Here is a 68745-nt window from a genome sequence, read left to right as displayed (position 1 = left end):
ACCTACCTACAGTTGTTATCATCTCCCCTAGCTGCAAGGATTCTGACCTTCTCCAGTTCCTTATTACGCAGGTTCTAGTCTCTTTCCTACCTACACGAGTTATCTCCCCAGCTCCAAGGTTCTAATCTTCTCCATTTACTACACAGGTTCTAGTCTCTCACCTATCTACAAGTGCTACATCCTCGTTTTCGGATAACAGCATCGCCCAAACACATTGCACAAGATATTCGTGTCTCTATACTACCGACATTGAATTCAGGTACTCACTTGGCAAATCAGGATCTAGTAAGATAATCTAATACAGATAAACGAAGGAAGGTAAAATATGGTGTTTGTCAGTTGAAATAATCTTTTCAGATTTTCGTCACAAACACATTTCATACATGACAATGTGCTGTGTGCAATCTTCTATATTTAAACATTTATACTATTTATATACCGCGTTGGTAGGATTTCTTGTTCTTGACATATTAAACAGGATACGACCATTTTATCAGATACTTTACAATATTTTACAGAGGATAATGGATATTTAGACTTATGTACCAATACACGGCGAAAATGGTGTTATTAGATAGACCCTGAGGTCAAGTCCGGCCCCTAGACAGCCTTTCCCATACTGCAATAACCCTCGGGCATTAGAATTTTTTCAAAGACCGAAGCAAAGAAAGGAAGTGGACAACGTTTAAGAACTGGTTTCCGATATTTCTAAATGAAAGATTTCATATTTCGCTTTTTAAACACAGAAAATAAGTGGCTTAATTTGAGTAGACCACTAATACTAACACTAGTACATAAAATTCCGGTCGGTCGTGTGATGAGCCAGCAATTTTTGAGCCTACGACGAGTTAGTAAGTTTTTTAAACATGAATACAACTTAAGATGAACGAGGTTTTAAGCTAAGAACACGGTCCAACCCTTTCTCGGCCCTTCGACTATCAAGCTTGTGAAACTGTCTGATGACATAAACAAAGGGAATTAACTCTGGTAGATCAGAATGGCCAGTACACTGAGGTTCCAAGTCTTGTTAGCTTCAAATATTACTACTTTGATTAATGCTTCCAGTTTTATGAACTGTAGATGAATTTTTATTCACACAAACAGGTCTAGTGTATTCTATAGTTATATAGGCAACTTAAAGCAGAAGATAAGATATTTGTTTCCTTTTTCAGAATTTTCAGAGTTGAAAGCGTAAACTTTATATCTAAATATATAACAGTCGATATGATATAGAAACTCATAAAATCCTATAAATGTTTCGCCCTGGTTTGGGGGGGATGGAGGGTGGAGGGGTAGTTTTATAAATAAAATATCAAATGGAAACGACTTAATTTTTTTAATACGGTAGAAAATTACATTTCTACGTCAAACTTGGGGACATTTCGGCTCTATCTATGGTATCCCTTGCTACATCACCATGCGATCTTTGAATACATCTCGACAATAGGTGATAGAATTGTTATGTTGTATACAAACAGATTCTATAGTTCCCTACATACCGCCTGATGGGACATGTAGGAGTAAAGTGGAGTGTTCTTTTTAACGAATCGCTGGAGATGTGTCATGAGCCGCCCATTTCAAAAATCCTTCATCCACCACTGAACTTCATAAAACTTTTTTATTATTACTTTTGTTGTATGATAATGTGCTGATGATGTCTTCTGTATTGAAAATGTAAAAAAAAATCCTATATATAAAAGAATTACAAAAATAAACATACACTGATGTTGCCTTCGCAACAACGGATAACTGCAGGACGAGAGACCTTTGACTTATCTGAATTAATTTCAATCTTGTTTCATTTTTTATTATCTCCGCCTTAAACCCATGTCTGACATCATTTAATTATTGAAACCTGAGGTGATGAAAAGTTATATTTCAAACGTGTAATGCTCGAAATAATTATAATAATGAACGTTGAATACTGACCGAAACAGAAAAAGATTAAAATGTTTTCATGTTTTATATTGCTTTTTTGTTGATGATCGGTAAGCCATGTTGACGTTCATCCATTATCAATACTAAACATTTTACATCATATTCAAACAAACTACTGTAAATCATACAAGTCTCTCGATACCTGCCCTCTCCAAACAAACCATGGTAAATTATACAAGTCTCTCGACACCTGCCCTCTCCAAACAAACCATGGTAAATCATACAAGTCTCTCGACACCTGCCCTCTCCAAACAAAACCATGGTAAATTATACAAGTCTCTCGATACCTGCCCTCTCCAAACAAAACCATGGTAAATCATACAAGTCTCTCGATACCTTCCCTCTCCAAACATACCACGGTAAATCATACAAGTTTCTCCATCCCTGTCCCCTCCAAACAAACCACTGTAAAACATACAAGTCTCTCGACACCTGCCCTCTCCAAACAAACCATGTTAAATCATACAAGTCTCTCGATACCTGCACTCTCCAAACAAACCACTGTAAATCATACAAGTCTCTCGATACCTGCCCTCTCCAAACAAACCATGGTAAATTATACAAGTCTCTCGACACCTGCCCTCTCCCAGCAAACCATGGTAAATCATACAAGTCTCTCGATACCTGCTCTCTCCAAACAAACCACTGTAAATCACACAAGTATCTCGATACCTGCCCTCTCCAAACAAACCATGGTAGATCATACAAGTTTCTCGATATCTGCCCTCGCCAAAGAAACCACTGTAAATCATACAAGTCTCTCGATACCTGCCCTCTCCAAACAAACTACTGTAAATCATACAAGTCTCTCGATACCTGCCCTCTCCAAACAAACTACTGTAAATCATACAAGTCTCTCGATATCTGCCCTCGCCAAACAAACCACTGTAAAACATACAAGTCTCTCGACACCTGCCCTCTCCAAACAAACTACTGTAAATCATACAAGTCTCTCGATACCTGCACTCTCCAAACAAACTACTGTAAATCATACAAGTCTCTCGATACCTGCCCTCTCCAAACAAACCACTGTAAATCATACAAGTCTCTCGACACCTGCCCTCTCCAAACAAACCACTGTAAATCACACAAGTCTCTCGAAACAAAACCATCTGTCCTCGATACCTGCCCTCTCCAAACAAACCACTGTAAATCATACAAGTCTCTCGACACCTGCCCTCTCCAAACAAACTACTGTAAATCATACAAGTCTCTCGATACCTGCCCTCTCCAAACAAACCACTGTAAATCATACAAGTCTCTCGATACCTGCCCTCTCCAAACAAACCACTGTAAAACATACAAGTCTCTCGACACCTGCCCTCTCCAAACAAACTACTGTAAATCATACAAGTCTCTCGATCCCTGCACTCTCCAAACAAACCACTGTAAATCATACAAGTCTCTCGACACCTGCCCTCTCCAAACAAACCATGGTAAATTATACAAGTCTCTCGACACCTGCCCTCTCCAAACAAACCACTGTAAATCATACAAGTCTCTCGATATCTGCCCTCGCCAAACAAACCACTGTAAATCATACAAGTCTCTCGATACCTGCCCTCTCCAAACAAAACCATGGAATCATACAAGTCTCTCGATACCTGCCCTCTCCAAACAAACCACTGTAAATCATACAAGTCTCTCGATACCTGCCCTCTCCAAACAAACTACTGTAAATCATACAAGTCTCTCGATATCTGCCCTCGCCAAACAAACCACTGTAAAACATACAAGTCTCTCGACACCTGCCCTCTCCAAACAAACTACTGTAAATCATACAAGTCTCTCGATACCTGCCCTCTCCAAACAAACCACTGTAAAACATACAAGTCTCTCGACACCTGCCCTCTCCAAACAAACCATGGTAAATCATACAAGTCTCTCGACACCTGCCCTCTCCAAACAAAACCATGGTAAATAATACAAGTCTCTCGATACCTGCCCTCTCCAAACAAACTACTGTAAATCATACAAGTCTCTCGATACCTGCCCTCTCCAAACAAACCACTGTAAATCATACAAGTCTCTCGACACCTGCCCTCGCCAAACAAACCACTGTAAATCATACAAGTCTCTCGATACCTGCCCTCTCCAAACAAAACCATGGAATCATACAAGTCTCTTGATACCTGCCCTCTCCAAACAAACTACTGTAAATCATACAAGTCTCTCGATATCTGCCCTCTCCAAACAAACCACTGTAAATCACACAAGTCTCTCGATACCTGTCCTCTCCAAACAAACAAACAAGTCTCTCGATGGTAAATCAAACAAACCACTGTACAAGTCTCTCGATACCTGCCCTCTCCAAACAAACCACTGTAAATCATACAAGTCTCTCGATACCTCTCCTGCCCTCTCCAAACAAACCACTGTAAATCATACAAGTCTCTCCTGCCCTCTCCAAACAAACTACTGATACCTGCCCTCTCCAAACAAACCACTGTAAATCATACAAGTCTCTCGATACCTGCCCTCTCCAAACAAACCACTGTAATCTCGACACTCTGCCCTCTCCAAACAAACCACTGTAAATCCTACAAGTCTCTCGATACCTGCCCTCTCCAAACAAACCACTGTAAATCATACAAGTCTCTCGATACCTGCCCTCTCCAAACAAACCACTGTAAATCATACAAGTCTCTCGATACCTGCCCTCTCCAAACAAACTACTGTAAATCATACAAGTCTCTCGATACCTGCCCTCTCCAAACAAACTACTGTAAATCATACAAGTCTCTCGATACCTGCCCTCTCCAAACAAAACCATGGAATCATACAAGTATCTCAATATTTGCCCTCTCCAAACAAACCATGGTAAAACATACAAGTCTCTCGATACCTGCTCTCTCCAAACAAACCACTGTAAATCATGCAAGTCTCTCCTCTCGATACCTGCCCTCCAAACAAACCACTGTAAATCATACAAGTCTCTCGATCCCTGCCCTCTCCAAACAAACCACTGTAAATCATACAAGTCTCTCGACACCTGCCCTCTCCAAACAAACCACTGTAAATCATACAAGTCTCTCAATACCTGCCCTCTCCAAACAAACTACTGTAAATCATACAAGTCTCTCGATATCTGCCATCGCCAAAGAAACCACTGTAAAACATACAAGTCTCTCGATACCTGCCCTCTCCAAACAAACCACTGTAAATCATACAAGTCTCTCGATACCTGCCCTCTCCAAACAAACCACTGTAAATCATACAAGTCTCTCGATACCTGCCCTCTCCAAACAAACTACTGTAAATCATACAAGTCTCTCGATACCTGCCCTCTCCAAACAAACCACTGTAAATCATACAAGTCTCTCGACACCTGCCCTCTCCAAACAAACAACTGTAAATCATACAAGTCTCTCGATACCTGCCCTCTCCAAACAAACCACTGTAAATCATACAAGTCTCTTGATACCTGCCCTCTCCAAACAAACTACTGTAAATCATACAAGTCTCTCGATATCTGCCCTCTCCAAACAAACCACTGTAAATCATACAAGTCTCTCGACACCTGCCCTCTCCAAACAAACCATGGTAAATTATACAAGTCTCTCGACACCTGCCCTCTCCAAACAAACCACTGTAAATCACACAAGTCTCTCGATATTTGCCCTCGCCAAACAAACCACTGTAAATCATACAAGTCTCTCGACACCTGCCCTCTCCAAACAAACTACTGTAAATCATACAAGTCTCTCGACACCTGCCCTCTCCAAACAAACCACTGTAAATCATACAAGTCTCTCGATACCTGCCCTCTCCAAACAAACCACTGTAAAACATACAAGTATCTCGATACCTGCCCTCTCCAAACAAACCACTGTAAAACATACAAGTCTCTCGATACCTGCCCTCTCCAAACAAAACCATGGAATCATACAAGTCTCTCGATACCTGCCCTCTCCAAACAAACCACTGTAAATCACACAAGTATCTCGATACCTGTCCTCTCCAAACAAACCACTGTAAAACATACAAGTCTCTCGATACCTGCCCTCTCCAAACAAACCACTGTAAATCACACAAGTATCTCGATATTTGCCCTCTCCAAACAAAACCAAGGTAAATCACACAAGTATCTCGATACCTGCCCTCTCCAAACAAACCACTGTAAATCACACAAGTCTCTCGATATCTGCCCTCTCCAAACAAACTACTGTAAATCATACAAGTCTCTCTATACCTGCCCTCTCCAAACAAAACCAAGGTAAATCATGCAAGTTTCACGATACCTGCCCCGTGCAAACAAACCGTTGTAAATCATACAAGTCTCTCGACACCTGCCCTCTCCAAACAAACTACTGTAAATCATACAAGTCTCTCGATACCTGCCCTCTCCAAACAAACCACTGTAAATCATACAAGTTTCTAGATCCCTGTTCTCTCCAAACAAACCATGGTAAATCATACAAGTCTCTCAATACCAGCCCTCTCTAAACAAACTACTGTGAATCATACAAGTTGTACCATGGAAAGTGTCTCTATAGATACCATTGTAAACCATACAACTCTCTCCATACCTGCTCTCTCTTAACAAATAATAAATAGATCGGTCCCGTCTCAAGAATATTAAAATCATAAATAAACATGAATCTTACGATTATCTTTGAAACTTTCTGGAGTATCATCGATTTTAGATTATAAAAAAATTACACGAAAGGGAAATAAAGTAGAAGAGGAATGCAGCTGGATATTTCTTTAAAAAAGAAGGAAACATTTGGCCTGGTAACTAGTCCTAATTATTGAAATAAAGTTAAACATCGAAGTTTGCTGTATAAACATTACCTTCACGTGATTTCTGATTATTTTACCTGTCTGGACACTTCCGCCCGAGACTGGTGGGAGTAGTTCAGACTTCGGTTTAGAGCTGTGTAGTCTACATCCATAACATCACAGGGACATGTGATACACACGCCTTCTCCCCCTTGTTACTTGTCCCTGTGCATTACACACAGTTTGTCAGTTCATAGTCCGAAATACACGATCTTCTCAATGATATCCCAAATGTTCCTCTTCATAATAAATCTGAATAATTATACATAGGTATTACGCTACACAACTAGGTTTCTATTTATCGTGTTAAAGGCTCATTAGGGATACGATGTTTAATACAATAACAATATACCTAAAATCAATCGCTCTCCATGTTGAACGCTAAATCTGTTCGAAGTTTGTCACTTTGTGCATTAATATGGACCTGTAACCGAAAAAAAGACAACACATATAGAATATTCCAAGTTAACTTTTATAAATGCGCTTTTCGTGTATTACAATTAGACATGTATATTAGCAGAGCACTCTTTGTCCTTGAAACTGATATTTGAACCTTAAAGTGATACACAGTAGCAACTGTCATTATTCTATTTTCATTTTGGATCCGAGTTGTCATAAACTCATTTTAAAAATATTAGGTAAAATTTATAGATTTTTGACAAAATGTCACTGTATGCATCATAAATATGGTGTATAATGTGGTATAGTAAGTCATGTTTTAGTGGTTATTTGTGAATGTAAGTCTTGTGAACTCAAAGTAATCTCTCTCTCTCTCTGAAACGAAGTATACCTTGATTTTAATCTAAAAAGTTTTTTCACCAAGTCTAGATTGCGCGAACATGACCTTGAAATACATAACGTTTGAATAAAAAAAACCCCAAAAAGCAAAGATAATGTGCAGCCTGTAATTCAATGGATGGGGAATTTTCCGATTGCTCCATTTATAAATCGGTACGGTCCAAGTTCTGTCACCACGCTGTGGAAATATGAACAAACATGAAGTCGTCATCCAGTTTGAAAATCATGATTAAGACCTGTTAATCATTTATCAAACAGTAACCAGAGAAGGGAGGGACCGGCTTGAAACCAGTTTCATTTACTTGACAAAAATATTGTTACTTCATTTGTAAACTTTAGTTCGTCATTTCTATGCTTTTCGTGGTAGCCATCAAATTACACGTGTACTTATGATTGTGCCAATAAAGTTAGGTTGGATAAATTCATTTATGTCAGTTTATTGATTTACCATTTATATATTGTAAAGTTACAGCAGCAACAAGCTTGGGAATGGGCGTTCCGATTCTGTTGCAGAATAAGTCGTTGAATAAGACAATATTTTCCAAAATCATGCTACTTGTGTTAACACATTCAACTCTTATTTATGTTGTTTGCCTTGTGTGATGAATAAAACATTATGTTTTCACGCGCTAGAATAAATACAATATATATCATAAATATCCGTAAAATTGATTTATGGATATTACTGATAATTTTTCCCTAAATGGACTGATGGATACATTGGGCACATTTGATTAGAATTATTGAATAATTATTTTAATAAAGGAGAAAAATTATAAATAATTGATTATTAAAATCAATTACAAATATCCATTATTTATGGTTATAACCATTACAAGGGACTTTTTGTCGCTTTAAATTTGTTTCAGATTATCAATAAATCCTCGTTAAATTTTGTATATCTTTTAATTAATTTAGGTTTCAATGATAAATATCTATAAATTAAGGATGGATAATTAGAAACATACCTTTATTTCTCGATTTGGCTCGCTATACTTGCGAGCTTACGTGAGTTTCACTACTAATATAATTTGCTTATCACGTCCATGTATTTCCGCGAGTAAACACTGTATTTATCAATACTCTCTATAATTCCCCAGGTGTGCCGGATCTTGTGATACCCAGTCATAATCATGTGTTGAAGGTAAACACTAGTAATCAGTTGTACACCTGGTTGAACTACAGCCGTAGTATGTACTCTCCGTGGTCCCTCCTCTCCCTTCCCCCCAACCATCCATGTACTCCCGAAATCAAGACAAAAGTCCAGAGCCCACCCCAACAGAGATATATTCATAGCTCTCTGAATCAGCTGACCACGTCTTTGTATTATACAATCTGAGTCTACTTTTGAGTCATGGCCCTGGAGAACAAAACTTGCCGATAAACATTTAACTCCTGGAAAACCCAAAATATAAGAAAACGTACAAATAAAAAATTCTATTACATGTACGGTAGATATAGTAGGCGTCATTTAATCAGACTCTCTCCAAAATCACTTCCAGGTTACTATGTTTAAGGAAGTGATCAAATTCGTAACCACAAAGCTATTTCTTCCTTACTTCTGTTTACTTGACCAACACGTGACAAATTTTAAGTCCCTCTTTCTTAGTGTGTGCAAAATACGCACTACATATATGTAACCTGATGTCTTGCATTTCCGTTTCAATTTTGAAATACAAAATATACGGACTCCGTTTCAAATTTTGGGAACTTCTTACCCCTGATCAGACAATAGGCGACATCGAACTTCAGCGTTGTTCAAGTAAAATGATTTTGTCGTTTATCGACCTGATTTCTAGATTTTAGGGAAACTCCTGTTAAAACGTGCTTGCTTTAGTAGAGTAGTCGTCGATCAAGTGTGTCCAACCTAGTAGTTAGAAACAATGGGGTCTTGGGCGTTTTTCCCGTGTCATTTACTTACTAAAATGATGTACGTTTAAAACAATCGCTTAAACAATGTTACGATGTCTACATACTTGTAAAGTATATGACCGTGGATAAGTGCTGTATCTTTGATATCAAAGAAGACCTGTTGTTGAAAAAAAAAGACAAACAAAAATACGAGTGAACAACATTGTATAGCTAAATATTGGTTGTTTTCTAATGCTATTCAAACTCACATATTTGGCAAATGTATAGAATGAAAAGAGTGAATAGAAAAAATAGAAAGAAGATCGTTAGGCTTGCGTTTTCGACGATACAATGATAAAGCATGACAAGCATGACTTCAAGGTCCTCATTAACGTTGTGTGTAGGACAAATCAGTTTGGAAAAGCAAAATCATTTTAACACACTATACTTAAACACCGCAGTAGAGACACAATTATAACCTGAAAAACTCGATGTGGAATTTTAATTCCGAGTAATCCATAAAAAATGAAATCGTTTGTAAGTTCATCTTCTGACACTTTGTAATATTCTGAAACTGTGTTACATTCAGAGGAGATATAGACCGAATGTGATTGTCCATTTTCACTTCATAAACAATGCGTTTATTTAGCGAAAATTTTACAGAAAACTAAATTCACCAAAGTTCAATCTTCATTGTATAAGATTTTTAAGATCGAAGTAGATTTACTCCTTAGTCGGAAAGTCATCGTTCCATAATTAAGGTACAATCAGATCTAATTTTCATTGGTACGTTTCTCTACAGGAAGTTCACTTAGCATGTCCTTGCCAATGTTCTAGATTCATTAAATATGCAATTTTGTAGGGGCGTTATCAATAGGATGGAATAGCCAGGAAACTTTTACAGAGTAATAATAGTTTTCTGAAGTAATCTAATCATCCTCCCCACTTGAAACAAATAAACGGTCTTGAAAATTTACTCCTGTCAATCCATATGCCGTTCGAAATGCGTGCTTTTGGGTTGAATCACTTCTAATGTTGTGGCAATACGTCTAGCTATAAAGCGCGGGAAATTCAGGCAGTCGGAATTATAACACAATACGCATGCGCACTCCACCAAGATTCTTCATGGCGGACACAGAGAACAGAAACACACAAGAGGTTAGGATACTACTGGTCACAGTGTACTTTATGGGGTTTGTGAAGTGAATATGACTATACGATGCATTTGTATGAGTATATCTTGGGGGTGCTGTATATCATTTTCTCCCCAATACTCCCATGTTTTTGTCCAAGTCGACATTGTTTACATCGTGACCCGAACCTTCCTCGGTGTCTCGCCAAAGGAAGTAGAGCAGTGCGAACGGTGTTCATCATCAATATGTCGTCTGTCTGTTTGCTCTGACCATACGTGTAGACAGGCGACACATCTTCCAACTCGTGTGCCTGCTCCGATTGTTTATTATTTGTTATTTATTTGTGATAATCACATGGTCACCAATGTTTCTTTGCCTTCGTGTTGCCATTGCGAGCTGTTTTCGGCCGAGCAGGAAACAACAGCAAAAGCAACGTGAAGTTTATGGTGATGCGATAGGTGATTATTGTTTGTCGACAATGTCCGTCATCACTGCACACGTGCCTTGTCAAGTAATTATAGTCCTTGTTGTAAGTTTCATTACTAACGCATTCACAGTTTACCAAACGCGAACACGTGTTTGTAACAGTGACTACACGCACTTATGTGTATTGTACACCCATTTGTAATACCGGTATATCATATGTAGGCATGCGTGTGTGTAGTGTCAAGTGGAGTGTAGACTTAAAAAAACATTTAATCACATAAGAAATATCAACATATATGAGCTGTGTTGTTTCTCAAATAGATATTCTGCAATAGTATTTAAAGTTATGAACATAGAGCAATGCATATTTTTCGTTGACATTTCAAACATTATTTACCTTGTATAAATGTTCACTTCAAGAGCAATTGTACATATTTGCAGGGATAAATGTTGATTTGAAATATTTTTAACATACATGTGCAAAGTTTAGAACAATACTTAACATTTACCAGTAGTACTTAAATGTATTTCCTTTAGGACGATCATTTCCAAGAATTTTTGAAAAATGAAAAATGATTAAAAAAGACAATTGTTGCAATTATGACCTTCACAATTTATACTAAACTCATTTTATTTTAAAAAAAACTAAACTTTATTTCTAATTACCATTTTTAAATCCTTGTGATATATAGGAAGGGGTAATAAAAATGCCTTTTCCCTGCCAGCGTTCTAACTAGCAACCCTGCTGTCTCTAGCCAAGCACTCTACTGCTTGACTAAGGGGAAATTTCCACCAGTCAATGCTGGTAAGGTGACTTATACTCTCAACTTTAACATACAGTTGCTTAAAATCGTACAATAATCTGTAGAATATATTTTCAGACAAGATGAATGAAAAGTAAGACATTTTAGCATGAAAAAATCGAAACTTGAAAAACGATAAAACATTCCAAGAAACTGTTCGCAGATGCTTGCGTTAAGAAACTTGAAATGACCATTTTTGTGTTGGAATTGTCTTTTTCATATTAACTCGTTGGAATCACTTCAGATCCCAAACGTTTTGAGTGGTAGCAATTCTAACAACTTCATAGAATTCTGTTAAAAATGAAAAACATAGTCATATAATGCAAATGTCTATAATAGAGTCATATGGTAGAACCGTGTAGTCCTCTTGAACACTCCACTAACTAAAGTGAAATCTTGAGATTTGTAGTTACTTGTAGTTATCATCAGGGAAGTCGTACCATCAGTGGATAATGAATTATAAGAATCGCATGTCTGATATGCTTGGTAGCATTTCCTATATTGACAGTATGTTTAGTAGTTGTTACCTGTCATTTCAATGTTTCAAATCCAAATATAGCTAATGGTGATTATGACACCTTTTGTAGGCAGAATAGAAATAAGTTGTGGAAGCTAAATTCATCAACTTCATTCTGTTCATTTTGTGCATCAGCATGCTCTAAATATTTCAACAGGAAATGTACATGAGTTTACCATTGATGGATCATGGCAAACATTACTGTACAGTTTGGGCATGTGAAATGACTAATATATTCAATGGACAATAATATCAAACTGTTATGATACAATGACAGCAAAGATACTGAAAAAAAAACTACAAAAAAATTGTTAAATACATGTATTAATTTATGAAATGAAAGATGATATTTCCTCACAAACTTTGAATTTGAATATATGATATACACCATGTTCATCTTTGCTACAGGTTGATGTCCTAAATGTTAGTTTTGATGGTAATATGACTGAATATGAGTAAATGTTTTAAATTCTTATTAATTTTACAACAAAAAGAGAACCCCAGTCCACAAGTTACCAATTTGACCATCATATAGTTTGTATGATCAAATTATTCCTCCATTAACATGTGGATGATGAAGCAGTTGTGCAGTGATTTGAGTATAGCTTTGTCAAAAAGTTGGTACCAGACATTTAAACGTTAGTCTTCCACTCAACAAAGACTAGTCATTTGTTTGTTCACAGGCTCAGAAAAAAATGTCTTTTTTGATCAGATTAAGATACATTTTTTTCTTATAATAAACAATCAATTCTAAATGTGAAAGCACAATTTTATTTCCAAATTGCCAAATTCCAAACCAGGAATATAGAGAAACCTTGCTTGAAATCCACTTCAAAGTTAAGACCGTCAATTTATTAAAACCACTTTCTTTCAGTCCTAAATATATTTTCTTTGTGCCTTTGTACTGCATTATTAAAAGCAGTTCACAATTAAGACCATTTTTTTTAAAAAGTCCCAAAGACCAATTTTGCATTGACTTTCATCTTGCTCATCAAATCACCATCCCATCACAAAGTTATCTGGTGTATATAAATCTACTGTGTACATCTGTTAAATCATAGATGCTGTTACTTTTTGTTTAATATCTTAAAACTTACATATTAATTTAATGATTGTAAAATGAGGAGAAAAGTGGTAATATTTAGAAGTCTGTCTACTTGGTCATACTCGCTATTCAGACCACCCTGCTATATAGTGCTAGTAGTGAGGTTTCACTCGATCATACCAAAGGCACCAAGTAACTGTCATCCCCAATTAAAAAAATCAACAAAACACACACAGGATACATAGTCCCCATCCAAAAATAGAAAGAAAATGTAATTTCTCTTGTAAACCTGTAGCACAGATGTAATATTTATTGAAATATCATAAGCATGTCAGCATTGATTCAAAATAGCAAATTGAGCTATGGTAATGAAATTGATGTAATAGGTAAATCAACGTTTTTGTGATGGATCTGAATATATGAAAGACATATTTTTGGCTCACTTCATAATGTTTCTAGATGCCATTCACTAAACGGTATGAAATCATATTTCTAGTTAATGAACTACCGTACAGTATATTTTGTGGATAGTAAACACTGGTTTTTCCTGCATATATATTTTGGGCTGCATAGCATGTTGATTATTTTACCCAGTGGAAACTTTACAAAAGTTTGTTAATCTCATATTTTGCATGAACATGAAAACCAGCTTTTGTTATTTCCTTTATATTTTCGCTGATTTCTCAATTTTCTCATACAAAACATCCTCAATTTCCAATAAGTGACAACATTCAAAAAGGCTAGGAAAACATTGGGAAAATTATTTTTTGAACATATATGTTAAAATCATTTCCAGTCGTCTTGATTGAAAGTTTACATCAATATCTATTTCAATTAAATCTTGATACAAATTCAGACTTTGTTATATTGATTTCAGTGATAAGTTAACTACAGTATTAGCTTTATGAAGAAAGCCAGCTTATCATACTAATGCTATATTCAGTGTTATAATGAATTATTAATGTAGATTTCATGAATATTTCCTTTTTTCACATTTCTCTATTAACATGTTTGAAATTGTTTATCCTACAACCTCCTTGATCAGAACATCAACTATTGTTAAAGAGATTTGGTGACACTTGTTTTACCATAATTTTAGCCATAAACCATTAATAAAACTTACAATATCATCACAATTTAGTGATATTGTTAAAGGTATTAATTACTTTTGATATTAAAAAAACACCAAAATACTATTCTGGGCTTGAAATATTTCAAATTCCATTTGGACCCAATTATTGTATTTTTCCATTCAAAGCGATGCAAATTCTTGTTTCTGTATTTGAACTAAAATGTGAATACATTTCCATTCATAAAATATTCTTTGGATGATTTTTTTTTAGGAAGAATGCAATACTGACTGAGCATTTAATGACCTTCAGTATTAAGTTATCCTGCATATGATTAACATCATTTTATATTTGTGTTTGTGTAACAATACTGCAAGCATTTCTTTGGCAAACACATGCTCATACTTTCACAATTCCATGTGTATATTTTCCTAACTTTTCATGTCATTGTGTTTTACACTTATAGCAGGTATTGAAACTAACCAATTGACATTTAAACATTGAAGTTTAGATGTGATGGTGGCTTAATAGTATGCATAGTCAGAGAATATAATTCCTGTAAATTTCCATGTACATCCTACTCTGTGGTATAAAGGTGATTAAAATTTTGAATTTAAAAATTGTTGTCATAGTGAATGATGGTGAAACAGAATTATTCTGTAAAGTCACTGTAGTATATGTTCTGTAATTCTTGAAACCAATTTTACAGCTTCCTCAACTAATGGCAATTTTTAGAACAGAAATAGCAATGTTAGAATGATAGGACCATGTTTCCTTTACAGAAGTAAGTGAATTTTAAGATAATTTAGTAATCCTACTCTTTTTCATTAATGTCAATAGGCAAAGCTGTTTTTGATCTATTATGTCTGTGATCTGTGTTACTGGATTCTAATCAAGTTTTGGGCTTTTTATCATGCAGTCTGCAGTATTACATGTTAACAAATGTTATCAGTAAAATGCTACCTATAATGAAAGAGCCGATTGGAGGTGAATTAGAACTAGGCTATTCTGACAATATTGGCTATACAGTAAGGCCTAGCTTGTGTGGCTGTCAGAGCCCTGGCAATATGTCTATAGTGCTTAGAATGAAGGTCACATCAGGCAGGCTGTTCCAGTGAATGAACACCCACCTGCCGGTAAGCCACATGTCTTGCTGGAGCTTCCTACAATACACACCTTCTTATAGAGAGCAGGACTGTGGGTGTATTAGTCATATCATGGCCTTCTATAACCTCAAAAATCTTGTTATTAACAATTGCACAGTCCTTTCTCTTTAGATCTTTAGATCTACTTAAAATCTTCAGTGTTGTTTGTGAAATGATAGATCAGTCTATTCTTATCATTCCTATTTATACTCCATTGTTCCAGAATGTTCATATGATAACATACCTTATTGATTTTCACTGATGACCTTTTGATGCAGATTTACAATCTGAATGCTGAAATATTGGAAACAGAAATGTAATGTACTCCTACATGTATACCGCATTAACTGAAAAAGAATTTTAACAGGACAGTCAACCATTTCAAGGTGCAAGGCTCTAGTCAATGATATATCAGTTAACAGAATGACTAAAGTTTTCAGATTTTATTTGTAAATAAACTTCTCAAATTTTGTTTAACATGTTGGGAATAATGCATATTGATCTTGAACATGCTACAATTTTTGTTGGTGGAGATATAGGAAGCATTTATTGGTCTTCAATTGTGTAAAAAAATCTGAAGGCAAAAATTTTCCCAATCCCAAACAGAAAAGAAACTGAAGCTTTTACTGAATTTAACCTTTAGATTATTACTTCTTAGATGTAGGAACCAAATAAAATCTTTTTTTATTTATACAAATGAATTCATACTTTGGCCAATATACATAAAACACTAATGACTGGCTGTTAATGGGACATCAAGCAATAACAAACAAATAGAAATCAAACATTCAGTGTTGGTGAATTGATATTTGATTTTGAAGCTTGTACAATCATAATTTATCATCCCTTGATCAGAAAGCACTCAACTTTCACTTAGCTGTCTAGGATTTGATTGCTGAAATGAACGTGAAAAGGTATGAATGCGTGCTCGACCACATGGGTTTTCCCTGCGCATTCTAGTTTCCTCTTACAGAAAGACTCCTCTCTTGCACTTCCATCTGGGCCAACAAGAGTGATTAATATAAGTGATAGCTTGTTTTGTAATTGTTGTATAACATATAAAGTTTTGATTTATATTTATCATTCTAATGTCTAATATTAATGTATTGTTATATTAATCTATGACCTGTAATGATACTATTGTAGCCATCTTCAATCTAGTATTCACAATACCTATGATACAGTTAACAGGTCAGTTGAAATTCTTCCCCTATTTACATCCATCCCTTATAACAAATTATAATATGTGTAACTTATCAATATCATGGAAATATTTTATTTATATTACTAAATAAAATCATTCACTAGTTCAAATTCAGCTTACTGTAAATTTAGAAATAATTAAAAAAATGATTTGACACAGATTTTATCATTTCCATCAGTAAATTAATTAATTAAATATTTTTCACAAATTAATTTTGACCACATTGTGTTGAGGATTTTTCAAGCAATGAAGACTTAATCAACTAGGTATACTAAAGGTTCACTGATTGGTTGATACTTCATTTGGCTGTAGAATTAATGTTATTAAGTAGCTGTGACGGGGAGATGTGTTTTATCCTCGTGGTCTGTACACTTGTACAGGTTATATAAGCACACAATACAGACTTGCATATATCCAACACATTCACAGGCAAATACACATGAAATTTGAAATAATTCTGGATCAATGTCCCATATAGAGAGATCTTAGAGCAGTTGTGTAATAACATGCCATTTAAAAGGTATAAATATGAAATTTTACAATGTCTCCAGTGAGTGTTTTTTTACATATATCTTTCATAAAGTATCAGTTTGGTTACATTTTGATAATAAATCTTGAAAATGCATGTATTCATAGGACGTTAAGCAATTATTTAACTTTGAAAAAAAAATCTTCAAAAAAAGAAATAAAACAACTACACACATGTCTGTTAGAATGTGTCATGGATGTAAGGTTCCTGACCATTTACACTGGAGCTATATAGTGTTCTTAGCATGCTATTGCTGGTGTGTACCTGTACATAATACTTGGTACTGATATGTAAATGTTGTTATTCTAGGCTATATATAGACATACTGGGGTTATCTGGAGGCACTTCTCCATGGAGGACAGAACTGGGTTACCTCAATCATAATCCATAGCCTTACATGCTGTCTCAGTAGAGCTCGACAGTGTTTGTCAGTGTTGTATTTGGGCTTTGTAGAATTATAGCCTTTAAGTGTCGCTATATTTAAGTCCTACAGACTCCCATGTTCATTTTGTGTGACAGTGGCAGTGTGGTAGGACAAAGTTTGGAAAAACAGGTCTTCATGTACAAATATAGGATGGCAAAGACATGACCAGATTCTCCTTGAGAAAAGCAGAATGACCCTGAAAATATCTGATTTTGTTTCTTCCTTTATACATGTGTTTGAAATCTGTTGGCTATATGATCTGTTGTATAACAATAGAATTGTAGGTAATTATCAGATTGGTCATTCAATTAATGTCATAACAAAAACATGTTAAGCACACTTCTAAGATTGACAATAGTACTTATGCACATCTTTTCTTGTATGTTAATCAACAAAAAAGCCAAAGATGGTAAGTTGTATTGGTAATAAATATTCAAATTTTTAAAAATATTCATGACACATTTTACCAAAAGTATCAAAAACCTGCACTAGATCTATTTCAGAATTGCAAATTATCTTCAGTGCATATTGTACTGCAAGTTTCTATAATAGTTGATATAGTCCCGGCACTTTATAAGTAACTCCTAACAGAATTGAGTGATAACTATACCAGTCATCAATGACTCATTCCTATATAGTATTCACACTAAAAGCATCAATCTTGTCAATCCCTTCGTACTCTGATCTGGGTGGTTATGCCTTGCTTTGTAATCACTGGCTGAAAGATGGAGTAATTATTAGAACAGCTATATCTGGTTTATTGGGTCGCTAGCCCAGTACTTGGGGCAATTGACTGTCAACTTCTGCAATGGAAGAGGTTAATATACAGCATGACAGGAAAACCAGTACAGTGTGCTGTACATAAAAAGGACGTTATGAATGGCAAATCTCTAGATGTTTTCTTTGTACCGTATAAATGTGTTGGCTCATAAATTATGAGGTCCCTGATAGTTCTAGTGTATGTAGTGCTTCAGGAGTTGCATAGTTTGTTAAGCTTTGGAACCATGCTAGGTCATTTGTGTATCAATTTGATTGGGGGAAAAATTAACATATCTTGATTAGAAGGTGAGAAATCTGTTTTTTTTTATATTAAGGATCAATTTTTGAAGTTGACAAAGCTTTTGTTAAATTTAAAATGTTAAAGACTTTGATTAGAGGGTAAAAATAACAACACACCATTGATACATTGTAACAGATACATGTATAAAAAAAATGATATTTTATGCAATAGGAAATAAGTACTCCAAGCTTAAGACATTTTGACTGAGAGTACTTTATCTTTCTAAACATGTCACTAGAGTGAATATTGTATTGTGGCGATAGTATCTCTTGCACAACAATTGATATATTTCTGTCTTGGAGACCTATCCGCTTAAACAATGTCCTGCTCACATTATAAAAAGAAGTGGAATTTAAATCGGACTGGAAATTTTTTAAATAAATTTTCAGGAGCTAAAGCATTTGAAATGCAAAATATGTTTAAAGAAAAATAGCACAAAATTTCATATTCATAAAAAAAATGTATGCAAATGTTTTTTAGATCAGTGATTTAAATGCTCTTTCACACATGGCTTGAGATGGTAGTAACCAGAATCCATTATCACTTTTATCACGATAGCTAGTTGGTGACACCTCCAGGTTGTTTAAATGGAAATTGTTATGATAGATATTAAAATAGCTGTTTATTTCTCCACAGATTGTTTAAATGGAAACAGTTATGATAGATATTAGAATAGCTGTTTATTTCTCCAAAGATTGTTTAAATGGAAATGGTTATGATAGATATAAGAATAGCTGTTTATTTCTCTACAGATTGTTCCAATGGAAATGGTTATGATAGATATTAGAATAGCTGTTTATTTCTCCAAAGATTGTTTAAATGGAAACGGTTATGATAGATATTAGAATAACTGTTTATTTCTCCACAGATTGTTCCAATGGAAATGGTTATGATAGATATTAGAAAAGCTGTTTATTTCTCCACAGATTGTTCAAATGGAAATAGATTGTTCAAATTGAAATGGTTATGATAGATATTAGAAAAGCTGTTTATTTCTCTACAGATTGTTCCAATGGAAATGGTTATGATAGATATTAGAATAGCTGTTTATTTCTCCACAGATTGTTCCAATGGAAATGGTTATGATAGATATTAGAAAAGCTGTTTATTTCCCCAAAGATTGTTTAAATGGAAATGTTTATGATCATAGATATTAGGAAGGATAAGATATTACATATCAATAAGACCTAATTACCAATAGGTTGGAGAAAGCTCTCCTGATATCATTGATTAGTAAATGTAATGATGACATTTGCTGTGTGCTTTAGTATACAGGTATCTTGTATATTAGCATATTTGAAACTTAATAATATTTTCTGTAAATATTGCATATCAGTATTACTTGTTAAGTTTAAGCTCACCAGTTGTGAATTGTTGGGATCTTAAAATTATGATCCTCCCCCAGAATCCCTATGTCAGCATTCTTCCTGCCAACTTAATTATCTACTTCCAACTACATCAGTATGCAATATTACCCCACCTGTTACATGTACTTACAGCCATTTAACAGACTTTTATCTCATCAAACTGACAATAAAATTTTGAGATTTTTGTAGAAAAAGATAATCACCTCATGACAACAATAAACTGAGAAATTTTCACTTTTGTTCAACTTTGCAATTTTCCACCCTTCAAGAATTAAAAGAACAAATTAACGAAATGAAAAATTATCTTTTCCCATTAGGGGAAAGTTTGCTGAAATACAGTGTATCCAAAGCATTGTTCATCATTGTGAATTTGTAATATATATTTATCATTTTGTTGACAAGAATTTTATGAGCAATGTAATCACTGATTTCTCTAGTTTCTGTGTTGTTGTCATTCATTGATATTGCAGTATAACATTTGTTTATATGTATTTACAATTAATATTTTTTAGTATAACTCATATCATGGTTTTGTGTTACAGAATGCAGCCCCCATTGGAGAATCTTTGAATGTGGATTGCGCGGGAGGAAAGGAGGGTGAAGCTCTCGCCAAAATGAAAACACAGGAAGTGGTCCATAATGGTAACAGACTAGTGGATGAAACAGGTACTGAAAAGGTAGCTGATATATCCTCAGGTCATACTACTACTACCAATGGATACCAATCTGATGGCACGGGAACAGACACTAAAGAAGCTGGACTTGGTGTTGTGGCAGCTCCTAAAATTGATGTACAGGAAATTGATATGGACAAACTAAAGAAAAAGGCAGTTATTAATGGGAATATGGTTCCAGTTTCTTTTGTAGAAACAACAGATGCCAAAAACACTACAGAACAAGTTAAAAAAGACTTTAAAGACAATTCAAGTGAAACTTCTGATAACACAGAAATCATTTCCTCTTCTTTTGACAAATCTGTGCCACTGTCATTAGGCTGTGATAAAAATGGTCACATGCAGGCGAAAGAAGTACATGAAGTATCGGCAGATTTACCAAGTACAAGGCCTACTGAAAATCTAGAAACAGTTTCAGGGTCTGTAAGCACCAGGACAAGTAGAAGCCGCAGCAAAACTCCAGTCACCACACGGAGCAGAAGCGGAACCCCAGTCAGTGTTGCGGGTACAGCCTCTTCTATAGACGATAGTAGGAGTAGTACTCCATTGAGCACTGCACTTAGCAGCTGTACTACAGTGATTTCTGATGGTAGCAGGAGTTCATCTCCAGATCCCACCACAAAGATCGAAACTGCTATAGATAAAGTACAGTGTAATTCTAGCATTCAGGAAACTGCCACAGGTGAAAGTAACATGAAAGACTCCATGACATTGACAGAGACTCTGAAAGACAAATGTGTCGAGGAATCTGATATTTTAGAAAATTCGTTGAAAGTCTCAGAAAGTCAGACCATTGAACTTAGTTCTGAATCAAAAGTTGCTGTGCACTCTTCTGTAGATGAAGCAGCAGACACTACAAACCCTCCATGTGACACTGAAAAAAAGGATTCTTTAGATGCAAATTCAAGTGCCCGTAGTTCTGTGGAGCGTTCGTTCATCGATAATGCACGAAGCTCTGAAGAGCGAAATTTAGAAAGTCCATTAGGTAATCTCTCAGGTTGTCGAAGTTCAGAGGAACGATCTCTGGACTCGACAGACAGTGCAATGTCAAATAAATCCAGAACAATTGTGCCTAAAGCCCGAAAGTCAGGGTTTCCTTCATCATCTGCAAAAAAACGTGACATGGTGCTTCCAAACAATGTCATTGTAAAGTTACCCGACTTTGATAATCCTATCCAAATTGATAGTCGGACACTGGAGAAAATAAGCAGATTAGGTAAAATGGAAAACAAGCATAAGGGGGCAGGTCCCTCTAAATTTCATGATAAACATTTACAAAAGAAATCTTCTCCAAAGCTCTCAAAACGCTCACCACCTATTCTATCTAGTCCAAGTAAGAAATTTCCTTATAAACGAAGAAAACGGAAATTAGGAGGTTATAAACTTCCCAATGAGATTCGTAAAGGTAAAACAGGAAAAAAGAAAAATGACTCTGAAAGTGGAAAGGACACTAAAGGTTCAGATTGTGATGATAGTATAGATTATCAAATGAATGTAGACATAAACGAGAGTCAGGATATTGAAAGTGATGCATCTGCAATGGATGTAGACGATGGATCTTGTGTAGAGGAACAGTCATCAGTGCTGTCACATGTTGATGACAAACCAACTGCCATTACACTGGAAGCTGAACTCCATAATGAACATTGTAATGTAGGTGAAGGTGATAAAGTGTCAACTAATTCCATGGTTGTTACAAGTCCAGAAGCATCCAAAGATGGCAGCAATAAATGTGTATGGGACATCTTCAAGAATTCTAATTCCACACCAAAAAGTAAAAATATTTTGGGTAGTACACGAAGCACAAAGGGAACATGTGTCCGGAAGTTAGATAAAATTGGAAAGGAGTTGCATAAAGGTAAAACTATGGACGATTATTTGCTGGGAAACCACATAAAATCTGAACTGGAAGTGGAGACCCAGGTATGTACTAGAAATGTATCTAGGGGGATTATCCCATATTCATTGCATACAATACATTTGTTTTGAATCAAAATAGATTGATAACAAATAAATGTTGGGTTTTCATAGGATAATATATCAAAATGAAATTTATAAGTTAGTTAAAAGTTTGATATAAAGTACAGTGCAACTTCCTCAAACCAAACCTTCCCAAACCCATCACTTCTTGAAACTGAACGAAATTATAGTAATAAAAACCCTCCCAGCACCGATCCCTCTCAATTATGTATACTGCACTAGATCTGTGTGCCTTACCTTAACGATCAAGACCTGAGTACCAGCCAGCGGATCGTGGAATCCACACCTGTGGTACCAGTGACAATTGTAAGCTTTACACCCCCGGTGTGTATACCTGTCACAGATAGGCTTTGTACACCATACCTATCCTACCTGTCACAGGTAGGCTTTGTACACCATACCTATCCGACCTGTCACAGGTAGGGTTTGTACACCATACCTATCTGACCTGTCACAGGTAGGTTTTGTATACCATATCTACCTCACCTGTCACAGGTAGGCTTTGTACACCATACCTATCCGACCTGTCACAGGTAGGCTTTGTATACCATACCTATCCAACCTGTCACAGGTAGGATTTGTATACCATACCTACCCCACCTGTCACAGGTAGGCTTTGTATACCAAACCTACCCCACCTGTCACAGGTAGGCTTTGTACACCATACCTACCCCACCTGTCACAGGTAGGCTTTGTACACCATACCTACCCCACCTGTCACAGGTAGGCTTTGTACACCATACCTACCCCACCTGTCACAGGTAGGCTTTGTACACCTTACCTACCCCACCTGTTACAGGTAGGCTTTGTACACCATACCTACCCCACCTGTCACAGGTAGGCTTTGTATACCATACCTATCCAACCTGTCACAGGTAGGCTTTGTATACCATACCTACCCCACCTGTCACAGGTAGGCTTTGTATACCATACCTATCTGACCTGTCACAGGTAGACTTTGTACACCATACCTACCCCACCTGTCACAGGTAGGCTTTGTATACCATACCTATCTGACCTGTCACAGGTAGGCTTTGTATACCATATCTACCTCACCTGTCACAGGTAGGCTTTGTACACCATACCTATCCGACCTGTCACAGGTAGGCTTTGTATACCATACCTACCCCACCTGTCACAGGTAGGCTTTGTATACCATACCTATCCAACCTGTCACAGGTAGGATTTGTACACCATACCTACCCCACCTGTCACAGGTAGGCTTTGTATACCAAACCTACCCCACCTGTCACAGGTAGGCTTTGTACACCATACCTACCCCACCTGTCACAGGTAGGCTTTGTACACCATACCTACCCCACCTGTCACAGGTAGGCTTTGTACACCATACCTACCCCACCTGTCACAGGTAGGCTTTGTACACCTTACCTACCCCACCTGTTACAGGTAGGCTTTGTACACCATACCTACCCCACCTGTCACAGGTAGGCTTTGTATACCATACCTATCCAACCTGTCACAGGTAGGCTTTGTATACCATACCTATCTGACCTGTCACAGGTAGGCTTTGTATACCATACCTATCTGACCTGTCACAGGTAGGCTTTGTATACCATACCTACCTCACCTGTCACAGGTAGGCTTTGTACACCATACCTATCCTGATTGGGAGGATTATAATAAACATAGAGTATAGTTATCTCTAATCTCAAATTGAAACGGTATCGAACGAGTCCATTGTTTCACCAAAGCGAGAAACAACTATAGATAAAGTGAAAATAAGTACTTACACAGACTATGAAATCCTCAATTTGGCATCCACATTTTCCAATAACTGAATAATGATATTTAATACATACCAAATGAGTATGTTAATCAAGTACTCTATTAGAAGAAAAATTTCCATAGTAATTAATGTCTTTACATCATGGTAGGTAACACTTTCAGACAAGTCAAATATTGACTTGGGCAACGTCAGGCAGTATGCAAGGTTACTACTGAGATTATTGGACAATGCACATATTTCTCTTCGTCCAAAGACAGCGTCTCATATAGTATCACTGTTTTCACTTTAGCAAAATAGTTTTATCCTATAAAGCTTTTTTCTGTGGTCAGTTGGATACGTGCAGTGTATTAAATGCTGAAAGGAAACAGAATGTTAATGTAATGTACAAAACAGAATCAGTTCGATTCTATCCAAGTCCAGACTGGTCAACTTGCTTCACTTCTACAAACTTAACTTCCTTAAACTGGCCAAATATTCATGTCCCATCCATAGTTGGTTTTGAGAAGTTCCACTGTATGAGATTTCAATCCAATATGACTTCATGCTTATTAAATGGAAAAAGAAATACATTATTCCTTTTGGTCCATTGTTACGTAATGTAAATTAGTATTTCTGTCATGTGGGTCAGTTTTTCTGCTTTACAGCTAATATGCTATATCTATAATGGTAGTATATAGTTTTCATTCTTCAGAGACAAAGTTCTGTTTTTTGTAAATTAACGTTAGATTTCTTGCCATTAGCACAAATAATGACCTTCATTTTCAGCTGTGGCTTTGTTTGTCATAGATACATCATTCAATCTTATATTCACAATTGCTTTATTGATTTCATCATCACATTTTTTATTGCATTATGAAAAACTGGAAGGAAATTTTATCATTGGATAAATTTAGTGTCCTGTTTTGTACTTTTGTTTGTTAATTACCAAATGTTGTATTGCAAAAAACAATGCTATGAAAACATTTTGTTTCTTGTTCATTGAAGGTAATGGATATATTGTAATATGGTGAAAATCAATTCACAGTGTATGGTATGATATAGAATTTGTTCCATTCTTTCAGGTATCTGAGTCAATCGTAATGAATACTCCATCTTGTAAGTATAATGAAGTATTAACATGCTCACATATAAATACATACAAACAAAAGTCATGTTAGGTGCATATTTCAAGGTCAAAGGCCAGTGTTATGAAATAGTTTAGATTCCTTCCTTTTAACTTTACATACTGATTCCTGGTTGTAGGTATGTGGAGGCATATCATTGTACTATCTGTATGTATGATCCCACGAGTTTGGCCTTTCGTTTGGAACTTTTTTCACTTTGTCCTATCTAATGTAACTGTTTAGATTCCCACTGCAGTACAACATATACATATATGAACCTTTAGTTTAGTTTTAAAAAGAAGTATTTATTACAGCACTTTATTTATTTCAAGAGGTAGTATTCTAACATCACTTTATATTATACAATAATAAATTTTGACAGTGTGTGACTCCATAACTGAAAATTTGAAATCAGGACAATTATTATTTCAATTGCAGCGCACAAAATAGATCCAGATGAAACGAGGAAAAGGAAAAAAGTGGAAGGTTTGCATACTTAATCATATTACTATGTGATGGACGGTTCAAATTCACAGGCTGAGACTTTGTCTCATTTCTGTTTCAAAAACTTTGCATTTGCCACCTAGTTCCATTAGTTTTGTTACACAAGGAGTTTAGCATCATTTCTTGAAATGTGGTAGCTATGGTCTTGGATTCAGATATTTTTTAAGACCACCTTAGCTGTATTGGTTTTCAAGTTGTTGGTTTTTTTTAGTTAAACTACCAATTATTGAAAAGAAAATCTAGGGAAAACAACAACAACAACAACAAAATAAAACTCAAACAGAAATGCAGTGTAATGTTTTCTTATATATGCTTGATCTAATGTTAAATCTGTTCTTTTGGCAGATGATGATTCTGATGAGGAAGTGACGATCCGTGCCAATCCCATGTCAACCCCACAGTCCGCCATTCAGCATCAGTCCGGTTAGTCAGCTTGGACTGTTTCATATTTATCATGCAATAAGCCTTGGGGACCAGTATATTATTATTTGATGTCAGGGGATGGGCTTATTACAGGACAATGAAATAGAATTGGTTTAGGATTATACTCAGTATATATGAATGTGCTTATTACCAGTCACAAGCTTAGTACAGAGTACATCTGGGAACCAATATCTTTTCATACTAGTTCATATGTAAAATAAAACCAACCTAACCTTCTCTGCATCAAGTCTGCAGTAGGTTTATTAGGTCTGTTGACAAAAACTATCAAACAGTCGAATCGTTTAAAAAGTATCTTCCATTTTATTTAGTCCACCACCATGCATGCAAATATAGATAAAAATAAGATAATGCTGAGATAAATGGAATTTAACTCTTGGAGGGATGCAGATTACATGCTATAGTGTGAAAAGAGCAACCCAGAGAGCCTGAGTGACTTGTACTTACATTGGATCATTTGTATTCCTATTAACAACTACCACAGAAACAGAAAAAAATATGGCATCATAGAAATTATAAAATTTGACTTACATATTGTTGGTAATGACCTGATGATATCTGAAATTGTAAGACTAAATTCAGAGAATGGGCAATTCAGGTTAAAATCTAAGAAGGGAATTTTCAAGAAAGCAAAATTGTTAAGCTGAGATGTAGAAGATTGATTGTAGTGCATTTTGTTTAAATGAACCTTATGATACACAATTGAGAGTTTCCTTATCTGAAATGCATAATATGTTACCTGTATTTCTAAAATTGACAGTAAAATGATTAACAGAGATACACTATCTGCTTCTAATTGTGTACTTAAGTTGAAAGTATTATAAATATGTTTAGATAAGCAAAGTTGGTAAAAGTTTCTATGATATAATAACGATTAAAGGAATTTTCACATCTGTTATACCTATCATTTCCTGCAGGCAAGAAGCTGAAGCTGGAGGACACTCGCAAGACCCTAATAACTGTGCTCAATACCCCACCCGGCTCTATGCCAACCCCAACAGGCCTACGCTCTCTACTGCCTCGCTCACTAATGGGGAGCCCAAGCAACACAATGCCAAGGCTTGAAACTCACACAACAATGCAAAATGTTATGACTTCCCACAATCCGCCAAAGCTGATAGTGTTGTCATCAACGCCACAGTCTAACGCAACACAGCAGCCTCCTTTCAGTTCTAGTATATCCATGGTAACAAAGCCCTTTACTACAGGGTCCACATCCTTGATTTCCACGCCCTTGTGTATAAAAAATAATAATACTCAGCCGCAGATAATGGAGCTGACACCACAGGGTCGGGCTCCTGTCCTTAAGAATCTGTTAACTGAAAATATGGACAGGATGGTGTGCCTTGGAGGGGTTGAACCTGACTCAGAAAAAGAAAATAGTACAGACTCTCTACCATCTAGTATGAGTTACCCAGTCACTCCACCCAAGACACCTGATGACCAGCACAGTGAGGACATGTGTTCAGTAAGTAATCTGTCTCTTTGAACAGACACCATTTTATAGATTTATACTAGTGTACACCAGTTTAAGAAGTTGTTTGTACTGTACCTATTGTAGGTGTGGTTTTAATGACGTTGACTCGCGACTTCTCTCTCTGAGGATTGCAGTTAATAAAGTGCTTCTTTTCATGTGCAAAAGTGAAATTAGGATTCTTCTTATTTAGTGATTTAATTTGAAAAATTGAAAAAGAAAAAAAAATCTTTGTTCTATCTTGAATTACCAGCTTTACTAACTCTATACATAAGTTTGCCTACTATCACACACTAGTTCCTGCAAACTAACTGCAATTCTTCTGCTAGGTATGTGATCTTCTCTTTGCTATAATATACATTTCAAGATTAAGCTTTCAAAAAAATAATTTTGAGCTTTGAAAGCGCAACTAATGATAGCACATTTTCAGTAATCAAATTATGATGCATGTTATCATGAAAAGTTGCTTCATGTAAGTCTGAACTTTACCACCCTCCTTGCTTCAAGGTTCCTATAAAATCTGGCATAGATTATATTCAAGTAAGTGTATGAATGCCTAGATCTATGTACTTGTCAAGCATTGTTTCTCTTTTCAAAGTCCTCAAATGTCACAGAAAAATTGACTGATTGAATAAAGATATCCATTTATTCAGATGCAAAGTTTTGCCTTACGTGTGACTTATATTCTGTAGGCCAAATTATCCACTACCAAACAAAATTTGAATTTTATTTGGATGAATAGCAACAACAATAAAATTAATTTTGTCCGAGGGAAATTTATGATTTTATAATAACCATTAAAAACATGCTTGGCAGGTTGAGTCTTTTTCTTTTCATATTTGTTGTTTGTATTATGATGTTAGATTTCAATTAGTTCCCCGAGTTTGACAGTAACATTGAACATTTTCCCAGGAAGGGTATGACTCCACAGTATATTGATGATAACCCATTATTCCAATTCATTGGAATATGAAAGGCAGGTGTTTTATATATCTGGGTCTAGTGTTAATTTGTCATTGGATTTAGTACTTTAAAATTATTGTCCTATTCCAATAATGAATTGATGAATTTTGGGAGATCAATTTACCAATTTAAAAATGTCCCTACTCTCCTAATATTACAATACTGTTGAATTGTGAAAATATAATGTTGATAGTCTTACAAATTGAAATTTAAAGATTTGAATTCAATATTTTGTACTAAGTGAAACAAATTGAAAAACAAAATTGAAAATTTTACAAAATATATCTAGTGAAAATGTTTATTTACTGTACTGTTGACTTTTTTTGTGTATATATAAAATATATATATGAGTCTGAATTTGGCATCAAAAATATTTGTTACGTTCAGGACAACTATTTTTGTTGAACACCATGATGTGGTAGATTTCACATAAAATGATAAAATGATGTTACATCCTGACTAATAAAGGAGAAGATTGTTCTGCTTTGAATGATGGAGAAAATACAGCTGTTTATGTAGAGTTTCTCAATGTAACAGGACACCAAAGGCTGTTCATGTGAGAATATATTTCCTTTACAAGTACATTTTCTTGTCTAATTCATGAAAAATAAATAGCGAGTAAATACAGTATTGCCATGAAAATAATTATAAATTCAGTGTTCGGCCATCAAATAAGTTTTGTTCACAAAAATAATTAGCAGACATAACAGGACACCAGTTTTGCAATCAAACAAGGTTTTTAGGGTACTAATAGATGAGATTACATTTCTTTAGTGTGTATTGCCAGTGAATAAATGATATCTAGTAAGATTTTCAAAATAATTTCTAAAAAAAATTTATCTCCAGACTATTTTATTTACCAGGTGCAATTATGGTGTCCTGTGTTACATTCAGTTCAGAATCTGAGTCCATGTTACATCCAAGCATATTTTGTTTTTAAAAAAAATACTCCCAACGTTAAATGTAATGTCATGCAAAGTTGTTTTACATAGAGTATTGTCTGTGCACATTTCACTGTTTGGTGCCCTGTGCGACCTAGGAACAACTAGCAAATAATACACCACATGCTGTGTGTTTATGCTTACTTGTTTTTCTTGTATATTGGGGTTTTCTTGTATTATATGCAATAAGAATCAAACTTATTTGTCGTAGAGTAATTAACCAGAATGTAACAATTGATGCAAAACTACGTCAATATTTTGTCATTGGTCGATCTCCAAATGTCATTTAGCAGTAAAATATACTGTATAATGATATAAGTATTAAATATTCAGTGAATTGTTATATTAGATTTTGTTCTCAATAAATTTCAAACAACGTTATTTTTCAACGCTGGTCAACATATTCATCTAATGTTTGGGGCATGTCTTTTGACTTGCATCTCTGCCACTCCAGTATAAAGGTGATCTGTTGCATCCTTGTAATGTAGATGCAAGTTAAACAGCCGGAAACTGATCTGTGATGGGCAACACCAACATGATGTTGTAAAACATCTATACCAACATACTCATAATAAGATAAATGACTAGATTTAATCTCTGGAACATAGCATTATGACACAAACTGCACAATCAGTAAACCATTTAAATTTGTTAAAACATGTTCAGAGGTTTTTCATTACATTCACTATAATCAGGATACAAACAACTACTGTGAGAATATACACAACTACAAGATGGAAATGATATACAAGTTAATGTCATTCTTGGTATATGTTTGAATGTAATATTTTTGACACAAAATATTGTGGCCAAGTGCTTATTTTTCAAAATGTTTTAAATGTAACTTAATATACATTTCTGAAAAATAAATGTATTTCATCAATGTTTTCAATCTAAATCAATTCACTTTGTTTCATATCATAAAAGAACAGATATACTAACATTAATTTTTGCTTTTGAAAACACCTCTAGACTATACACACGAAAAATGGCACGGTGTCCATGCCAGTTGAGAATTAAGATAGAAATTGTAATGTAAATATTTCATAATATTACAAAATAATATGGTAGTTATCTTTGTTTGAGGACCATTCAATTGATTTTATTGATGTATCATTCAGCAAATCAGATTTGGAGATATAAGGAAAGACGTTACATATATTTTATGATGCCAATTTCTGACTCTTATAGGAAATGGATGGTGCTATTACTTTTTAAGTTAAATTAGCACAGTAATGGGCATTTTGTACACTTAGCCATGTTGTTTTGTTTTATTGAGCATAAAAACATAGACAGGATCTTTAATCCCATGTCATATCTTCTTATCATGTCTTACTGTACCTTCATCCCTGATATCGCGTCTTACTGGACCTTCACCAGTATCCTGTCTTACTATACCTTCACCCCTGATATCCCATCTTAGTTGACCTTCACCCTTGATATCTTAACTTCCTGGATCGTCATCTTTGATATCTTCTTTTTCTGGACCTTCACCCTTGATATCTTGGCTTTCTGGACCTTCACCCTTGATATCTTGGCTTCCTGGACCTTCACCCTTGATATCTTGGCTTTCTGGACCTTCACCCTTGATATCTTGATTTCCTGGACCTTCACCCTTGATATCTTGACTTCCTTTATCTTCATCCTTGATATCCCATCTTAGTTGACCTTAACACTTGATATTCTGACTTACTTTACTTTCACCGTTGATATCCCATCATAGTTGACCTTCACCCTTGATATCATAACTTCCTGGACCATCATCCTTTATATGTTCTTTTTCATGACCTTTACTCTTGATATCTTCTTTTTCTGGACCTTCACCCTTGATATCTAGGCTTTCTGGACCTTCACCCTTGATATCTTGGCTTTCTGGACCTTCACCCTTGATATCTAGGCTTTCTGGACCTTCACCCTTGATATCTTGACTTCCTGGACCTTTACCCTTGATATCCCATCTTAGTTGACCTTAACACTTGATATTCTGACTAACTAGACTTTCACCCCAGATAACCTATCTTAGTTGACCTCCTTCACCCTTGATATCTTGACTTTCTGGACCTTTACCCTTGATATCTTGACTTTCTGGACCTTCACCCTTGATATCTTGACTTCCTGGACCTTCACCCTTGATATCTTGACTTTCTGGACCTTTACCCTTGATATCTTGACTTTCTGGACCTTCACCCTTGATATCTTGACTTCTTGGACCTTCACCCTTGATATCTTGACTTCCTGGACCTTCACCCTTGATATCTTGACTTCCTGGACCTTCACCCTTGATATCTTGACTTTCTGGACCTTCACCCTTGATATCTTGACTTCCTGGACCTTCACCCTTGATATCTTGACTTCCTGGACCTTCACCCTTGATATCTTGACTTCCTGGACCTTCACCCTTGATATCTTGACTTCCTGGACCTTCACCCTTGATATCTTGACTTCCTGGACCTTCATCCTTGATATACCATCCTAGTTGACCTTAACACTTGATATTCTGACTTACTAGACTTTCACCCCAGATAACCTATCTTAGTTGACCTCCTTCACCCTTGATATCTTGACTTTCTGGACCTTTACCTTTGATATCTTGACTTTCTGGACCTTCACCCTTGATATCTTGGCTTTCTGGACCTTCACCCTTGATATCTTGATTTCCTGGACCTTCACCCTTGATATCTTGGCTTCCTGGACCTTCACCCTTGATATCTTGACTTCCTGGACCTTCATCCTTGATATACCATCCTAGTTGACCTTAACACTTGATATTCTGACTTACTAGACTTTCACCCCTGATATCCTATCTTAGTTGACCTCCTTCACCCTTGATAACTTGGCTTTCTGGACCTTCACCCTTGATATCTGGACTTTCTGGACCTTCACCCTTGATATCTTGGCTTTCTGGACCTTCACCCTTGATATCTTGGCTTTCTGGACCTTCACCCTTGATATCTTGACTTTCTGGACCGTGACGTTTTATATCATCCCTTGGTCTTTTAGTTGTGCTCGTTTGTTTGGGACTGATAAAAAAACAAAATTGCTGACAGATGGCAATCTTAGATTTTTAGAATGAAAGTTCGTTATTGCTATTTCTTGAAATTCCTCTTGGTCTCTGATTATGCCCTTCTAATTTTACAGTTGATTTGAAAAACAAAAAATAGCTGACAGATTCTTGGAATCAGCAGTTTAAGATTATTATAACTATTTCTTGAAGGAATTTTTAAATTCAATAATTAGAATAAAATCAAAGGACAGAAGGGATAAGATCAAACTTTCAAAGTGCAAATGACAATCAAACAATGTTGGGCAAAAAGATCCCTGTGGGATCAATCTCTTGCGATATTAATGGATATTTTTAAGTATATAACATGGTATGTGAGTGATTGAATGTAATGTAGTGTAATATCTATCAGGTTGGCTGAACGCTGGACAACGATTGCTACTGAACAGCTTGATATACGGGTGGGTGGGCTTACTGCAGATTACTATGGTATCAGATTGTTGTGTTGATTTGAACATTTATGATCTATTTGATCAATATAATGAAACACTGTTTCTGTACAGCTCTTATTTCTTTCTTTTATTTTAGAGATGTTTTATCAAACTTCAGTGATTTTAGTTGAATTTTAAATTTTGCATGTGCATGATATGTTAAGATCTTCTGTTTTAGACAACATATATCACCAGTAGTGTAATGTAACTTTTAATTTCATAAGTATATGTGTGTTGTTTTAAGATGAAATTACACTTTGATGTGAATAACCAAAGTATTGTTGATTGATTGGTGTGAAATATTGGAAAGTTTTCTTGTTAATCAATTCAAAAACAGTTATCTTTCAGTTATGTATTATATTTCCTACAATATGTTCAAGAAGATACAAAGATAAAAGGTTAATTTTGAAATATCATTTATTGGTACTTTCCTATTTCAATCCTATTAAAAATTTTGTCTGTTTAGGTTGATTTAAATGACCAGAATGTGAAAATTTCAGATTGAACATTGAATGATTTCTTGTTTTATGTGTTCTTGAATTCATCAGTTATAAAAGAACTTATCTATTGACAAATCATTCCAAAAGGAAGGGACAATTAAATTATTTGATTGAAATAATTTTTTATCCCAACACTTTCTTTTTTATCATTGAAGTTGTATTAAAAATTGTACAGGAATGCTGTATGGTAACGATATCCTGTGTACTTTTTCAGTAGAGAAAAAAAAAGTTATTTCCCCTGAAAATGTTTTACAATATCATGAAAACAATTATTGTACCTGCAGGCCCCTCCAGGTCCGACTCCGCCAGATAAGGATGTCATCCCTTTGTGCTGCTGTAAAATCAATGGTGCTAGTTTTAAAAAGCTTGGATGTAGTACAACGTACTGCCAGGCCCTTGATTCTATTGATGGAAAGGTAAGGACACTAATAAATATATAATGATGTTGTGTTCATGAAAATTTATGTCTGCTTAAATTTAATCCTCATATTGGAAAAGAATGGAGGGTTGAGACAATGCAAAGGGATATTGTATGCTGCTTGATAGAAGGATATTGTCATGTGCCAAATGAGCTATTAAATGTTTTGCTTGGACGTCATGTACCCATATTGAGTTTCCAGGGCAGGTATCTACCACTGATACATAGGTGTCACACTTCGTCTCTAAATTCTGTTTGACTTTCTAACCTCCTTTTGACATTTTATCTTGCCTACCAAAATCTTATATAGAGTTGTACCATTGTTAAATGATTATGATCAACCAGTGATGTGTATACCAAAATGGACTTGCCACACCCACTTCACTATTATGACTCTAATAACACTTCTGCAGCTTTAGTATTGTTTTCACAAAATGACAACCCTTTCCAGGCCTGATTGTTGGAAAGTTGAATATTGTCAGATTTTGAGGAACTTTGCTATGAATGAGTTGGAGGAGCCTGATGATTCCACTAACAGCAGTGGTTTCATGATTCTGCAACAAATGCTGAAGTACTTGGACACTACAACTGGTCTCTGCAAGCTAACAAGTAATGGTAATAATTCTAAAGAATTTGATGGCAGGATACAAGGGTGATCGCCCTGGATATTATAACTTGTCAAGTCTTGATATCCTCTGCCATCAAGTCTATAAAATATTTCAAATACCTGAGACTCTTGTTTTTTAATTTTAAAAGAAAAGTTAAAACTTTGAATTATTAAATGCTGTCAACAAAGCTTTGAATTATCAAGTGCTGATGACAAGAGCTTTACTTTGCTGCCATTGTTGTTTTATGAATGCTACAATCATGCTACAATCATGCCTAGCCTTATGATATTTCCCTTGAAGGAATGCTGTTCTTTTTGTCTGACGTTGCTCTCACATAAAAATATAGGTAAGGGATGGGCCCTCTTTTAGGTCACCTGAGACAAAAGCTCAGGATGACCTGTTGCGATCTACTTTGTCTCGTGTTGTGCATCGTAAACTTTTAACACTTTCGACTTCTTAAGTAAAACTCCTGACCCGAATTCAATGAATTTTACAAAAACCTTCCATGGCTAAAGGCGCATTCCATGGCTGAAGGCGCACCAACATTGTAAATTATATGATCCCCTAGCCCCAGTAGTTTATTTGACTGATACTGATATCAAGCAACAGATCTGAAATCCTGAACTGAAACTCCAGAACTGTGGTCATAGGAACCAACCCATCCAACAGCATCTGTAACATAAGTAGCATATAATGGGGGAAAGATAGTTGAGATTATTAAAAATTACAAAATCAGCATATCTATAAAATGGTACAAGTATTGCTCAAAAGACACAAGTGAATAAACTCTTGATCATTGAGTACAAGATGAATTAAAATTATTATACAGCTGTCTTTTCTGTCCTTCTTGGAGGCTATAACAGCCAAAATATATCTGCCCGCATAAACTAACAAACATATTAAGAACTATTACTTTGTAAAATAGTCACATAAGCTTTGATTTTCTTTGGGCTGTCTGTAATGATGAGATAAGTGTTGTCCATCCTACAGAGTTTTCAGCCTCAGACCATGTAACTTAGGTGTTGTACAATTGGATGCACATTTGGAATACTGGATAAAAAGGTGTACCCTTGTAGTGGACAGAATATCCTCTCAACAGCTAGACATGTGAAAAATGATGTATTAGGGATTCTGATTGAGATACTAACTGTTCAAATGATAAAATCTGACAGCATATTTTTCATCTTTAACATAACATTCATTAAGAGAACTTGAATTTTATTTTTCATTTTATTTTTTTTGTTCATGCTTTGTTCTTTTTTGAATTAGTGTAACTGCTTCAAATAACCAGTGAACTTATACTGTAGCGTGGCTTCTGCCATCGTTTCATGCATCTGTACATCAACTTTTTTCTGTAAATTACTTTGGTAAGGGAAATAGAGTGAAAGCTTTTTTTTTGCTTTTTTTTAATCTTTCAGGAAAGAGGACTCAATTCTGGACAAAATTGTTGGGTCTGATCACCCTGGAGAGGGATGGGGCCAAGTATGGAAACTCTTAGCTACTGATAGACAGGGATTTCTTGTTTTGGCCCTTTATGAGTGTATTATCATATCAATTATTACTTTATGAAAATCAATATTTATACAACAATAACATTTCATCCTCTAGATATTTTGTTACTGAGTTTAAAACGACCGAGTGCTATACTAGGTATCCAAATTAGTGACAGTAAATTCTTAAAACAATACTTCTACCAAAGACAGAACTCATGAGATGTAAACGGTATTCTACCAGAACAAATAAAAATTGTAGACTAGGCAATTATCTAGCAGTCCTCAAGGGTTTTCAACAATATGTTTCAAATTTTGTTTCCAACTCTTGTTATGAGATTTAGTAGTAACTTGCCTGGAATTGCCATTAGATGATGTTATTTCAACCTTTAAAAAAATCACTTGTGTACATAATCTGAAGGAGACATTTCATGATCGTGGCATGTAAACAATGAAGCAACTGTATACTAGATTTCTATATAGTTGTTAGCCCACTATCATCAAAAGGCAGCCGATTCAAATCACTTTGCTCTGTGGTCTGTCTTCCGTCCGTCCAATAACAATTTATGTTATAGCTATTTCTTTGGAAGTCCTGGATGGATCATTCTCAAATTCCATACGTAGGTTCCCATTGGTCCCTAGTTGTGCCTGTTTGATTTTGGGACTGATAAAAAGAACAAAATTGCCGACTTGCACTCATCTTGGATTTTTTCAGTGAAGTTGGTTATTGCTATTTCTTGAAAAGTAAGGCTCTCTCTCAAATTTCATAGAGAAACTTTGAAGTTACACTTTTTATAAGCCTTGTTGACCTTGTGACCTTTAAACTTGGGAGGGTTAAGGACCACAAATTTTGCAATTTTTATGATCCTGTAGGGAATAATGCCAATGACCAAGTTTGATTTCTATTGACTCATTCAGTTCTTCAGATGGAGCTAACATTTGAAAAGTTTAGTTACTTAATGAATGAGACACAACCTTCAAAGTGTTAATAACCTATGACCTTTGATCTTTTTTTATTGTTGTGTTCCTGACAAGTGAACCCAGTGACCACAAAAATTGGAATTCTGATGCCCCTTCAGGTATTGAAACGAGTCACCAAGTTTGATTGAAGTTTGCTTAGTGGTTCTTGAGAAGAAGCTGAAAATTGGCAATAGGTGACCTCTAGCCTTGAAATCTGCACAGAAAATTAAATGCTGTTTAAGATGATCACATTTGCAGTTTGTATAGTTGGGTTTTTGAATGGCACACATGATAACAAAAAGCACTTGCTGTAAATTTACATTTGCAAATGAAATAACTTTAATTCAGTTGATGCCAAGATTTTTATATCAAACAAATTAGATATTAGAAACATTTCTGAAATTGTTTGTTAATTGCACATATCTTGTCCTAGTGCTTGACTGTGTACAAATATATCGCAGGAAAAACCAAAAGTGTTGGAAACCATGAAATGCCTATATCAACATGTTTTAAAAATTGGTTTATTCTCCTTCGCATTCATAACAATTTTGTTAAAAAAACACTCTTCAGGATTAATTTTTATATTTAATTTTGTTTTAACTTACAGTAAAGGGAACAGCAAGATAAGTTATTTTCACTCAAACAAATAATCAGTTTACAAAATGGCTATTTTAACTATTATTGGTAAGGTAAAGATTACTCATTCACAGAGAATCCCAGACACCTTTTTAAGATAATGGTTCAGCAATCATTAAATGATAGGTTGGGTTTATATTGAGAATTCCAGAGACCTACATGATGTGACCAGTGTTAAAACTGTGTGGGAGTCCCATATCTTTTAATCCTAGAATTTTGATGGGACTTGATGGAATTTTTAGACATACTTGAATATTACATTGTAGGACCAATTGTGTTTAGCGAGAAATTTTATAGGGCTTATGAAAATAAATTATAGATTGATCACCATGTGACCATTCTCACAAAGGTCACTCTGACCTACATTTTTACCTTTGACCACATCAAAGAAAATATTTGTCCAGGCTCTGTATCCTACACTATCATCACTGGAACTTCATACTCGGGCTTGGTTTACCTTGGTGAGGTGGTGTGTCAGTAGGGGACTGTAATTCACCAAATTGCTTTGTTCACTTTAAAATATGCCATATTTCACACTTTCACTCTTCAGTATGTTGATGATTAGTAAAGTAAAAGAATTCAGTTTAAAGTTAACATTATCCAGTGGTACAAATGCTAAAAGGCATGCACTATATGTAAATTACTCTATATTACATCTTATACCTATGTTGGATATTGTGTTCGGGTAAAATAACGGGTCTCCTAATTTGTTTGAGGAACTTAGTGCGTGAAGTCAACGTCAAATACATTTTTGTTTGAGGGACTTTGTGTGTGGTGTCAATGTCAAATACATTGTACTTTGAGGGGCTTTGTGTGTGGAGTCAATGTCAAATACATTTTACTTTGAAGGACTTTGTGTGTGGAGTCAATGTCAAATTCATTTTACTTTGAAGGACTTTGTATGTGGAATCAACATCAAATACATTTTAGTTTGAGGGACATTCACTCAAAGTGACACACCTCTGTTTCTAGGTGATGGGTTGCTGCAATAAAGTAACAGGCTCTCAGCTGGTTCGACCTGGAGTCAAGATACCATTCATGGCCCTTTGTGAGGTCCATCGTAAACGATTACGTCTACATCAGTGTTGTCCAGGCTGTGGTCATTTCTGTACACAGGTATGTTCCACACTGTGAGCAGTTCATCCACTACAAATTACTTATCATATTTCAGTGTTCAAATCAACCAGTACAAAGAATTGAATCAGCCAGTGAAAAGATTTCAACTCAAATTTAATTCAGATCAACAGTACAAAGAATTCAAATCAACAGTACAAAGAATTCAAAGAATTCAAATCAACAGTACAAAAAATTCAAATCAACAGTACAAAGAATTCAAATCAACAGTACAAAGAATTCAAATCAACAGTACAAAGAATTCAAATCAACAGTACAAAGAATTCAGATATGTGTGGAACCGAGGAACATAACATTTTGTAGCGTATGTCATGATTGGGTTTATGATATCAAAATAATCATATCATTATCCTGCTTGATATTATTTTCAAAAATAGGCAGGAGAAGGGGGAGGAAAGGATAATCTTTTTAACAGATCACTTTACATAACATTATCAGTTTGAAATGCTGTTCAATGATAATCCTCTGAAATCAAATCAGAAGCAGTTGGTGAACTTTGACATTAAGAGTATCCTTATTGACGTTCACAACGACATGTTTCTACTGTTTGTAAGTCTGTATCTCATTGCTTTTTTCAGGGCAAGTTTTACCATTGTAAGAAGGAAGGGTCTGTATCTGTTCATCACTTCCATAAACAATGTCAGGTACTGAAGGGAGGCAAGTATTACTGCCCTCACTGTGGAGAAGAGTCTCAGCAGTTTGAAGTGTCCTTGTCATTAGAGGAGCCTGGCACAGAGAGCCAGTCAGAGGAAAAACCCAATGCCAGGGCAGCACAGTGAGTACACAGTGGTGTTTACATGCTGTAGAGAAATTAATGGCAGTTTAAGGTGATGGTTGTGTAGATATTAGAAATTACAATATCATGATGTCGGGGATCTTTGAGAATTTGTGTTATATCAGTAACATAATACATTAATTCTTTCATCCTTTTCACTTTTAAGTATTTTCTGACCCGATAGGTGTAATAGGTTTATCTTGCCAGGCATAAATTTTATCTTTTGGTGTCAAAACCGAAATATCACATTTTCAGTCGATGTCATATGTTGGTAATTGAGAATGAGCAAGAGTTAAAACTATATAATGTAACTATTTCTCGATAAAAATTTATAGTTCATCATGCAAATTTGTGACAAAAATTGCAAAATTGAGTAATTAGCAGGAAATTAGTTTATATACCAGATACCTTTATTGTTACTGGTCTGTAGTGGTTAAGAAAACACATTTATTTCAAGGTATGATCCATGACATTGCCTCTACTGCCAAAAGAAACACAGAATTACACACACACATGGTACTTGTGGTGAATATTTATATTGAATAGCAGGAATTTAATTGAAATTTGTTCATACAGGGTTTTCCATAAGAGCCGGTTGCCGGCCAATTTGACCGGCTACTTTGATCATTTGGCCGCCTACACCAATCCAGTTCCGAAATTATGTTCCGTACACGTACACGGCAGGCCAGCCTCCTACTTTCACTACACAGCCTACTACTAACAAAATTATGGAAAACCCTGTCATATAAAGTGAAGGCCATCAGATTAATTAACATAGTAGATTGTATCAAGAACATGAAAATGTGTTTAAACTTATCCTTTCTGTCATTTCTAGTGGAAACAGAGCCAAGATTTCCATCCATGCTCATACATACAGATCATTCCTGAAACCAGAAAAGGATCCAAGTGAAGACCAGATAACTGCCTCCCATAAACTTTCTAGTGATAAAACACTGTCCACAGGTATACAGACATCATTAACTCTACCATTTCAGATTTGTACTCTCTCTTCTATGATATAAATGGTTTTAGTGAATTCAAAAGCAAGTAAGAAAATATTATCTTTTCTTCACATTAAATGCATTCTGATGAAAACCTGGATACTACCAAAGGTCACATAAAAAAGAGAGAAATAAGAGGTGAGGATGGGGGAGGAAAAGCAGTTTACGTCTGAAGAAAATTAAATTTTAGACCGTTTTTGAAGATTTTATATCCACTTAAGATCATTCTCAGTAGTAATGGCTTCAAGAATATATTACACTAGAGTATTGGGGTAAATTGGACAGTCCTCCCAACCCAGAACCAAAATCTACAATTATACAATTAATAGGATGTGTTTTTTGTGTAGGTGGAGTTCCTATTGGACCAGACAAAAATGCCCTTGAAAAGGTCATAAACAGCTTGGCTGTTGAAAGGTACTTATATATTTCAAAGTCTTTTAATACACATAATTCCACACAGATTCTGGACAATTTGAAATTTTATAATCATTAAGTAAAATATTCAGATATATATATAATTTGTTTTCCTGTCACTTTACCAAAGCCTTTTATATAAAAATCACATATATCAAGGTAGACTTTTGGATGTTGCTCATTTTGGTTTATTTCCAGGCCACTGAAGTACCGTAAATTGCCGAAATCTATGTACAACCCAGCGTATGAGGGAGACTTGGAAAAGATAATCTTCATGATTGGTTAGTTTTGGGTTTTTTAACAGAAATTGTGTGATTTTTACAGTTACATATTATATTTTCAGTAAAAAAATCATTTAGAACCTGAACAAGTTTGTTTTATATAGAATGTATAAACATGTAAAAGAAATTAGTTCAAATTGTCATTACAAATGTCAGATCAATCTACATCTTGCTCTACACACTGCTGAATAAGTGATCATCTTTTAAACATTTTCATATGGCACATTTGGTTTAAATGAAGCTAAACGTTTGATGGGTTTGGTTTATGTTTTCTGTATTTTCCGGTATACTAGCCACAGCCGAGTTTTACCATTCTTTTCGATTTGATCCACATATAAGCTGTACCCTTTCTCATGAAGTAGTAACTGTTACATTGACCAAAGTTTGTTGATATAACAGACAACGGAGGGCAATTATCAAGATTGTCAGTGAAATATTTAATAAAGATTGCAAATGAAATTGCAGTGGATGGTTTTGATCCCAATGAGAAGTATGAGGACTACGACAACCAAACTTCATTACACGCTGCAGCTATTGGAGGAAGTCTACCTGTTGTTCACCTGCTTATACAGGTAAGTTGTTGTGTACTTGTGAGTAGTGGTATGATTTAAACTCAAAGTTTAAACTAAGTTTATTTATCAAATATACTTTAATAAAGGAAGGTTTTCTGTTTTGTGATTACTTCAGAAGGAAAATTTATAATTCTGATAAATGTTTGTAAAATTAATATGTAATGGTGAGAGGACTGGGAATGAAGAGGTTGAATATATTAATTATGTTTCAGAGTTTAGCTCTCAGGAAGATCTCAAACTACTCACTTTATTTACCAAATAACAGTTGGTTATGTATACAGCTAGCAAAGTGAAACAAATAATCATGTTTACATTCCAACTTCTCAGGCAATATTTCCTCGTTAATTCTTGTAAGAAGGGAGATAACTCCTGTATTATCTCAAATGCATACTGTTTACCACAGGCAGGGGCATCAATCCACAAAATAGACAAGGAGATGAAGACTCCCCTAATGTATGCAGCAGAAAACAACCATGTCAATATAGTTCAATACTTCCTCAAGATGGATGCTGATGTTACGTTAAGGGTATGTCTGTTTTAGTGGTCATCTTAACGAGGACAAAGAACCTGTTTGTTAAAAATTGCTGACAAATTTCACTTTTTTGTCAAATTGCACAACAAATTTTTCACTGTTTGTCAACATTGTCATATGAATTTGTGGAATTAGAGTACTCATTGACAAATTTTTTTGTTTTTATCTGTCAGAGGTTGATGGCAAAGAAAAAAGTGTAATTGGTTGTTCAAATAAAAATGTGAATGACATTTTCTTTCAAACATTCTTTAATTAAGTGGATATGCAATGTAGAAATGTATGTTCTTGAGCAATTTTTCTAAACTATGAGTTTTGCTAAGAAATGCTCTTTTTACGATGCGTACACAATCTGTGATTATAACAAGGATGGTGACTGTTTCAGGCTGAGGATGGTATGACTGTACTACATTATGCCGCCAAAGCTGGTCATGTGGAAGTGCTCAAGTTACTTCTGAAGGCAGACAAGATTGACATTAACGTACAGGTAAAATTAATTCTACTTTGTAGTTTTAGCTGTGGAGAAGGAGATAGAACTATTATTTTTTGTATAAACTTGTGTGGTGAAAGTTGTTCAATCTGACTCCAGGACACAGTAGTGCATTGGAATGGATTTACTGTTGAGCTTAGCCAGAATTTTCTAGAAACATTTGATCAGTCCTTTTTATTGGATTGTAATCTCAATCTGGCTAAACCATGGATGTCCTATAATATTGGGCACAGTTTGAGATGAATAGTTTTAAACGGCATTTGGATTTTAGAATGTTTGTACCTATACACTAATTTTCAAGAACAGGTAAAAATTATTGGATGGAACCAACTGAAGTTAAATTATGTTGTGCACGGAATTATTTTATTATATGAAAAGTTTAATTACTTCATATTAAAAGGTATCAGGACTTGAATTACTGATCACGCCTTTTTCAAGGGGCTCTGTGGGGACAAATATGGGCCCCATTCCCAAATAGATTTCATGATATTGTCAAATTCCCAAAATTCATAGTCTACTCCTCTAAAGTTTCTTTCCAGTTACCTTTCTTTAGTTTTCCCAAAATGAGTGAGTGGAAAAAAGCCCTGCTGACATGTTAAATGATTTGTTACAATAAACAAGTACGTTTGATTATTTTTTGCAATTTTTCTAGGATGATGGTGGTTGGACACCGATTATTTGGGCATCTGAACACAAATATGTGAATGCAGTGAAATATTTAGTGAAGAATGGTGCTGATCCTAATCTCAAAGATAAGGTAAGGACTTGTCTCCGGAGGATGAATAAACTTTGATATCGTCATTACATAGTAAATTTTGATAGTTGGCATTCAATTTTTCCTGCAATTGAAATATTTTAACCTATTTCCTATACTATTTTTCAAAATTTCCCTCTTCATTTAACATATTGATTAAAAAAACATACAAACAAAAGGAAAAGATTTTCCAAAATTTAAACTGAAATAATATCTTTGATGTAAAAAATGCATGGCTACCCTCATTAAAAAAAAAAAGAAAAAAAAGGGTCTTCTCTAATAAGGAGAGGAATCTGCAAGGTTCAAATGCAGACATGTAATCTAGAACTCGGTATTCAAGATTGAAACCTCAATATATGATGACTATTTCATAAATAGGAGGAGAATACAAGTCTTCACTGGGCTGCCTTCTCAGGTAGTGTGGATATCGCCGAAATATTTCTGAATGCAGGCTGTGATTTAGAGACTCCAAATGAACATGGAGACCGTCCATTGTAAGTACACACTTCACCATACATATAGTGGTTTAATATTTGACCATAGGGTCATAGGTAAGCAGTTGATGAAATGTGGTGGTGTTCATGAGTGAGACATTGTTTCTATCTAATGAAGATAAGTTATGGTCTGTGTAGGATATGATGATGTAAATGCTGTAGTATTTTCATGGCATAAGACTACTGGTAAATCACTTTTTTTTCGTGGGGCTCAATTCAATGGTTTTTCAAAACAAATACTAATATTGTGTATATTGTGGACACTTGAGATAAATATAGTTCAGTAAAATTACTTTCTTGTTCTTGGATGTAGAATTCTTGGATTGAGAATACCCATGAAATCATTGAAAAATCTGTCATAAAAACAAACGATTTGATGGTATAAATAACCACATTCTGTTTGCAAAAGATGAGGCCACTATTTGGGAAACTGAGATCAATATTTCAAACAAAATTTAATCTGGAGCATCCTGAAGGGGACTTGTATGTTAGTTGTTTTGTTAGGGATGAATGGATTTAATGGAATTGTTTGCAATGTAATTTTCTAAAACTTCTATCATTGAAAACAAAATGGATGAAAGTAATCATGTAATGGTGTTTGTTTTTCAGACACATTGCAGCACGACAAGATCACTATGAGTGTGTAGTGTAAGTATGCTCTGTCAACATTACTCTGCAACATAATATGTCAAGGTTTTACTATGTGCATTTAGAAATAAAAGTTGTCTTTTAAAGATGTTGAAAAATAATGTTCTTGTCAGTGAAATTAATATATCATCCCAATTCAGTCTATAATTTTGTGTTACATTATGAAATTTAAAAATGTTTCCTCAGAGAAGGTATGCTATAAAATATTGCACACATCCCAACATGTCAAAAAGTTTTATTGAAGGTCAGAGACCTGTCATAACAAATTTGGTACTTAATTGATCTGTTTTGGAATGAATTTATATTGAAAACTTTATAGTTTACTAGTAAAATTGACTAAAAAACACTTAGATTAATATGATACATGTGTATGTTTCAGCTTATTCCTAGCTCGTGGTGCTGATGTGGAAGCTAAAAATAACGAAAATGAAGTGCCTATCCAGGTAGGAGAGTGGATGGGAGCGATAATGTGTAACTGAAATGATGATTTGATATGTATGAGTAGACTACAGGAACTAAATCTCATTGTTACAATTTAATTATTGTTTATCATTTTTTGGGGTAAGTCGATGAGCTTTGTAGTGAAAATCATGGAAAATAAGAAATATTTGTCATTCTAAGTAGTTAATGGGAGGTAACTACAGCAAAATCATTTACTTGTTTGCAGTACCATTAAGAAAGGTAATATGACCATAGATAATTTTTCCTAATCCTCCAAAAGATCATTCTCAATACTCAGGAGTTATGATACCTTTCGCTCTCTGCACCACTGGAACATTTCATGGCAAAATTGGAGGTTTTAATGAAATAATTTGATTGGTTCTGATAAAAAACACTGACCAATCACAGGCTGATATGCGCCTTTTGAAGATTACAATGGAGCAATACCGAACTTTAAAGCCAGCACAATAAACCATTTGATGTACATGAAAGGACCAAACTAGTCTTGTCTTCTTGCTCATAAAGCTTCGCACGTTGAACCCTTCAATTTTGCCTTGACATATTACAGGGCTGAAGAGGGGGAAAGTGATCGTAATCCCTGGAGTATCAAGGATGCCAACAGATCTCCCACTATATTTCTAAAGATTGATTGAGTTTTTCTTATTTCCTTTCAGTGTTGTCTGAATGAAAACAGTCCTGTCTGGTTGGCTCTAAGAGTTAACAAACAGCTGAAAGGATTTGCTGCAGCCAGAATGGGCAGGCCAGAGAGGTTGATTCATAGGTATTAACAATTTTTAGCTCACCTGGTCCAAAGAACTAGTGAGCTTATGTCAAGGCATGACATAAGTCTGTCAGCTTTGTAGGAGAAATCGCCACTAGACATTAACGACTGGGCAGACTTTTACTAAGTTTGGTCAGAAGCATTCTTATGGGAAGTGGAACAAAGTTTGTAAAAAGGTTGGTTCTTAGACCTCTGGGGCCTGAGGGATGGGCCCCCAAAATGGAAATTATGCAAGCTCTATAAAATCCTATTCATCCTTAAGGAATGAATTGATATTGCTCAAATTTGGTCTAAAGCTTTTTAGGTGAAGGAGAATAAATTTTGTGTAAATGGTAGGTCTCTGCCTCCTTGGAAGGGAGAGGTGGTGCCCAATAGGGAAAAACCTCCCCCTGCAAGAATTATTTGATTTGGCTTAAATTTGGTCTGAAGCATTTTTTGATGAAGGGGAATAATTTTTTTGTAAATGGCAGAGCTTGACCCCTTGGGACAGGAGGGTTGGTGCTCAATAGGAGAATAAAGTAAGAATTACATCCACATAAATGGAGAACTCAATAACAAGGTGGTCTTAACATTATTGAAATGAGACTTCTATCATTACTGAATGAAAGTTATTTTGTTGTGATAGGGATGTGTCAATGGGTAGAGAAAACATTCCAATAGCAGTAGTGAATGGTACAGACGATGATCCCATACCAACAGATTTCCAGTACATTACAGAGAATGTGGAAACAGTTGACCTAAATATCAACAGGACCATCAGTAGTCTACAGGTAGGTCAGGCAGTCCTCATTATACGTATCATTATCATATCTGAAGGAATTTGGAACTGAAGTTTTGTAGCCTTTTAACCAACAAACAAGTCAAGTCTCTATGACAATATGTGATATTTTTGTGACTACTGGCTTTTAATTATTGGTTTTTGTTATATGGAGATGCCTGTTGTGAATTATTGTTGTTTGTTTACAGAGTTGTCGCTGTAGTGATAATTGTTCCTCCATGTTCTGTGTGTGTGGACGCAACAGTGTCAAGTGCTGGTATGACCGTGTAAGCTGTTTACTCCTTCTCTTTCCAAACAATATCAAATCAAGTTGTGTGAAAGATACTTTTCATCCTAAATCTTATTTGTTAACATTAATACCAAATTAGAGTTCATGCCTACAGATACAAACACTTGTCTTTTCAATAGTTGATACCATTATGTCTATATTGACCATAAAAAGTCAATGTCATAATCATACAGCCCTTTGATTGGATGGCTGAAAGATAGAATTGGTACTCTTGATTTCTTATAGGACAACTGTTAACTGTATTGATATTATGAAAGCAGTGTTTAGCATTAGAAAGATATGATTTGAACATCACATAGTTAAGCATCATTACAAATAAGGCATTTATTGTGATGTTTTTCAGTTTGGTCAATACAAGTTTAAACTGCAATAAAAATAATGATGTTACTATTGCCTAAAATATTTATCTATTTGTTTACACTTTTGAAGGCTTCTTGGTTTTAACATTGATATGTACACATCATTAATAGTTTGATTCACACTTTTTTGTAGGGTTGTCGACTTTTACCAGACTTCAACATGTTGGAGCCTCCATTGATATTTGAGTGTAATAAAGCCTGTCGGTGTTGGAGCACTTGTAACAATCGTGTAGTCCAGATGGGAATAGCGTAAGCTTATTTGTCTGTATTTCATTAACAATCTGAAAAAAAAATCCTCAGTATCATTTGTCTGTCAAAGATATGTGATAATCATAAGGGAGTGTAGTGATGTGACCCTGTCCTGTAACTAAATACTTAAGTTCTACAGATATCATAATGCAAGGGAGATAATTTGGCTTTCTTTAATGAGCCTGCAAACATTACCAGTTATCTCTCTTACTCTGTCCCGTTATTGGTGTCTCAACATCTTGGTGGTTATGATTGTTTTCAAGCAGTGCCCATACATAGCACTCTAAGGAGAAAAACTGACACCTTATAACTATGACTTTAAAAAACTTGTGTTAAGATTTGAGAAAGATAAGTGATCGATTTAGGTTGCTTTAACATGCTGTCAGTGTTTTAGAAGGGGAATCAGACCAGAGTGAAAAATGTTAATTGTGATATGTGATGAAATTTTTATATATTTATATATATATATTGTGTGTAACAGGAGCCGACTGCAGATGGTGAAAACTCATGGCCGTGGCTGGGGAGTTAAATCACTGTTAGATATACCAAAGGGCACATTTATTTGCGAGTGAGTGCAAAGTACTGTTTAACTTGCTATTTATCATATTTGTGTATGCTTTAATTGATACAAAAAAATTCAGTTTTTTACCTTTTTCAAAAAAAATTTAAATGAACACCTCATTCACATAGTATTTTTTTCTTTTCTCAATTTTTCCCCCTTTTTTTGACTGCATTTTAAAATTGGTTTCCTTATACAGGTATATTGGTGAACTCATCTCAGATTCCGAAGCAGACAGTAGAGAGGATGATTCCTACCTGTTTGACCTCGACAATAGGGTATGTAGGCAAGCTGTATCTAACATATATGTTTAACTTTTTACATGGTAATTACATCCTTATTGCAACAGATAAGGTTTATCTCCTATACAATAGGGAAATTGTATATTTATTTTTAAAAAATTAAAGCAAAATTAATTGAATCATCTGTCTTGCAGGATGGAGACACCTACTGCATTGACGCTCGTCGCTATGGCAACATCAGTCGTTTCATCAACCACCTTTGCGAACCAAACCTGATTCCAGTCAAGGTGTTTGTGGAGCACCAGGATCTTCGCTTCCCTCGGATATGTTTCTTCTCCTCACGTGATATCAAATCAGATGAAGAGCTTGGGTCAGTTGATAAACATTTTTATAGAGATTTTGAAATGTAACATGTTGATGTTTATATGACTTCAATGGTTGTGTTTCACCACTGCTGTTGACTGGTTTTCAGTAGGAGGTATACCTTACTTCTTATTTTTGAAGATGAAACATCTTTAGATGCATATGACACCATGAAAGATGTTCAGTAATTTGCCAATTTGGACTGGTTGTAGTTAGGACTTTTCAATGTAGAACAATCATGATTAATGCTTGGAACATTGTTTACACTGACTACAACATGGCAGTACTTTTGAATGTTTGCCAGTGATGAAAAGAAAGGCTTAAGAAAGCTAGTAAAACATTTAAAAATGTAAAATTGAGTACAGTATAAAATCATTTTAAAACAATAAGTATAATTTGTACTAAACATGTGTGATGAGGTACACATGTTTTAATGTAGTTATTCAGTAAACACGTTTTTACTCATATGATACAATAGATTGTAACAAAAATTTACAATGTACTGGTATTGTAAGCATCACACAGTCATTTATCATTCTCTTGAAGCAGGCATTTACCAACCATGTGCTGGGAAATTGTCACATGCTGAGGACCAACCTGGCAGCTGCATATTGTGCCAGTTTATTTAAGTTTCAATGTACATTATGTATTTAAATGTTTAAATACAGGTTGGATAATTATTGTATTTCTCCACAGGTTTGATTATGGAGAGAAGTTCTGGATGATTAAATGGAAGCAGTTTACATGTGCCTGTGGCTCACCAAAGTGTAAATATTCTAATGAAACTATCCAGAAAACTCTGGAGGACTATCGCCTTCGACACGAGGAGGAAGGAATCGGTGAAGGTGGAACCACGTAGTTGTAACTAGAGGGACCATTCAGCAATTGTAGGATAAAGCAAGGATTAATTGGAGTAGACTTGTTTGTATGTGTGCTATTAAATGTGGATTACTATTTTGTTATGAATACAATATCACTTTCGGTTTAAAGTTGTGTCACAAATGTACTCACAAATATGTATGGGCAGTTTATGTGTAGTAATTGTTGAACTAGATGTATATGAATGGAACACTTGTGGTTTTGATTTGTTGATTGTTGAAGGGGCAGCTGTCAAAATGAAACTTTATAACTCATTAAACTGATATGGATGTAGGATTGGTATAGATGTAGGTTTTGATGGCCATCTCAGTGTCTCAAATTGTTACAAAACTGGTGAATGTTGGAACAAATGTTCACTTGTAAAACATTTCCTGGCTTTAAAATAAATATTTTGGATATTCAATTTCATAATTCCCAGCAAAATAGTGTTTTAAAGTTTAGAATTTTGATAACACAAGCATCAGTACCATTGGATCAACTATTGCAGCATCAGCATTCTTCAGTGTGGTTTAGCTTTCTGGTATATATGCTGTTTTAGTTTATTGTATCTATATGGTGTAGAGTCTATAGGATTTCTTCTCTATGATCACTGACCTTCACCTTCTGATATCTTGTGGTCACTTTCTTGACTGGGTAAAATCCATGATGACTGTCCTTCACCTCACATTCTAGTAACCATGGTGACTGACCACCTGACCTTTACCTTGCTTTCTGGTATCCTTTGTAAATGACCTTCATCACACATTCTAGTATCCTTGGTAACTGACCTTCACTTCAAATTCGAGTATCCTTGGTAACTGACCTTCACACATTCTAGTATCCTTGGTAACTGACCTTCACACATTCTAGTATCCTTGGTAACTGACCTTCACTTCAAATTCTAGTATCCTTGATAACTGACCTTCACACATTCTAGTATTCTTGGTAACTGACCTTCATCTCACATTCTAGTATCTTTGGTAACTGACCTTCACACATTCTAGTATCCTTGGTAACTGACCTTCACTTCAAATTCTAGTATCCTTGATAACTGACCTTCACACATTCTAGTATTCTTGGTAACTGACCTTCATCTCACATTCTAGTATCCTTTGGTGACCTTCTAGCAGATGCTGTCACTAGTATTCACATTCTAGTATTCATATATCAGTTGATGCCAGTTGGTGGAGGTAAAAGTGCTTCACTTTTAAATATATTAGTCAGTTGATGTTTTGTGGGTCATACTTGCAAAATGAAGCTCCAGATGGTGTAAATGTCACAATGTGTTCACTCCTCAATATTATAACCAATAAGGAATGTATGAATTATCAGCATACTGGGTATGGTGAATTGTTCTGTATATTTGCAAAACAACATCTATGTTCAGAGTTTTGTTATTTAATACTGATCTGTCTGGTGTTATTTATGTTGTTGCTATTGCAGCATGTACATATTATTGGGTTCATATGAAATTGGAATTATGCTGTAGATTGAAATATTAATATAATAACTAGTAATCATATTTTAAAAGATAGCATTTTGCTTTGCTTATTTTTTAAGACATGCTATTTTATTTGGGACATGAAGAATTAATTTAAGAATGATTCTGATAGCATTTGATGCTTGTATCTAGAAATGTAAAGTGATCATCATTAAAGAATAATTAGAAGTTTGTGCTACAGAAAATGGTTTTTGTCATTAAAAGTAAAATTTAAAAAAAAAAAAAAAAAAAGCAGAATTCAGCATCGATTTTAAGACCATACATTTCAAAAGTAAAATCCTTATTGTTAAAAGTAAGCTTTTTCTTTAATAGAATTCCTTTACAAAAGAAATGCTAGCCATTTTATTGATAAGGACATATTTGTTTTTGTAGACATAATTTGGTTTTGTGAAAGGTCATTATTTCGCAGCCAAGCTAATAATGTATAGAGTGCAGGTTTGTATATAATTTATTTGTGCATACTTTTATGTCATAATTTTTTTTTTTTTTTTTTTCCATTGCATCTTTCATTTTGTTTTAGGCATACTTGTCCATTGTATGAACTGGAATGTACAGTATCAGCTTAAGTTTTAGAATATATACTTTATATATACCTAACTTACATTCTTTGCTCTTTTCATTTGACATTTGTTTACTTTGTTAAAAAAAAATCTTATGGAAGTAGTCAGACATCACTTTTTCTCTTTTTATTAAACATGACATCTAATATGAGAGCAGAACTTCAAAGTAACTTAATATTAATAGGATGTAATATCCTACTACTTTATTTTCTATCAGTTATAGATGCAGATAGAGAAGTTGCAGTTGATGTGACAGCTTTCTAAATGCACATACTATTCAGTAATGTGAAGAAGTTTACACATGGTAATTTGAAAAAAATCTTATACTGACAAATGGATCAAAGTGGGACTTTCAAGAATTCTCATAGTAGAATTTTTACCGTGGAATCTGCCTTATGAAAAAGTTTGTTTCATTGACATTTTTAATTGTCATGATACATGACAAAATGCAGTGAGATGATAATCATGTTTTAAGTAAGTATTCTCGTTTAATATACTTAGTGTATGTACTTATCTGAATAATGAACAATATGTTTGAAGCAATTTTGATTCAAATCAACGTAATCTGTCCCACAATGTTATAGATTCTGGGGACACGTTAAAGAGCATTATTACGCAGTGATCATCTGGTTTCCAATACCAACAAGGCAGGCCATCACTATGATTGGCTAAAGTACAGATCATCAGAACTTGACCTCTGACGCAATATCAGATCTTAGTCACCAGCCTTCACCTCTTGGTAGCAGTTTTCAGGCCCTGACTTTCATACACCACCCAAACCTGACATGTCCTTATATGTCCTTGGCTGTTAACGGGACGTAGGGCAATAATAAAGCAATGAATGTGAAGGCAATGTTAAATATTTAAGAATATGAAAAAAATAACAGAAAGTACAGCACTAAACATTATATCAATCAACCAATATGTAGTACTATTTTATACATATTGAAAATAAGATTACATGCTGATGAAACTCAAGAGATAGAAATTACATTCAGTTGTCTATCTTAAATTCATGCAGTATTAAGTAGACAATCTGAGAGTGATCTAGTGTAAACATTCAGTCCTTAAACAGACTTTTGTCACAGTGTATGTACTTGTATATCTATACAAAACTTGTGTCATTTTAATTTACAATATGAGGTCTTTTGTATTTTACTAGCCATGGAGTGTATGTAAGTTGTATACTCAAGCAGACAGTCATATTTAGTATAGGAAGTTTTAGCAAACTTTGTATCGCTTAATTTTAATTATTTTTGTTTTGTATCTATCTTTGTGTATAAATAATTGTTTTAATTGCTCAGAACCTATTCGTGGGTTAATTTTGATGAATGACTCTGGGTGCAGAGCTCACGTCCAGATTTATTGGACCAAAAGAGGTACAATGATAAAAACACAGTATTTATTGGCTCTTTACACTGTATGTTCGTCTTTGTTCACAAGTTACTGACATTTCCGGCCTGATTTATGTTGGAAATGAATGCTGATGTTATCCAAACTCCAACAATGAGCACAACATTGATAGTGTATACAGCTGGAATTCAGTTTTGTAGCCTAGCTGTGGTGAAATGTTGCTTCTTAAATAAATTGGTATAATTGTTGTATTTAAGTATAATGGATTGAAGATCATAATGATTGAGATGGATAATTGGTGAGTGTTATCACTTCTCATAAGACAGAATGAAAGAAAGAAAATGAGAATAACGACACTTTTTGGATTTATTTTATTAAATATAATTCACAGCATTTAAATGAATGAAAGGTGAAGTATGTTAGATTTGTATTTTTATGTTGGAAAGGTCACAGATTTGTTAAATTGATTTAAAACAAGCTTAGTTGGATAGATGTAAATGTACCATATTGATACCATCTTTACTGCTCAGATAGAAGCCACTGAAAGGATGAAACATCTCCATTTTTTATTGTCCGGTGAAAACAGGAAATCATTATTTAAATATCTGTGTGAACTTTTTGCAGATGAAATGATTATTTCTGATTTACCTACAGACTTGATTATTGGTTTTGAATGTATTTATAATATAAAGCTGGCCATCACATCGACTGATTAAACAGAAATATTTTGTCTTGACATCAGCTTAGATCTTGTTTGATACACATAGTTAGAAAAAGGAAATAGGAAAAAAATGGGCATTATTTGACTATTTTCAGTATTTCCATTTCAAAAACTATTACCATGAATTATTACCAGCATTAACAAAATCAAAATATGTTCTGATTTTCAAAAAGGAAAGTAAATTTGTGTGAAGATAAAAAATAATGCAAAGCAATTGTAGAAAGATAAAGACTATAGGGAGTGGACTACTGTGTAGTTCTATGACTGTAACTTCTGGGGTAAGAGATTCTACCATATGGTATAGTAGTACTGTTTCTGGTGCGGTGGTAAACTCTATCCTGTGGTAACATGGCCCTAACTGGTGAAGTGGAAGCCTCTACCATGAAGTATAGTGACTCTGGTGAGGTGATAGACTCTACCCTGTGCAAAAGTGGCTCGGACTAATAAAGTGGTAGATTCTAGGATGTGGTATAGTGGCTCTGTGACTGGTGGGGTGGTAAAATCAAACCTGTGGTAAAGTGGATGTAACTGATGAAGTCAAGGATCTACCATGTGGTAAAATGTCTCTGACTGGTAAAGTGGCAGTTAAAGATGTGGTATAGTGGCTCTGCCTGGTGATGTGGTAGACTCTTCCATGTGATACAGTGGCTCCTTGCTAGTGGAGTGGTTTGAAGCTTAGCATATGATGCAGTTTCTGATGGAATGATACTAAACCATCTGATATAGTGGGTTTAATTGGCAAAGTGGTGGACTCTACTCTGTTACTGGTGGGGTGGTAGACTCTTCTCTGTGACTGGTGGGGTGGTAGACTCTTCTCTGTGACTGGTGGGGTGGTAGACTTTTGAAGCTTAGCATATGATGCAGTTTCTGATGGAATGATACTAAACCATCTGATATAGTGGGTCTTATTGGCAAAGTGGTGGACTCTACTCTGTGACTGGTGGGGTGGTGGACTCTACACTGTGACTGGTGGGATGGTAGACTCTACTCTGTGACTGGTGGGGTGGTGGACTCTACACTGTGACTGGTGGGATGGTAGACTCTACTCTGTGACTGGTGGGGTGGTGGACTCTACTCTGTGACTGGTGGGATGGTAGACTCTACTCTGTGACAGGTGGGATGGTAGACTCTACTCTTGTGACTGGTGGGGTGGTAGACTCTACTGTGTGACTGGTGGGGTGGTAGACTCTACTGTGTGACTGGTGGGGTGGTGGTCTCTACTATGTGACTGGTGGGATGGTAGACTGTACTCTGACTGGTGGGGTGGTGGACTCTACTCTGTGACTGGTGGGATGGTAGGCTGTACTCTGTGACTGGTGGGGTGGTAGACTACTCTGTGACTGGTGGGGTGGTAGACTCTACTCTGTGACTGGTGGGGTGGTAGACTCTACTCTGTGACTGGTGGGATGGTAGACTGTACTCTGTGACTGGTGGGGTGGTGGACTCTTCTCTGTGACTGGTGGGATGGTAGGCTGTACTCTGTGACTGGTGGGGTGGTAGACTACTCTGTGACTGGTGGGGTGGTAGACTCTACTCTGTGACTGGTGGGGTGGTAGACTCTACTCTGTGACTGGTGGGATGGTAGACTGTACTCTGTGACTGGTGGGGTGGTTGACTCTACTTACTCTGTGACTGGTGGGGTGGTAGACTACTCTGTGACTGGTGGGGTGGTAGACTCTACTCTGTGACTGGTGGGATGGTAGACTGTAATCTGTGACTGGTGGGGTGGTTGACTCTACTTACTCTGTGACTGGTGGGGTGGTAGACTACTCTGTGACTGGTGGGGTGGTAGACTCTACTCTGTGACTGGTGGGATGGGAGACTACTCTGTGACTGGTGGGGTGGTTGACTCTACTTACTCTGTGACTGGTGGGATGGTAGAATCTACTCTGTGACTGGTGAGATGGTTGACTCTTACATCCTACCTTGTGGTATAGATGATGAGCTACATGTAGGATGATACAGTCATGTGCTATAGAGGATCTAATTGGTAAAGCGATAGACTCTATACATGTGGTATAATGGCTTTGTTACTGGTGAGTTGGAAGACTACCATGTGATATATTAGCTCTGTAATTGGTTGGATGGTAGACTCTATCGGAGGGTATATTGTCTAATAGATGGGATGGTGCATGCTTTGGGAGAAAAAATGGTTTTTTATGTACCTGTTAATAACATCAACATTGATATATATGTTATTGTAAATAAAGTAGAATGAAAGAAATTTGGATGTCTTTGTTTTTAGCTCACCTGGCTCTTCGGGGTTTCGGCAGTTATAGGGATACTGTCCGTCTGTCATCCGTCCGTCCATTGTCTGTAAACGTTTACTATATATTGTAACTATTCATGAAGGAAGGGAAAATCAAATCAATTTCTTTAAAGTCTGTCTTGTTCTTAGGGAATTGCAGAATATTTTCCTAAACTTGATCTGAAGCATGCATAGGTGAAGGAAAATCAGTTTTGTATAAATGGAGGGTCTCAACCGCTTGGGGCTAAAGGGGCTGGGCCCAATAGGGAAAATCTAGAAATTCCTTCAAAATCTATCTTTTTCTTCGGGAATTGCAGGATATTGTCAAAATTTGGGTGAAGGGAAATCAATTTTGTATAAAGCATGTTGGTTGCGGACCTCTGGAGCCAGTTGGAGGACACATACTTCGGAAGTAATCAAGGCCAAAGATCGCGAGATGCCACAAATAGTTAACTGGAGAGAGATAATTCTAGGTATTGTTTGAGGCCGAGGAGGGGGATATTACGATTTGAGTGACAGCAACATAGAGTAGCCTGGCGCAAATATTGTACCTCGACATATCATTGTCGAAAAAATGAAATTTTCATTTATCACATTTTGCATTTTGTATTATAATTTCCAGGCGCAGCGTACCTACAGAAACGTCACGTTGTCGTCACAAGGAAATATGACATTGTACGAAAGTGGTAATACAATAGAAATTGGAGAGATATCTTTAACATATTATTTCTTTACCATTCAGCATGAACACTTTTATTTACAGTAATGAGCGTTTAACTGTCGGTTTAATTTTGAACACGTACAAGTGCCGAATATCACACATCATAAAATATATCCACATTCATTTGCCAAATAAATTTTAAGCCACATCTTAGATTAATTAAACTAAAACCAAGTCATTTCAATAGTTAAAAAATAAAACATGATTCAAATAGTGTGTATAAGTGCAAGTGTAATTGGCGTGAGCCGTTTGCAGATCCCGTGCATATTATGTAGGGGACCGCAATGCATTTCGGAGGAAGAAGTGGGGCGGGATGGGGGGGGGGGGTCTGTATTAGAAACAAAATATCCAAGAAACAACTCCATCGTAATATGACTGCTAATAAGTCGGCCTACTCAGTCAAAGATTTTGATACCGAAGGTTTGACGGGTGATGTTAGATCTAGATTCTAGCTCCTTAGCAAAGTTCCGATGTCATGGAACAAAACAGATACAAGACGTACCTAATTGACAATCGTGACGTTTTCAATATATGACGGATCTTACAGTATCGTGCTCATTTTAAATCATTCACGTTAAATATGTAATGCGATAGATACATGAAATGATCTCACTCGTTCTTCGCCATAGGGTTTGATTTAGGATAGCATTTAGAGCACAAACCTTTTATGACGGCGCTATAACTCGTGTCAAAAATAAACAAATTATATGCAAATAACACTTATTAAAGTATACAATATTAAATCAACCGCCGTGGAACAGAATTATACCCTCTTCGCCGTGAAACAGTATCACTCCCCTGTCCGCCGTGTACAGCATCACTCCCCTGTCCGCCATGTACAGCATAACTCCCCTGTCCGCCGTGTAACAGTATCACACCTCTGTCCGGTGTATAACAGCATCACTCCCCTATCCGCCGTGTACAGCATCACTCCCCTGTCCGCCGTGTAACAGCATCTCTTCTCCCCTGTCTGCCGTGAAACAGAATCTCTCCCTTGTCCGCCGTGTAACAGCATCTCTTCTCTCCCCTGTCCGCCGTGTAACAGTATCACACCTCTGTCCGGTGTATAACAACATCACTCCCCTATCCGCCGTGTACAGCATCACTCCCCTGTCCTCCGTGTACAGCATCTCTCCCCTGTCCGCCATGTAACAGCGTCACTCACCTGTCCGGTGTATAACATCACTTCCCTGTCCGCCGTGTACAGCATCACTCCCCTGTCCTCCGTGTACAGCATCACTCCCCTGTCCTCCGTGTACAGCATAACTCCCCTGTCCGCCATGTTAAAGCATTACTCCCCTGTCCGTCTGGAAACAGCATTACCCCCCTGTCCGCCGTGTACAGCAGCACTCCCCTTTCCGCCATGTAACAGTATCTCTACCCTGTCCGCTGTGTAACGGCATCACTCCCCTGTCCGCCATGTTAAAGCATTACTCCCCTGCCCATCTGGAAACAGCATTACGCCCTTGTTTGCCGTGTACAGCATCACTCCCCTGTCCGCCGTGAAACAGAATCTCTCCCCTGTCCACCGTGTAACAACATCACTCCTTTGTCCGCCGTGTAACAGCATTACTCCCCTGTCCGCCGTGTAACAGCATCTCTCCCATGTCCGCCGTGTAACAGTATCTCTCCCATGTCCGCCGTGTACAGTATCACTACTTTGTCCGCCGTGTAACAGTATCTCTCCCATGTCCGCCGTGTACAGTATCACTACTTTGTCCGCCTTGTAACAGCATCTCTCCCATGTCCGCCGTGTAACAGCATTACTCCTTTGTCCGCCGTGTAACAGCATCACTCCCCAGTCCGTCGTGAAACAGCATTACTTTCCTGACCGTCGTGAAACAGCATCTCTCCTCTGTCCGTCGTTTAATAGCATTACTCCCCTGTCCGCCGTGTAACAGCATTACTCCCCTGTCCGCCGTGTACAGCATCACTACTTTGTCCGCCGTGTAACAGCTTTACTCCCCTGTCCGCCGTGTACAGCATCACTCCTTTGTCCGCCGTGTAACAGCATCACTCCCCTGTCCGTCGTGAAACAGCATTACTTTCCTGACCGTCGTGAAACAGCATCTCTCCTCTGTCCGTCGTTTAATAGCATTACTCCCCTGTCCGCCGTGTAACAGCATTACTCCCCTGTCCGCCGTGTACAGCATCACTACTTTGTCCGCCGTGTAACAGCTTTACTCCCCTGTCCGCCGTGTACAGCATCACTCCTTTGTCCGCCGTGTAACAGCATCACTCCCCTGTCCGTCGTGGAACAGCATCTCTCCTCTGTCCATCGTGTAACAGCATTACTCCCCTGTCCGCCGTGTAACAGCATCATTCCCTGTCCGTCGTGAAAGAGCATCTCTCCCCTGTCCGCCGTGTAACAGCATTACTCCCTTGTCCGCCGTGTAACAGCATTGCTTCCGTGTCCGCCGTGTAACAGTATTACACCCCTGTCCGCCGTGTAACAGCATTACTCCGTTGTCCTTCGTCTGCCCGCCACTGTCCTGGTCATTAGGTATGTGTTCTAAGAAACAACTGAATGTCTTTGCGAAGACAGAAGTAGCCTTACAGTCGATATGTTAGTACTGATGTTGTGATATTAAATTAGACAGAAAAATTAGTCCTGAAGAAAATTGTCCGAATCTGACTGACAGGGCTGTAAGTTACAATCGATAAAGCTATACCAAAGCAGTCGTTCTCCTTAATTCTCTAGCTGTGATTCTCCCCAAGTCTGTTGTGGACACATCAGGGCAGATAATATCGAAAATGAATGTTGTGTTGCTACTTGCTTTGGGAGTGCGTGGTTTAATTATGTCGATAAGGGAAAAATGCTGCTTTCTGTTTGCACTTGTGTTTTGTCAAATGTCGTTTGTCGTAATCAATTATACGGTTACATTGATAACCTGCTGCAGAAACAGGGAGATAAGGAAACAATGAAAAGGATGATATTCTGTCAAATATTATAAAAGAAAATTTTTAGCTACATGTATTTTGTCTATAAGTCGTTTTCTCTACATATATTCCGTGACATTGAAGCAGACAACCCGTCAGTAAAATCATGAGCGGTACGGTTTTGATATGAATAAGAAAATTCGTCAACGACACTTTGTCGTTAGGTTATTATCATAATATCATTACACCGAGTCATTGTATAATGACAACTAAGGTTTAGAACCTACCGGGCTGTCTACGTTTTCAAATATACACCTAAAAGTTCCGAAAGAAGCGTGAAGATATGGACCGCGAATGATATGGACCGTGAGTAATATGGACCGGAGGAAATAATGTGAGAGGGACAAATAACGACACCTCTTGTGAGAAGGATTATGCGTTATTGCATCTTTTTGTTTGTTTGTTTGTTTGTTTGTTTGTTTTTTGCCATTTTTTGTTATAAAAAGTAAGGAACAAATTTTTCCAGCTTATATCCATCTTTCTTCTTTCCCCGGGTGGAAGCGTAAGAGGGGTCTTAATGTGGATGGAAACTGGAGTACCTGGGGAAAACTCACACGATTGGGCAGAAACCGGAGTATCCAGGGAAAACTCACGTGATTGGGCAGGTGAGCCCATACCTTTCCACGTCCGTTCAAGGAATCGAACCCCGGTCGCTTACATTTGTATGTGAATGACGAGTGCATTTCCATTGCGCTACCCAACCATACCAGACATTTGGACACGAACGTGGCCAGTTCGCAACAGCAGCACCTCTCATGATAACAACTGCATCAAATAGCGACGCCTGTTGTAAAGGGTTCTGCGTCGAATTACGACATCTATTTTAGGAAGGGTCCTACCAAACAGCGTCAGCTATTGCGACATCGCTTGCAAGAATTCATCCGCTTTTTTGGGGCTTTGCTTTCATATAACTATAAATGTGGGTGTGGCTTCTGGTTTTTGTTATATATAATTTTTTCTTTGATATCGGAATACTTTTCTGTGGTTCTATATTTACAGTCTAGTAAATCTAGCACTAACTCTCTCATAGAAACCACCGAAGGGCCGCAGTTGTTTACGGTTAATTGTCTTTTTGTTAAAACAATGAGAAGATGTTCCGTTATAAGATTTAAGGCTAATCACTTTGAGTATATTAGCGTCATTGATTTATCAGATAGATTTAAGAATATGGATAGACTTGTTCATATTGTGTGAAATATCGACTCTTTACCTCTTAGCCAGCAAGTTTCTAATAAATGTCTATACAAAATAATGTCCATACAAATCTATATACAATTACGTCCACATGACCAGTAGCGCCTTGTCTACCGGACACTCCCTCGCCACTCCGAGCCAGTTAACGCGAGGTGTCATTTTGCCAACGCTCTAACGAAGACGATTAAGCGTATTCTATAAAATATCAAATGAAATCAGAAAATGTGTGCATTCCTGTCTTTCAGAACGACGGCGTTTTTAAGGGGTGATTAGCGGTTCTAGATTGGCGCCCAGTGTTTCGTCTTTCCTAAGGTGTCTACGCTGGTCGCTTTCCCCCTTAACTAGCAACAATCAGTCGTGGGGTTCACCAGAGGACACACATACACGACATATTGGGAATTCAAAGGAAAAACAGCTATTCGTCTAGTGCTTTTTCCCCAACTTACCTGTTCTGATGCAGGATGAATGGTTTCTTAATCGATTTTTACCAAAATGTTGTAAACAGTATATAATGTCAGAATTTCTCCCCTAATGACCCTCATATTTCTCTATTTCTGGTTGCAGACCACAGTTTTTGATGGGGGTCATTATTGAGATTTCAGCGTTGTTATGAATGCCATACAAATGATGAGTCGTAGAAAAAAGTACGGTAAACCAACTACAGAAAAAAAGAACGACGTGATGTTCCGGTGTCGTAGCAACTCGGACGTCTGTTATTAGAAACATGCAGAAACTAAGCTTATCTAGACGATAAATGTACCGGAAATAATAGATAAGCAATGTGTTGTTGGCTAATTATATAAAAATCGATATCGCGCGGCAGAGATGGGCATTAATTAGATAATTATAAATAATTACTCGAAAGAGCATTGGTGTAGTACTAGGGTCCATTAACAGTAACTACATCGTCATGACTGCGTGAAAGATCTAGTGTGTGTCCAATTTTCGACAAGGAAAATTTTAAAAATGCTTGGTCTGTCCACTTCATTCCTGTCTTCCAAGAAATTACAGAAATGGACCTGACAGAGCACGTGCTAATACGACAGAAATTACCATCAAGACAGGCAATTTAGCAGTACGGCTTCTCGGAGTTTCAGGATAATTCTTCTCTTCGTTGTGACATGAATATGTTGTAAACATAAAAAAATAGGCCATCTCTTAAGTTTCAGCTGTCATATACAGACATATGTCACGTGATGTGTCACCAACAGGTCACGTACGTACTCTGTGCTGGTCATCCTTAATAACCGTATAAGCATATATAAATGCGTTGCCCAGACAGTGTTAAGAACAATCGCACGTGCACTGTGGTACACTGTAGGTCATGCTAGTACAATACCGGAATATTAATCGTTAGCTCTTCGAAAATTGCACTAGAGAACCATAAGGAGAAATATCTGTGGTCAGATCATTATTGACAATCAAGTAGAGGACTCTCATCTCTAGAAAAGTTCATCCGAAAAAACAGCTGTAGTATGCCTATATTACGACAATCTCGATACATCTGGGGTTACCCCTACTCCTTGTTTCCTGCACCCGTCGGACCTTTAATGGCGGGATTGAAGGTTACGAGCGCGAAACCTGGTGGATAAGACGAGAAGACTAGATGGATCCTTTGATGTACATCAGACGGATCTAGAGGTCGCATAACGGTATATTGGGTGTCGCTCTTTTGTAATTTTCAAAGGAGCATATTTGGCTGTGATTGGTCCGTTTTTTTCTCCTGAAATCCCCGCTGGACCAATCCAGTTGCTTCGCTTGTGCCTTCAGTTTTGCCAGGAAAGGTTCCAGGAGCGCAGAGAGCGACAGTAATCATAACCTATGACGTATCTAGATTACCTTCATACCAGGCGGTTCCATTTTCAGGTAGATCCTCTATCCTTGATTGTTTTGGCGCTGCAACCTCCATAGGTGATCAAATCCTAGCCCGATACCGTCTAGCCTGTTCTACCATGTACCACTGCTGATGTCGTCACAGTTCTCTTGTGATTGATGTTGCTATTACTATACAAATGCCACATACTTCACTACAAATTACAAAGTCTATGTTGGAGTGATTCTAAAGAGTCGCACAATACTACTTTAATGCCCACTATTCTGCCAGCCCCGCTTCTTCCTCAGACGCATTGATGCTGACTGCTTGCTGCCAATCAGATGCTTCCTGTCTTTCAAGATGACAAGTATAGTCCTGATGGCCTTCCACATAGACTGGCAAAACCTTTACAGCTTACCTCAACGGGAAAGGAACTCACCCTCCAAACCCTTCAGCTGACAATCATCCACCATCTCCTGAAATTTTCCCTTCTTCTTCTTCTAATATGCCTCCTCCATACGTTCTTCCCATGGTACTATCAGTTCCACAATGATGACCTCTTTACTTGTCGACGACCACAGTACTATGTCTGGTCTCTGGTTTTTGATGGTGATTTCCAAACAGAATTTCATTCCGCCGTTCAGATCTGCCTTCGTCTGCTTTTTGTCAACTTTGCTGGTTTCTTTCTATACACTTCCAGTCTTACTGCAGGTGAAGAAAGCATTTTGTCGTGACATTTTCCAGGTTCGCATCTCTCTGGCACAAGACACACTTCCGATCTTCACTGAGACTCCATGTGCAAAGGTTTGTTGGGCTTGGCAGCACATCATACACAGATCTCACAATGTCAGGCATAAGACAAAGTGTTAGGAAGGACCTACGGAACCGATGACACATGACGCCAATATCAACCATCGACATAATACGAAACGTTTCGAAAGTATCACGGGAGAGAATCCGAATGTCGTTGCCAAGCGCATCCTATGGTAACAGCTAGCAACACTATCGGATATTTTAAAGTTTACTTCCAACAAATAATTCATTATTGAATTAAATTGATAGGCACCTAATTTTGTTGTTTTGAAATAAACCAAATGTCCAAGAGAGAGAGAGAGAGAGAGAGAGAGAGAGAGAGAGAGAGAGAGAGAGAGAGAGAAGCAATTTGATTATTTTGCTAATCAGTAAAGGTCACCAGAACAGTGTTTCCAGTTCCTTCATGTGGTAGGTCGTATGTAAAGATATGAGTGCATCTCACTGCGCAGATACCATATCTCAAAGCTTGTACGCTGATGTCGTCCCAACAAAGGTCAAACAATATCAGTCTTGACAAGGTGGTCTACCATTGTACGAATCAATTATGTCTCGGCATAAATCTTTCCTATGAAGTAATTTTATGAGAATAAGGTTGGACGAAACCATAATTCAATCCATGTCAAGGACTCGAGTTTACAATTTGATCAAAATAAATGTCGCTCTTTCCCTGTAAAACAATGCCAACAGAACAGAGTGGTTCACCTTACGTTCGACTTAAGATAACAGCCTCAATTGACTGTGGAGTTTGAGAGACATTCAATATCAATCAATATCTCGTTCTAATGATATGTGTAATGTGAGTTTCAAATTGTATTGTCATCACCAATGGCGTCTAGTCGATAAAGACGTAAATTTTGGTTGATCGTAAATGATCCCCTGAGTGAAGGTACGCGTATATGGGTTCCATTTACGACGTCGTAGCCTATTGTGTCCAAATGCTAGTCAAACAAAATTTTGTTTATCGCTAGTTTAAGCCGTTAAAAGTTTCGTACGCCTCCGTGTGAAATAGAGTATTTGTTTATCATATAGAAAAACGTTGAAAGGATATGAAAATAAAAATTCAAAGAGTACGATTTAAGATATAAAAAAAACATTTAATTACTTTCAAAAGTTTCTTAACTGTGTAATGTAATTAATTAGAAGAGGGATGTTTTTGATGAATCCGTGACCTTAAAACAATTTGAAATATAAACCCAACAGATAACAGCGGTTATTCAAACCTAGAGCCCCAAAAATAGTTAACACCAACTCGACCACCAGTAAATGAAAATCACAATGAGTGATAGTGCGAAGTTTCACATTTGAAGAAGAATGTAAATTGAGACAAGAATGCGTTATCAAATTGTTTTCAGAAAGTGCCAAGTAATGCAAAAACCGGGGCTTAGAACACCAAAACAGCGAAAACGTTATATGCTCATGTCACCGGCACGGAACAAGGAGTCTGCACTACACAATGTTTTGGGACGAAAACAACGCCGAAAAATTTTTGTTCCATGACAATGTTGAACTTACATTGGATTATGGTATGTAGAAAGGAAAGAGAAAAAACTATGAAACATATAAAGCAGACGAGACCTCCGGATCCCAACACAAAGGAAGAGACTATTTGTCATTGGACCGAGACGCAGGAAGAAAGTTGAATAACTACAAAAGCGACTCCACACAACAGAATTGTGTACGTCAGGACATGTCACCATTACCATTGTCTTTGTACAACGTTTGATATAGATTACAATCGGTCAAAGTAAAACAAAAAATGTTATTTGCTTGATTTTGTATCCATAAAGTTATTTGTCAGCATATATTTGTCTCGTTGATCTATTTCTAGTATGTTTGTTTTTGTTTCTACAAGGGGTAGAAAAGGATCGGCAAAGCTTCGGTTAGACAGTCAGGAATCTCCTCCTAGGGTAGAGATTTCTCTGTCCTATCCTCAAACTAGGGAAAGATCCTATAAATCTACATCACACAGAGGTAAAAATTTACTAGTATACTAATCATTTAAAAAAAAGAAATGGTTCCGTTGTAAACAACGTATGTGAATTGCTGAGGAAGATGTCGAAGTTTGAACAAGGAATTTCCATCAACATCAGTCTCATACTGACACCAACCATTCTCTCAGTTACCGAGTCCAGCATTATAAAAATCCATGTTAGCTTTCAAACTAGTATTATGTATAACTGTTCAAAAAGCAAGATAAAAAAATTTCAAGGGCACTTCATCTTTAAATATTTATATCTTAATCTCCAATACTTGACTGTTTCCGATGTACACAATTAAAAATAACGAGATTACATTGAGACGTTGTAGCACCCCAGGGATCTGTGCTGGTGGTTCTCACAAGCCAATATCGTCTTTGACAATTGAATACCATGAAGATTGTCATGTTTGCCCTTTACGAACCTGACTAAAATGTGACCTTCGTTTCCTCTGACGTGTAGTTAAACATATATTGTTCATTTTTAATCTTAACGTTATGTGAAATTTGTGTTTAAGAAGTCATTACGGTTTGGCTTGACATGCGGTATGAGAGGTGTAATGTATCGATGACTGTACGGATATAAGGGAATCAAGAATGTCCTTTTTTCATGTCTGTATGAGTGTTTTTAAGTTTTAAGTCAATGTCAATTGAAACTGAAAATGCGATTATGTATTGTCTTTGTCTACTAGACGCAAGTTGATTATGGGCAAGCTTTACGGTCGTCATAGCGATCTCATTGATAAATATTCCATTTCTTTGTGCGATTTGAAGTTGTGCATGGTTGATGCTCGTTACTTAGTCTGATGGATCTGTTGTGGTATACCTTGATCTCATTTGAAAACGTAACGTTTCCTACTTGGATTGACCAAGAATTAGAGTGCTGGTGTTGCCAATGAAGCAGAATACGCTTACTCTTTCGCGACACTAGGTTTGTATTTATGAAGCCATTCTCTAGCACGACATCGTTTCCCGTTTAATCATGAAATAGAACTATAAAAGAAAAATGGAAGATAATACCACTGTATCTGACTTCTCAAGTCTTTCTTAAATTTTTGAAATCATTGAAAAGTAGTAATTCAGAAATCAGATTTATCAAAAAATATTTGAGCTTGAGCACAAAATGAGTACTTCAGAGTGAGCACGGTTTCATAAATATGGGACTTGGTCTTATCATCCTGGTACTTTTCATGAGCCTCTGTGTAAGTCTTTCTTTTGTTCATATTTCATTGGATTTGTGTTCGATATTAGTTTTTCCTTTTTTCTCACTGGCTATCATGTATTGGTAGTTACGTTTACAGTAATATAGTGTTTGACATTGGAAATTAATATAGAAGTCCATTTTCTAGTTTACATATGGGTTGTAAAAGGACTTTTTAATTATATAATATGTTAAGTACTGTTGTATTATGTAAACATAGACATTGATATCATATTTACATTGTAGTAGCTTAACATAAACGTAGACGGAGATGTTTAGATATGCACATACACACATGCTTCCTATCACCACAAAACTAATTTGTCCAGCACGGGTCACATAGGGTTCTCTTATTGATAAGAGACATTTGGGACTAAACTGTACGTGCATGATTTGTTGGTTAATAACACAAACATGCGCGTGTATCGTCCTAAAATCCATGCTTAATGACAATTGAAGATTTTCATTACATCCTGGCGGTGACAGAATCACGAACATTCTGTGGTATTTGCGATATGTAATTGTCTGTGTTGTCAGTACAAACGAAGTTCATTTCATACGTGTATACCAGTTCTAAATAAAACATCTGGAGTGTTGTTAAGTCAAATGCTTGTTTTGTTAACGGCGATCACACAAATTACATAGTCATTATTGTAACGTGTGTTTTTATCTGGCATCTCGATGATTTCGATTTCTTACATTTTAAAACTCCAATCGATGTCATTTCTACTTTTCCTTCCCGCCTCGTATATGGCGTTAAAATTCTCGTAAGAAACAAGCGTTTAAATAATGTAAGACTTTATCAAGATGGACATTGATACGGTCGGCGTGTTACATATTTTGTTTTTCAACAAGCATAATTAACGAAATGGCACAGAATAGGTTCGAGGTTGGAGGTTCGAAAAACTATGGCAGGCAATGCAGACTAAACTAGAACACACACCCCCCACCCCACCACCCCTGACAGAATACTGGCAAAACATTAAATATACTCTGCCGCAAAAGTCAAGAAAGCCTAATACGAAAAAAACAACACCATAATAACACATACATTCAACAATATATATTTTTGTTTATAATAACAGTGACCTTGACCTTAGAACTTGAGAGAGATATCAAAAGCAATATCCCAACCAAGCAAAGTTGGTAAGGAAACACTGCATCAAGTTTGAGTTAGCTTTACTATAGCAAACCCGAGTTATTCCTCAAAACTGAATTTCCATTATACTATTGTAGTAATCCTAAGCAAACACTATTAGTAAGGAAGCACTGTATGAAGTTTGGGTTCGATTGGCCATAGAAAACTCTAGTTTTTTCTATTGATAGTTACAGTGACCTTCACCTTTGACCTTTGAAGTTGAATAGCAAATCTATGCAAGCAATTTCAATAAGGAAGCACTGTATGAAGTTTGGGCTTGAGCAGCCAAGGAAGCTCAATTTATCGCACGGAAACAAAAGTGCTGACGGACGGCGAGACGGTCGGACGGACACCGAAATTTCTATAGGGAACCTGCACTTTCGTGCAGGGTCCTATTTATCGCCTTTTGTTCTTTGTGTGGAGAGGGTTACGGCGATTAGACGGCGTTGTAGACGGTGCTATCCATCATGATTCATCAAGACGACCGGGGTTCGATTGGCCATAGACGGAAATAAATAACTTGCCACCCTTGT

At 36.3% G+C, this 68745-nt stretch overlaps 1 protein-coding gene across 1 annotated transcript; it reads left to right on the top strand.

Annotated features, from left to right (window-relative positions):
- The first annotated feature begins 11814 nt into the window (after positions 1–11814).
- LOC132563463 (uncharacterized) lies at positions 11815–51784 on the top strand. Its single transcript, XM_060228222.1, has 29 exons — positions 11815–11825; positions 12526–12552; positions 20631–22689; positions 25555–25588; positions 26035–26082; positions 26446–26523; positions 27459–28009; positions 28523–28555; positions 34196–34327; positions 38996–39139; positions 39736–39932; positions 40768–40895; positions 41281–41347; positions 41546–41628; positions 42094–42200; positions 42604–42726; positions 43115–43216; positions 43872–43976; positions 44352–44467; positions 45077–45115; positions 45495–45558; positions 46231–46337; positions 46963–47107; positions 47304–47381; positions 47897–48012; positions 48494–48580; positions 48771–48849; positions 49008–49183; positions 49873–51784. Exons 1-29 carry the CDS (start codon positions 11815–11817, stop codon positions 50033–50035), a joined length of 5199 nt encoding a protein of 1732 aa, XP_060084205.1. The 3' UTR covers positions 50036–51784.
- The last annotated feature ends 16961 nt before the right edge of the window (positions 51785–68745 follow it).

Source organism: Ylistrum balloti, unplaced genomic scaffold (genome assembly GCF_031769215.1).
Source record: "Ylistrum balloti isolate Yb309-2 unplaced genomic scaffold, AGI_CSIRO_Ybal_v1 Utg371740, whole genome shotgun sequence".
Lineage (NCBI taxonomy): Eukaryota > Metazoa > Mollusca > Bivalvia > Pectinida > Pectinidae > Ylistrum > Ylistrum balloti.
The sequence above is the reverse complement of the archived record's forward strand: the minus strand, read 5'-3'. Positions and strand labels throughout refer to the sequence as shown.

Bases quoted from the DNA above. Each gene is read 5' to 3' on its own strand.
- LOC132563463 (XM_060228222.1), top strand. The intron at 45,116-45,494 runs GTAAGTATGCTC...TGTATGTTTCAG, and splicing joins GATCACTATGAGTGTGTAGT to CTTATTCCTAGCTCGTGGTG. The intron at 46,338-46,962 runs GTATTAACAATT...TTGTTGTGATAG, and splicing joins CCAGAGAGGTTGATTCATAG to GGATGTGTCAATGGGTAGAG.